Source organism: Oryctolagus cuniculus, chromosome 13 (assembly GCF_051225735.1).
Source record: "Oryctolagus cuniculus isolate XC-2025 breed Fujian yellow rabbit chromosome 13, ASM5122573v1, whole genome shotgun sequence".
In the NCBI taxonomy this organism is placed as follows: Eukaryota; Metazoa; Chordata; class Mammalia; order Lagomorpha; family Leporidae; genus Oryctolagus; species Oryctolagus cuniculus.
In genome coordinates this window covers 23534899-23606987 of record NC_142879.1, presented here as the reverse complement: position 1 = coordinate 23606987, position 72089 = coordinate 23534899, and positions in this window count along the sequence as shown.

The window sequence follows — 72089 nt, the reverse complement described above, 5'->3', positions numbered from 1 at the left end:
AACCATGACCTTATTCATGTTGCACCTTATTTTAAAAGTGTTTTCAATAGATATTCCTCCCATTACCACAAGAGCCAACAATTCTTCACAAACGGTGAGTAGAAGTTGTGCTTTTATTCACATTCATTATCTACTGTTTTCTCCCCTATTCAAACTCTTTCCATCTTTATAACAGCAGTAGCAAAAAGGGATGAGAGTTCAATAAGAGAGAAGGAATTGTGACTCCCAGGGCAGATGGCCATAATGCAATTTAAATAAAGGGTTTGTATTATCACATGTGTTTATGGTCTTTATTGTAAATTTTTATTTATTTACTTTTTTATTTGAGAGAGAGAAAAAAAATAGCAAGAGACATTTTACATCCTTTGGTTCACTTCCCAAGTACCCACACAGCCAGAGCCAGGCCAGGCTGAAGCCAGGAGTCAGGAGCTCCATCCAGGGCCTCCTCTGTGGGTGACAGGAACCCAAGTAATTGAGCTCTCACCTGCTGCCTCCCTCCCTCCCTCCATCCCCCTTAGCAGCAAGCTGGGAGCGGAAGTAGAGCCGGGACTCGGGTACTCTGATAGGAGATGCAGGCGTCCCGAGCAGCATCTTAACCAGCGAGCCAAACGCCCAGCCCGGTGTTAGAATTCTCGTGCGGGTGTCTGGTCAGCCTGTGCTTCCCAGATTTGTCTGCAGCTCAGACTCCCCTCAGAAGCTTCCAAAAACTACTCCTGCTGTTTTCTACCTCCTAGATACTGTGATGCGATCAATTTGCCGCATCTGGACCTCGGGATTGTTAAAAATGCCTGGGTGATTGTAACATGCAGACGATTTATAAATCACTTCCATGAGCTCGTGATAGGGAGCAGCCATCCATCAGGGAGGAGTCCACATCAACTAAGGGTTTCAGATTTTTCATGGAGCCAGAGATGATGCTCAGACTGTAAGCACCCTCCTCAGTGTCTGCCATCAATAGAGAAAGCCCAAATAATTAATTGTGAAAGGTAAAGGATTATAGCCCCGCCCATCTAGCAATTACTCCAATAATAAGAGCATCTAAGTTACAGAAGACACTGCAGGCTATCTGGGGGCAGCCACTTGACAGCATTGCAAGGATACTGCCAGGCAAGGAAAGGCAGCAGAAGGCGGCTGCGGTTGACAGCAGAGCCCGGCTCACCCCATCCGCACCTGGGCACGGCTTGACCTTGATCTCCCTGAATGCTCATTTCCATCCTTCCTGATGGATAACAAGGACTGCTCTTTCCACTCTGAAGGAGAGGGTGTCCTTCACAGGGAGGTTTAAGATCAACCCAAGACACAAGGAAGAATCAGTTCAACAGCCCCCAGGGAAGCAGCGGGAGTGTAAACCACTGTCTGATGTTGGGAAACTGTCCGGACAGCCCAGGAGTAGCTCCACCCTCGAAGCCGAGTGCTCGGGTGATGTCTGCCTAAATGCATCCTTCCTAAAGCTTACGTCGATCATCAGGAGTGGGGAACCGGGGAAAATAGACTTGATGGTAACCTCTAATAATCCTACGGGCTAAACTTTCCCTGGTTTGAATATCCTCCCTGGAAACTTGAAGTAGGACAGATGGTGATACATTTCAAATCATCCCAGCCGCTCCGAGCCTTCACAGGAACATGGTCATTCCTGGGGAGATGGATGGCAAGACCGTCCCTGTTCCTTGTGTTGCTAAGGCACTTGGGATCAGAGAGCTGATAGGAAAAGGGAATCCTGACCAGAGTTAAGTTGGATCTTTACAGGAGGGTTTACGGTCTGGGCACTCGCATTGCTTTCTTTGTGGGCTCACACTGAACATGTGAGGATGCAAAGAAGAGAGTTATCCAGCAGACGTATAAGGTGAGCCTCGTATGCACTTCAAACTCTTTCCAGCAGCCATGTTCAAAAAGAAACAGGTGAAATTAATGTGGACATATTTTATTTTGCCCTATAATAATTTCAACATGTAGTCAGTATGATGGGGGATCTGGATTCGGAAGCAGAAGCGGCTCAACCCCCACCCCACTTGCCCTGGGACTAGCCAAGATACGTCTCTTGGCATAGGCACCAGACCCCGGAGAAGGCCAAGAAATGGTCAGCAACACCTGACTCTGAAAGGAGCAGAGCTGGAAGCTCCCACCCCTTACCAGTCCATCAAAACGCCCACCTACCCATAATGCGCCATATGTCCGGGATCTGCACGCAGAAGCTATAAAAGGAGTGGAAGATTTTTTTTCCTCTGTGGGTCCTGCGTCAAGCCAATGCACCGTGCTTTGCTCTTTTCTTTCTCTTCTCTTCTCTTCTCTTCTCTTCTCTTCTCTTCTCTTCTCTTCTCTTCTCTTCTCTTCTCTTCTCTTCTCTTCTCTTCCCTTCCCTTCCCTTCCCTCCCCTCCCCTCCCCTCCCCTCCCCTCCCCTCCCCTCCCCTCCCCTCCCCTCCCCTCCCCTCCCCTCCCCTCCCCTCCCCTCCCCTCCCCTCCCCTCCCCTCCTCTCCTCTCCTCTCCTCTCCTCTCCTCTCTTCTCTTCTCTTCTCTTCTCTTCTCTTCTCTTCTCTTCTCTTCTCTTCCTTGCATGCAAACTTTGGCCTGCAATTGGCCCATCTATGCGCTCCCACCCTCCGCTCATGGACAGACCTTTCCAATGCAGCTCCTGTTCTGGTTTCCCGTTCTTTGGTCCCCTCAGTTGGATTTTGTCACACTCACATGTATAGTATGTTTGTCCCCTCACTGCCAAATAAACTTGTGGTTTGCGCACAGTCCCCAGCTCTGCTTAGATGTTTCTGTATTTGAGGAAGACAAGAGCCTGCATGAAAAAGGAATCAATTCATTGCCCACATCAAGTATAAAATTAGGGGTCGGAGCTGTGGCATAGTAGGTTGAGCCTCCGCCTGCCGTGCCGGCATCCCATATGGGCACAGGTTGGAGCCCCAGCTGCTCTACTTCCTATCCAGCTTTTTGCTAGTGGCCTGGTAAAGCAGCTGATGATGCTGCCACGTGCTTGGGCCCTTGAACCCACGTGGGAGACCAAGAGGAAGTTCCCGGCTCCTGGCTTTGGATAGCCCTGGCCCTGGCTATTGTGGCCAATTGAGGAGTGAACCAACAGGTTGAAGACCTCGTTTTCTGTCTCTCCATCTCTGTAACTCTGTGTCTAGAATAAATAAATAAATAAATAAATCTTTTTAAGAAGTATAAAATGACTGCTGAATTATTTTTGTTCTTCCTGTTTTCTAGTTCCTTGAAACGGGGTGTATCTTCTACAGCACATCCTTGGACTGGTCACACTCAAGTGCTCAACAAGCCACATGAGGCCCCTGGCTGCTGTTGCTGCCAGAACAAATGTAGAGGAAAGATTACAGGCCTGCCTCTAGAAGACCTGAGTTCTGATCCATCTTTAGACAGTGGGTTGTACCAGAGGGTCTCGAGAGCCGTCTTCAGCCCTCATCTCCCTGGACTCAGTGGCGATTCAGGAATGTGGCTGCACTGCACTTGGGGTGGGCATGGCTATGCCTCTGCAGCTGGGTATGCTCCTATTTCTTAGGAGATTTAAAAAGCGTCTTCTGACCAGGTTCTGACCAGAGGGTAGGGTCTTTGTCCCACAAAGCAATGGGATTCCCCCAGATGCAGCTGAACTTCACCCTGCACGGTGCTGGCTCAGAGATGAAACCTTACTATTGAGCTGAGTGATCAGCAGGTGAATAACGCAGCGTAAATCAAACCCGTGACCCACACACAGAGAGCAAAGCGCCCGGGATTCGCTTCGGCCAGATTTATCAAAAAGAGCCCTGCACGCTTGCTCGGTCCATTTCGTGCTGGTAGAAGTCCGGAGGAACCACTCCGCACCCCAGCAGCCCTTGGCTGTCCGAACTAGAATATGCTCAGGAACACTACAGCTTTGTCTTCCTGCCTCGCCTGGGGTGGCCCCGGAGCTATCAACAGCCTCTGTTCATTGGCCCGCTTTCAGAGGAATTAGCTCACACGGTTGTCTATTTAGACCACAGTCACGGAACTGGGGTTTTGACTGGTGCGAAGCGGCAGCGGCGGCCGTGAACTCCTTGAACTCAAATGAGCCACCTTAAGGCTCATCGCAGCGGTACTGCTGAAGCCCCGCCGGACCCGCGTCTCCCCCGACCCCACATGTCTAGACTTCACCTCCTCCCCGCGTGAAACCGGGCGTGCTCTTTCCACGCGGGAGGTGAGGCTGCTGCTGATGGCAGCGTGGAACAACATTTCACAAGGAGGCTTGAGAGAGATGCGAGATCCCACGGTGAATCCTTCCAGCAGACCCCAGGGAAGAAGCAAGAGTGTCAGAGCTTGGTAAACAATTCAGACAGCTGAGGAGCAGCGATGCCCTAATGGGCAGGTGAAGAGGGAAAGGAGGAGGGGTGAGAAGCGTGGGGAATCCTTGCCGCCAGCCCACGGAATGCTAAGGGCGGCAGAGCCTGGACGCCTTGCCTTTGGTTCAGCACTCTTGACGAGCACGACTGATTAGCCCAGAATATCATTTAAATCTCCTCTTAGAGCAAATCCAAGTCTTTAATCATTATCTCCCCAAACACCAAACAGCTCCAGACACACACATACACACACACACACACACACACACACACCAGCCTCACTGAGAGACTTGTCAAGACTGAAACAGTAATTCACAAATTCACTAAAATTCCCTGCTCCAGCGAGCAGTATGACAGCTCCAGCGACCGCGGTAACATTTCTATTCAAACTGGCTTTGGAGCCGAAGCTATAAATATCCTTGCAATATTTCCTGCTTCAGAACATAAAGACAGCTTTACAGCACTGATAAAATAGAAATTACTTTCTCTCTGAGGTCTTGCTGGAATTTTAATGTCTGTTTTGCAATAAAGCAGCTCCTACACAATTTGATTTGAGGGAAAGAAAACAAACGGTCTAATTTAGTTACAATAATGACTCTTCTTGTATTGTTTGCCCCACTTGCTTCTCTAGCTGCTGGGATGTTAAAGTTTGTAGCTCCGAGCAGAGGGGATGATGTTTATGAGAATATTAAAATGCTTTCTTTATTATTTAAAGATACATTGTCTTCATCCCTCCTCACCATGGAAGGATCAAAAAACAATTTTTTAAGGAGAATTAGAGAGAAGAAAATAAAGTTTACGGTCCTTAATAGAGCTTTGCGAAAATTGCTTGTTAGAATTGTAAAGCTGTTGACCAAAGACGACCCGATTTTAAAAGGCATTTGAAACACAGAAGATCATAGCAGCTTTAATCATTCCATACATGTTACCCAGTTATTGTTAGTGCCTTCAAAGGATGAGCAAAGCATCCTTTTTTTTTTTTAACATCATACACATCCTTCCCTTTTGTAGATTACATGATGTAGAAGGAAAAGGAAAACAGAGATTTGTAATTGCCTGTGCACTGCCAGCTGAGGGCTTAGGAGAGTGGAGTCGAGAACCGAAGCTGACAGTGGAGCAGGCGTCTGGAGCCAGCAGTGGAGTGATTGAAGGGAGAGGGACTGCTCAGCTATGATTAGGAACGTGGTTAATCCAATGGCCTCAGACTCCTTGACAAGCTGTTAGGATTAGAACCAGAGTTCGAAATAGTGTGTCAGGGTTTGGGCTCCCAGCCGTTTGTGTTTGTGCTGAAGAAGGAGTTCTCCTGCTAGAGCACATGACTCCCTAACACCCTCCAAGCAGCTGCTCCATGCTGTCTCTAGGTCCGAGGGCCCTGAGCAAAACCATGAAGCTGAAGTCCTCCTCCATGATCTGCACCCCCTCTTCTGTCTTCTCCCCTTTTTGATGCTTCCTGATCCCTTTGCTTTGCCTTTTCCCCTTTGATTTCTCAAGAAATACCTCATCTCCCTCCATCTGACCATTCTTCTAACTGTGCCCGCATCCCGGGATCCTGGTACACCAAATTCCTCCCCTTCAGTCCCTCAGTGCTGCTGTGTAGTGTTATACCAATTATAGACCCATAAAATGTTTGGTCTGGAAGGGAAAATTTGGCTATATTCTATGTCCTTTTTCTAAAAAAAATTGTATTCCTAGGACCCTGCAGTATCCACCGAACTGTCTCAGCAGTTGCCTGGTAAGGAGGAATCTGGTGTTACACTCCCACGTCAACCACAGTGATGCACTTTTATCAGTTTAACGTCAGGAGGATGCAAATACTTTGAAAGGGTTCCTTTGCTTTAAAAACATTTGAAGCTTGCTGCTCCTGTTCAAGCTCTCACTGTGCACAAGAGAAAAAGAAGATGCAAATAGGGTAGATGACCACACATTCTGTTTCCCATAGGTAAGTTATGGCTAAATGGGAACAAGAACCCAAGTTTCCTCACTGTTTCAAGTGATGGGGTGCTAATCTCTAATGAACTAATTCATACCACAGTGAAAACAGCTTTACCCATATTAGAAATATGTAGCTAAAATACTAGTAATCGCACTCAATAAATGCACAAGAATCATTAGACAAAATTCAACATCTTTCCATGAGAAACTCTCAAAAAATTGGGTATGAAAGGGATGCACTTCCATACAATCAAGGCCAGATATGACAAACCAAGAGCTACCATCATACTCTGTGGTGAAACTTTGTAAGGATTTTCTTCTAAGATCAGAAAGAAGACAAGGAAGCCCACTCTTCCTACTTCTATTCAACATAAAGCTGAAAGTCTTAGCCAGAGCAATGAGCCAGGAGAAAATAATAAAAGACATCCAAGTTGGAAAGGAACATGTGACATGTTTGTAGGTGACATGATCTTTATGTAAAAAATTCTGAAGACTCCATTATAAAACCTATTAGAACCAATAAAGTCAGAAAAATTGCAGAATTCAATACCGTCACAGGATGCAAAAGCATAACGCAAAAAATGGTAGCATTTTTATATGCTAATAATAAAAAATTTGGAAAACACCCTCATTTAAAATAGCTACATAGAAGTAGAGTAAAATATTTAGGAATAAATTTAACCAAGAAGGTGAAAAATTTCTACTCTGAGACCTGTAACACATGGATAACAGAAATTGAAGCAGATGCAAATAAAAGAAAAGATAATTCATGTTTGTGGGTTGTGATATTAATAGTGTTAATTAATTAATAATATTAAATTAATTAATAATACTAATTAATTAATATTTAAAATGTCAAAAGTGATCTACAAATACAATTCAATTCCCATCAAAATTTCAATGACATTTTTCACAGAAATGGAAAAAACATCCTAAAACTTGTATGCAACCATGAAAGATTCAAATAGCAAAAATAACCTTGAGCAAAGAGAACAAAGCAGGAGGGATCCTACCAGCTGATTTCAAGATACATTATAAAGCTGCGATAATCAAGACAGATATGGTACTGGTATAAAAATAGAACAGTGGAACATAACAGAGCCCAGAAATAAATCCATGGATTTATGGTCAATTGATTTTTGACAAAGATGCTGTAACATTGGGAAAACTGATTAACCACATGCAGAAGAAAGATATCAGAACTGCATGTCATTCCATATTTATAAAACAAAATGGATTGAAAGACTTAAATGTTAAGATCTAAAACTGTAAAACTACTAGAAGAAAATACAGGGGGGAAATTATTTGGGCAACAATTGGCTATGTCTATGCCCAAAAGCACAGGCAACAAAGGCAAAAATAGACAGATGAGATTACATCAAACTCAAAACTCCTGCACATCAAAAGAAACTATCAACAGAGTGAGGAGAAAACCAACAGAAAGGAAAAAAAATTTAGAACAATACACCTGTTAAGTGGTCCATATCCAGAATATGTACAGAACTCAAACAACACAATGGCAAGAAAATAACACTGTTAAAAAATAGGCAAGTGACCTGAATAGACATTTCTCAACAGGAAGCATACAAATTGCCAATGTACATGTGAAATGATTATTAGTAAGTGTCAGAGGGCTGTAAATCCCAATACCAAAGAGGTATCACTTACATGTGGAACCTTCCAAAGTCAGACTCATAGAAGCAGGGAGTGGAATGGTGGCTACCAGAGGCTGGGGGAAGGCTGACTGCCATTTGTGTGGTGATAATGCGTTCATTGTAATAAGAAACCACCAAGCTGTCTTCCAAAACTCTTACAACATTTTGCAATCCCATCAGCACATGAGAGTTCCTTTTGGTCCACATCCTCATCAGCATTTGGTGTGGATGGTGTCCTGAATATTGGCTGTTCTAATAGGTATGTAGTTGTATCTCATTGTAATTTTATTAGATTTCTGTGGTGCCACACACTGTGGGACATGTACCATGTGCTCACTCACCATCCGTGTGTCTTCCTTGATGTATCTATTAGGATCTTTCTTTGACCTAGTTTTTAATCAACTTGTTTGTTTTCTTATTGCTGAGTTTCAAGAGTTCTTTTTATATTTAAGGTAGTAATCGTGTATCATATATATTTTTTGAAAATATTTTTCCCAGTCTGTGATTTGTTCTATCTGTATGCTTAAGAGTATCTTTCACAGAGCAGAAAATTTTGACTTAAATATAGTCAGCTTATCAATTCTATCTTTCATGGATGATGCCATAGTGTCATATCTTAAAAAGTCATCTAGACGTTCTCTTATGGTATCTTCTGGTACTTTTATGGGGTTTTTTTTACATATAGAGCTGTAATCCATACTGGATTAACTTTTGTGAAGGGTATAATGTCTAACTGCAGACTCATCTGTTTTGCATACAGATCTTTAATTCTTCCACCACAATTTACTATTTATAATTTCTATTATGAAACCACTTTCATACTGCTAAAATATAATTTTTCTCTGTCTTGACATGACCCAGGGTAGTGTTCAGAAATTGTGGGTCAACTGTGCACCTTAGTACAAATGAAGGCAAAGCCACCAAAATGTACTCAAAATTCTTGTTTTCTTCCCCACCTTACAGACACAGAAGCGAGCAAGAGAGAAAAAAGGATGGAAAAAAGCAGAATGGAGGTGGCATAGAAGACAGAAACAAGTAAGAGCATGTTTTTGTAAAGCAGTAAAATCACTCATTTTACCAAGTCTCCATCCTAGGCTGCATTTATTTTAATAATCAGTTATGCAAAATGGAAACTACATGTAAAGTACATAAACACAAAGTATGATGGTTGTCTCAAACAAAACAACTGTGCTATTATAATTTGTCTCTTTTCAAGTGCCGTTTATACTACAATGAAGTACTGACCAACAAGCAATGGTTATTTAGACGTGGATATTTGGCAGACAGTTCTTCGAACGTGAATTCAATAAGCCTGTCACTTCAAAGAAAACAACTGACATTATTTTTTTTGCAAATGATAATATTTGTGCTTTCAAGCAAAAATTAGAATTCTGAAAACGGTATGTCCCACTGGAAACTTGACAGCTTCTTAATACTTAAAACCCTTTGATGAGGTTAGTAGTGATATTAACGAATGAGCTGTTTTTGATATTAGATAGTGAAATATGTGAGCATTTGCAAGATCTGAATTATTTAAGGTACAATAATTTCCAAGTGACCAATACAGGATGTTGCAAGATCATACATGTGTGAAAGATCCATTCAATATACAAAATAGATCAAGAGAAATTTCTGCAGCAGCATATGAAAAATTAATATGGTTTCAGACTCCACATTCCAACAAGCATTTAAAGAACCATTTGTTCAGTTTTGGTGTAATGTCAAAGATGAATCTCCGCAATTATTTGAAAAAACTATTAAAATACACCCTTTCCCAATTACATATCTGTGTTAGGTTAGTTTTTTTTTTTTTTCATATAACTACAACAAATTAATAGCAGGAGCTTATTTGATATAATAGGTACTATTTAATAAGTCAGAAATTGAAGAGATTTTCAAGTATGTAAAAATGCGCATTTTCTCCCTCATTCCTCTGTTTCGGCTGAGAAAAGAGGTCTTGAGATCCAGAGATTTGAGAATTGCTGCTGTGATGATTCGAGAGATTTTCAGAATATGCCTCAAATTTCACTGACTGCTGGGGACAACTTATTCCATGTCTTCCACCAATTATCACCAGGACTAGCTTTAATTATCCTGTTATTTGATCCTTTATAAAATCCCTTCACTTAGCAAGGCTTAAGCTCTGGAGGAAACCCACAAACTACACAGAGGGCTCTGACTGTGGTGGCTTCTGAATCTGGACACGCTCATTCATCCTTTTCTGTCTCCTGTCGCTGGACTCCACCCTGACAACCCCACATGGAGTTGTCACACGCTCTGGATGCTTTTTCCAAGCCCATGCAGGCCCACGAAAGCTCTTTGGGTTAATGGATCCACACAGATGTGGCCCAAAGTAGGAAAGTTTAGCAAACAAGAGAATAGCCCTTCTCAGAAACTTGGCTTCTAGAAGAAACATTACAAAATTCGGAGACCTCTGCAGGGGAATAAATACATTGAATTAAAAAAACAATGAGGCCAGCGCTGTGGCATGGCTGGTCAAGCCGCTGCCTGCAGTGCCGCCACCCCATGTAGGTGCTGGCTCGAGTCCTCGCTGCTCCATTTTCCAATCCAGTTCTATGCTATGGTCTGGGAAAGCAGTAGAGGATGGCCCATGCCCTTGGGCTCCCGCACCCACGTGGGAGACCCAGAAGAGGCTCCTGGCTCTTGGCTTTTGTTAGGCCCAGTTCTGGCCATTGCAGCCATCTGGGGAGTGAACCAATGGATGGAAGACCTCCCTCTCTCTCTGCCTCTACCTCTTTGTAACTCTGCCTTTCAAATAAATAAAATAAATCTTAAAAAAAAAAGAAACAATTTTTAAAAAATTCTTCCTTTGTAGGGGTTGTAGGAGGGCAGAGGTAATGGCCAGATTCTGTGCTGTGTGTTCTGTGTCACAAACACAAACTTACCCCTGCTTAAAACATTTCAGGGAATATGATCTATTTTATTATAAATAAAACACTAGGCCGACGCCGCGGCTCACTAGGCTAATCCTCCGCCTTGCGGCGCTGGCACCCCAGGTTCTAGTCCCGGTTGCCCGTCTTCCAGGCCAGCTCTCTGCTATGGCCAGGGAGTGCAGTGGAGGATGGCCCAAGTGCTTGGGCCCTGCACCCCATGGGAGACCAGGAGAAGCACCTGGCTCCTGCCATCGGATCAGCGCGGTGCGCCAGCCGCAGCGTGTCAGCCGTGGTGGCAATTGGAGGGTGAACCAACGGCAAAGGAAGACCTTTCTCTTTGTCTCTCTCTCTCTCACTGTCCACTCTGCCTGTCAAAAAAATTAAAAAAAAATAAAAATAAATAAACACTAGGATAGACATTAGAGGATACTGGTTCCAGTCTTGGTTTTGGCACTCAAAAAAATTTGGGAATATTCCATGTGCCATGCAAAGGTGGTATGCTTCTTGCCTGTGCCCTGGGTGCTAAATAGGATGAATATTGGGTGAGGAATATTACAGAAGACACCTCACCGGTTTGGCAATGCTCCTGATATATGGGAAAGGCTCCACTGGCAGGGTGTCCGTCCTTCTGCATTAATATTAAAACGAGATATGTGACACTGGGAAAGTTGTTAATTGCTGTAAGGCCTTGCTTTTTTTCCATGTTTCTAAAATGGAACCCTCTGTGCCTTCCTGGTGCATCCTCCAAAGCTATGAAAAGACCATGGGCAAGGTTTGGATGTCGGGAAGCCTGGGTTTAAATTCCAGCCCAGAGCCACCCCCACTTTAGGGAAGTCACTTCCCTTTGTTTCCTCAGCTCTAAAACAAAAGGATAGGGCCAAATAATCTACCCAGCACTGACACTCTTTGACCTCTAATCTCCTATTTTCCTAGCAGTGGTAAAACTCTCTTCTAGATACTTACATTCAGGGCAGAGCATGGCCCAGAATCTGGGTCTTCAAGTTTCTGAGTGAAAAATGAATTTTCCCATCTGAAAGTGTTTCATGGGATGCGAAACACCTGAAAGATCCCATCTCAATGACTCACTAATAAAGACCACACACTAAACACAAGAGGTCTCAGTATGATTTAAAAAATACCTTTATCGACACTGTCTTCTGAGGACTGGCTTTCTGGCATGATTGCAAATATTCCCTAGTCCCCGTGGACTGTAAATGCCACAGCAACATCCTTCCCACTGCCGTCTTCTTGGTTCAGTCCTGGCAGCAGTCACCAGGTGCAGGGCAGTGGGGCAGGGATGAAAACAAGGTATTAATCAATCTCTCTCCCCAACTCCATTGAATTTTGGGGACAGAAAAATCAAGGCTACAGCAGGAACAACAGATATGATATCTGCTCCATGCTTTATGCCCATTTTATTTATTTTTTTTATTTTTTATTTTTGAAAGGCAGAGTGAACAGTGAGAGAGAGAGACAGAGAGAAAGGTCTTCCTTTGGCGTTGGTTCATCCTCCAATGGCTGCCGCGGCCAGCGCACTGCGGCTGGCGCACCGTGCTGATCCAAAGGCAGGAGCCAGGTGCTTCTCCTGGTCTCCCATGGGGTACAGGGCCCAAGCACTTGGGCCATCCTCCACTGCACTCCCTGGCCATAGCAGAGAGCTGGCCTGGAAGAAGGGTAACCGGGACAGAATCCGGCGCCCCAACCGGGACTAGAACCCGGTGTGCCAGCGCTGCTAGGCAGAGGATTAGCCTATTGAGCTGCAGCGCCGGCCATGCCCATTTTATTAAAGCAATCATAGAAATTCAGTTATTTAAAGAAAGAAAAACATGCATTTCCTTCAAGCTTGGATAGCTTTTATTTTTCATCCAAATTATTTGAAACAAAATCCATGTCTCTGTTCGTCTTGTATATGAACAATGAATCAATCATTTTTATTGGATGTTCCTCCCCCTTTGCCAGGGTAATGGCCAGTTTCTGCACAGTTGATCATATCATCCAGGCTATTGATTTGATTTGGTCATTGAATGGTCCCTCAATGAGATAATTTCGTGTTTTTCATCTTCTGAATGAAAATCACACTTACCTAGTGTTTCTTCACAGTGGGGTCAGTGTAGTGTCCGTACCGAAATCACTGGAGATGCTCATTATAGACATGGATGCTGAAGCCCCTCCCTTGTCCTTCTAGGTTACAACCCCTAAAGGTGGGGATCCACAGGTCCTGTGAACGAGATCTCCAGGTGATTTTCTGAAGGTCACCAATGCTCTTACTGCCAGACACCACCGTCTTTGCAGTCTTCATCCTATTGAAACTGACCACAATACAGTAGCTGCCCAGGTAGGTGCTTCATTTTTTTTTTTTTTTTGACAGGCAGAGTTAGACAGTGAGAGAGGGAGAGAGAGAGAAAGGTCTTCCTTTGCCGTTGGTTCACCCCCCAAGTGGCTGCTATGGCTGGTGCGCTGCACTGATTCGAAGGCAGGAGCCAGGAGCTTCTTCCTGGTCTCCCATGCGGGTGCAGGGCCCAAGCACTTGGGCCATCCTCCAATGCACTCCCAGGCCACAGCAGAGAGCTGGCCTGGAAGAGGGGCAACCGGGACAGAATCCGGCGCCCCGACCGGGACTAGAACCCGGTGTGCCGGCGCTGCAGGTGGAGGATTAGCCTAGTGAGCCGCGGCGCCAACTGGTGCTTCATACTTGACATTCTTTCTTTCTGATCCTGGGGACACTGATGTCTCTTCTCTGAGTCACTTCTCCTTATCTGCTTTTTTTTTTTTTTTTATCACTCCTTCTCTTCCTTTGGTTGTCAAAGTGTAGATTATGTTGATTGACAGTACCATTGAGATTACATCCCAAAGGAAAAGAAAGGAGAATAGGTTCTGGACAGGGAAAAATGAAGGTTGTCCATTTTATATCTATGCTTTTTGAGATCCTTGAGGTCAGGATCGCTTATCAATCACACTGATTCGTCACCCCTTAGTGTAATGCTTAACACTTGAGAGGCTGTCATTCAATCCTGATGAGTTAATGAATTGCATAAATAAATGCCACTGTTGTAATTTAGGGGATCCTAAGTACTAAATAAATTATTGAAATAGCCTCTTAGTCTCAATTCTCTCTAACCCATCTTCAGAACAGTCTTTTAAAGAAGGTAGGTATTAATCAGCTTTGATCTTCTGATTAGAAACATTAAATGGATTCAGATACAAATTCATGTCCATGGAATTCAGCACTTACTGAATGTACTCTGAAGTGCATCTTTTCAGCATCCGCTCCTAACTCTCTCACACTGCCAATTACACTACAGTCAAACCACGACTTCTTCCCCTATAAATGCTTTACACTTTCTTGATTCTAACCATTTGCCTATATAAATCCCACAAATATAAGTGATTTCCCCAAATTCATCATTGACAGAGAAACAGTCTTATGCATCATTCAAATTTTATGTGGCTTGTTACTTTCTATAGTCAACAGTTATTAATTAGTTCATTCTAAGTAGAAGATACTGAGTTCGGTATTACACACAAAAGCAAAGACCGCTTCGTTGCCATCATGACTTTGAGTTTAGGAATCACTTTATTAGGTAAGCCTCCTACTCCAGGGGTTCATGTGAGTGTATTGTTTGAAATATTCTAATCTGTATTTTATTTTATTTTTTAAAATATTTATTTATTTGAAAGGCAGAGCTAAAAAGAGGCAGAGGCAGAGAGAGAAAGAGAACTTTTCCATCTGCTGGTTCACTCCCCAAATGGTCACAATGGCTGGAGCTGCACTGATCCGAAGCCAGGAGCCAGGAGCTGCTTCTGGGTCTCCCATGCGGTTGCAGGGCCCAAGCACCTAGGCCATCTTCCACTGCTTTCCCCGGCCATAGCAGAGAGCTGGATTGGAAGCAGAGCAGCCAGGACTCAAACTGGCACCCATATGGTATGCCTGCACTGCAGGTGGTGGCCTTACTGCTATGCCACAGCACCGGCCCCTGCATTTTATTTTTAAGGTAATTGGACTGTCCTATTCCCAAGACTAGATTAGAAGTTTTTAAAAATGAGTATTTAGTTTTACAATTTTTATTTTTTGAGAGGCAGAAAGTTCCTATCTGTTGGTTCACACTTCGAGTGATCACAAGGGCTAGAGGTCAAAGCTGAGAGCTGGGAACTCAGTCTAGGTCTCCCATGTGCGGGCAGGACTCCATTGCTATAGGCCAGTATACCTGGCTTCCAAAGTCTGACACGGTAAGAAGTTGTAGTCAAGAACTGAAGACAGGTACCAAATTGAAACCACTCTGGGGGCTGACACCGTGGGCGCTGTGGCGTAGTGGGTAAAGCCACCACCCGCAGTGTCAACATCCCATACGGGTGGCAGTTCAAGTCCAGGCTGCTCCACTTTACATCCAGCTCTCTGCTATGTCCTGGGAAAGCAGTAGAAGATGGCCCAGGTCCTTGGGCCTTTGCAACCGCGTGGGAGACCCAGAAGAAGCTCCTGGCTCCTGGCTTGAGATTGGTGCAGCTCTGGCCATTGAGGCCATCTGGGGAGTGAACCATCAGATGGAAGACCCTTCTCTCTCTCTCTCTCTCTCTCTCTCTGCATCGCCTTCTCTCTCTGTGTAACTCTGACTTTCAAATAAAATAAATAAACCTTAAAAAAAAAAGAAACCACTTGATATGGGTCATGTGCACCTTAGCTAGTAGACCAAGCATCTGCCCTATTTAATGGTAAGGACCAAGTGTCATGTAACTTTCTAGCTCTGAGTATTCACAATAATATCTCCATATTTTTTAAAGATTTATTTTATTTATTTGAAAGATAGTTACAGAGAGAGGTAGAAACAGAGAGAGAGGCCTGCCATCCGCTGGTTCACTTCCCAGGTGGCTGCAACGGCTGGAGCTGTGCCGATCTGAAGCCAGGAGCCAGGATTTCCTTCAGCTCTGCCACATATATTTGTACACGCAGTATTCCAACTGCAGCCACATCTCAATTTTATACACAGAATGTAATATTGTCTGCATCCCTAGCCTCCTTTCTGATCGTGTCCAGGTAATTGCTGGTCTTTAGGCAGCAGCATCAGCTTGTACAATGAATGTTTTGGGGAATGGATACAGGAGTTCCAACATCACTACTCTGGACTAACTGGTAGTGAACCCGTCATCATACGGGGATCATTTGTATCCTTTTTTTTTCTTTAAATGCATTCCCTGTATAAGCTCACATTGAAATTCGTGGGCCAGCTATTGGCCCAGTCTCATAGCCTGTAATTTACTCTCACTGGCTTGGTGTATTGCTATATGGAAAGGCTGAGCTCCACCTGCAAACTTCATTTTGTGCTATTTTCAAAATAATTTCTTTCAAAAATAATATTATATATATTCAAGTATTAATATCCTAGTGATTTCTCTGTTATTGCTGTAGCATACAGAAAAAGCATCTCTGATAATACATGTTTAATACATCTTTTCCTTCTTGTCTTTAGATCAGTACCGTAACAGTATTAATGAAGACTTTTCTATTCATTCTATACTCAATAAGCTCTAAAAATTATTTAGGAAATTAACAAAAGATGTCAAGAATTTTTGCAAAATCATAGCCACTGATTTTCCATGTTTTTTTTTTTTTTTTAACCAAGTTTTTCAAGTAGCTACAGCAGGTAACTGAGGCATGAGTCTTTTTCTCAGAACCACAATGGGTAATGCTTTCTTCTGTACCGGCGACTTTACGCATGCTGTGGAATCTTCCAGACACTTACAGTAGGCATTACACAGGCTGCCTTGAAGTCCGCTAGAAGCTATCTAGCACAGGGTCTGGGACAGAGTGGTCTTTTCCTTCTGTAGCACTCCAGCATGCTTGTGATAGTTGTCTTTAGAGCCAGGCTGGACAGAAAACCGAAGAACAAAGGATCTAGTTTTGGATTTTTCACTTGCACTGATGAGTCACTTCTCTCCATTTTCTCATTTGCAAAATTAGACATTTGCAATCAATTGCCTCTAGCCATATTTTCCCAAGTATTCTAAAGCCGATTTTGTCCCATAGTTTTGTATTCACTATTCATCTTTCACAACATTTACCAGTCTTTTCCTTGGGAGGTCTTTTCCTTGTGTGGTTCATCAGTCAATGCTGTGACATCTGGTACATTTATTAAGATTCCATTCCTCTTTCAGCAATAGACAGATCAACCAGACAGAAAATCAGCAAGAAAACAACAGAGTTATTTGACACTATAGACCAAATGGACCTAACAGATAGCTACAGAGCTTTTCATTCTACAGATGCAGAATACACATTTTTTTCACTAGTACATGGAACTTTCTCTAGGACAGACCATATGCTAGGACATAAAGCAAGTCTCAGCAAATTCAAAAAAAATCAAAATCATACCATGCATCTTCTCAGAACACAATGGGATGAAGCAGGAAATCAACAACTCAAAAATCTCTAGAATTTATGTAAAAACATGCAGACTGAACAACATGCTCCTGAGTGAATAGTGAGTCATCGAAGAAATCAAAAGAGAAACCAAAAAATTTCTGGAAATGAATGAAGATGACAATACAACATATTGAAACTTATGGAATACAGAAAAGGCAGTGTTAAGAAGAAAGTTTAGGGCCGGCGCCGTGGCTCACTTGGTTAATCCTCCACCTGCGGCGCCGGCATTCCATATGGGCGCCGTTCTACTTCCAGTTGCTCCTCTTCCAGTCCAGCTCTCTGCTGTGGCCTGGGAGGTCAGTGAAGGATGGCCCAGGTGCTTGGGCTCCTGCACCCGCATGGGAGACCAGGAGGAAGCACCTGGCTCCTGGCTTCGGATTGGTGCAGCGCCAGCCGTGGCAGCCATTTGGGGAGTGAACCAATGGAAGGAAGACCTCTCTCTCTGTCTCTCTCTCTCTCACTGTCTAACTCTACCTGTCAAATAAAAAATAAAAAAATAAACAAATTTATAACAATTGGTGCCTACATCAAGAAACTGGAAAGGCACCAAATAAATGAGCTATCAGTGCATCTCAAGGACCTAGAAGAACAATAGCAAACCAAACCCAAAACTAGTAGGATAAAAGAAATAATTACAATCTGAGAGGAAATAAACAAAATTGAAACAAAAATTACAAAAGATCAGTGAAATGAAAAGCTGTTTTTTTTTATTTGACTGGTAGAGATATAGATAGTGAGAGAGACAAAGGTCTTCCTTCCATTAGTTTTTTTTTTTTAATAAACAAAATTGACATACCGTAGGCCCAACTAATAAAAAAGAGGGAGAAGGCCCAAGCCAATAAAATTAGAAATGAAAAAGAAAATGTAACAGACACCACAAAGGTAAAAGGAGTCATCAGGAATTACTACAAAGAGCTTTATGCAACAAATTGGGAAACCTAGAAGAAATGGATAGATTCCTGGACACATACAATGTAACTAAATTGAGCCATGAAGACACAGAAAGCTTAAAGTGACCAATAACCAAGATGGTAATTGAAACTGTAATAAAGAACACCCAGAAATGAAAATCACAGGACCAGATGGCTTCACTTGCTGAATTGTACCAGACATTTAAAGAACTAACTCCAATCTTTCTCAAGCTTTTCAAAACAATTGAAAGGGAGGGAATCCTCCCAAACTCCTTTTATGAAGCCAGCATCACCTTAATTCCTAAACCTGAAAAAGATACAACAGAGAAAGAGAACTACAGACCAATTTCCCTGATGAACATAGACGCAAAAATCCTCAATCAAATCCAACAACACATCAGAAAAATCATTCACCCAGAACAAGTGGGGTTTATCCCAGGTATGCAAAGTTCAATATTTGCAAATCAATCAATGTGATATATCACATTAACAAACTGAAAAGCAAAATCCATATGAATACCTCAATAGATGCAGAGAAAGCATTTGATAAAATACAACACCAGAAACCATTAAGCAAATTGGGAATAGAAGGAACATTCTTCAACACAGTCAAGGCAATTTATGACAAATCCATGGCCAGCATCCTATTGCATGAGGAAAAATTGGAAGGATTCCCACTGAGATCTGGAACAAGACAAGGATGCCCATTCTCATCATTGCTATTCAGTATTGTTCTGGAAATTTTAGCCAGAGCCATTAGACAAGGAAAGGAAATCAAAGGGATACAAATTGGGAAGGAAGAAGTCAAACTATCTCTGTTTGCAGATGACATGCTTCTATATATACGGGATCCAAAAGATTCCACTAAGAGACTGTTGGAACTCATAAAAGAGTTTGGAAAAGTGGTAGGATATAAAGTCAACACACAAAAATCAATAGCCTTTGCATACACAGACAATGCCACAGCTGAGAAAGAACTTCTAAGATCAGTCCTATTCACAATAACTACAAAAAGTAATCAAATTCCTTGGAATAAATTTAACCAAGGATGTCAGAGATCTCTACAATAAGAATTAGAAAGCATTAAAGAAAGAAATAGAATAAACACATAAAAATGGAAAGAGCTTCCATGTTCATGGATCTGAAGAATCAGTATCACCAAAATGTCCATACTATTGAAAGCAGTTTACAGAGTCAATGCGATATCAATCAAAATACCAAAGACATTCTTCTCAGATATAGAAAAAAATGATGCAGAAATTCATATGGAAACTCAGGAGACCCTGGATAGCTAAAGCAATCTTACTCAACGAAAACGAAGCTGGAAGTATCACAATACCAGATTTCAAGACATACTACAGGGCAGTTATAATCAAAACAGCCTCGTACTGGTACAAAAACAGATGGCTAGACCAATGGAACAGAATGGAAATGCCAGAAATCAACCCATGCATCTACAACCAACTTATCTTTGGCAAAGGAGCTGAAATCAATCCCTGGAGCAAACAGTCTCTTCAGCAAATGGTGCTGGGAAAACTGAATCTCCATATGCAGAAGCATGAAGCAAGACCCCTACCTTACACCTTACACAAAAATCTACTCAACGTGGATTAAAGATCTAAACCTATGACCTGACACCATCAAATTATTAGAGAACATTGGGGGAAACTTTACAAGACATTGGCATAGAAAAAGAGTTCTTGGAAAAGACCTCAGAGGCACAAGCAATCAAAGCCAAAATTGATGAATGAGATTACTTCAAATTGAGAAGCTTTTGTACTGCAAAAGAAACACGCAACAAAGTGAAGAGGTAACCAACGGAATGGGAGAAATCATTTGCAAACTATTCAATTGAGAAAAGATTAATAAACAGAGTATAAAAAGAGCTCAAGAAACTCAACAACAACAAAACAAACAATCCAGTTAAGAAACGAGCAAAGGACTTACAGTGGCATTTATCAAAAGAGGAAATCCAAATGGGCAACAGATACATGAAAAAAAGCTCAGGATCACTAGCCATCAGGGAAATGTAAATCAAACTCACAATGAGGTTTCACCTCACCCCCTATTAGAATGGTTTTCATACAGAAGTCAACAAAAAAAATGCTGATGAAGATGTGGGAAAAAAGATACTCTAATTCATTGTTGGTGGGAATGTAAACTGTTACAGCCACTGTAGAAAACAGTATGGAGATACCTCAGAAATCTGAATACAGACCTGCAATATGACCCAGCCATCCCACTCCTGGGAATTTACCCACGGGAAATGAAATTAGCACATGAAAGAGTTATCTGTACCCCCATGTTTATTGCAACTCAATTCACAATCGCTAAGATAGAGAGTCAACCCAAATGTCTTTCATTTGAAGACTGAATAAAGAATTTATGGGATATGTACACCATGGAATAATATACAGCAGTAAAAAATGAAATCCTGTCATTTGCAACTGAGTGAAATAAGCCAGTTCCCAAAGGACAAATATTGTATGTTCTCCCTGATCTGTGATAACCAATAGAGCACCTAAAGGTAATCTATAGGAGGGAAATTAACACTTCGAGATGCAATGACTTTTAATAACCCTTTCTTGACTGCTGAGGAACAGTTTTTTGTTTTCATAAAATTTGTTTCATAAAATTTGTTTTGAATTTGTTGTGAATCTTACATGTATAAAGTTAATTGAAAATAGAGCTCAGTAAAAAAAAAAAAAAAAAGAATGGGAATAGGAGAGGGAGGAGAAAGAGGAGTGGGAGGGTGGGTACCATGGGAAGAATCACCATATTCCTAAAGTTGTATCTATGAAAAGCATGAAGTTTGTATTCCTTAAATAAAAGCTTTCCAGGGAAAAATTCTCCATTGTGTGCCTTCTACTTATCTATGCAAAAAATAATTGAATTGTAGCTACCTTTTTGGGCAAAATTCATGATGAACAAATCCCCTTTCTCTTAATACCTGAATATCTATTTCTCTTTATGCTTTTTTTCCCTCTTTAATTTTTCATTTCTATTATTTGATTTATTTGTATTTTGCTCCCTCCATCCTTTTCTTTCTCTCTTTTTTGATAAGAGCCATAAATGTTCTGAAAAAGCCTTTCTATAGTTTCCTGTTGGGCACATCTATACTCAGAGTTTTAGAATGAAAAAGAAGTTTTAGAGAGATAATATAGTAGAAGCATTCTCAGATTTTTTTATTAATAAGCCTTCGTTGTATGACGGTAGGAAAATGACTTAAGTTCTCTGATTCCCCATCTGTAACATGAAAGTTAAAATAAAAACACTAAACATTTTTGAAGACCAGTTTGAATTCTAGTTTGCACCAGACATGTTGCGTTTTTCAAAGAAGAGCCACATGCTCTTCCCACATGGGCTGACTTTCCCTTTCTAAAACACTGTGCTGATGCTCCAACAAAGGCCTCTTTCCCATGATAGCCACTTGGCAGGGGTTTTGTCTGAGTGCCTGTTCAAGCAGAACGTGTGATTTAGTGTTGCTTGTGAAGGTGAAAGAGATTTTGACAAGTGGAGAAATGGAGAAAGTCGGAGTTTTGTTCATTAACATGCAATCTTCTTTGTATGTGCGTAAGGAGTGGGAGACAAAGTAGGGAGAGTTAGACATATGAGTTATAAACTTGAAGCCTAATTTGGTTATGGAAACAGATCTGTGTCTGGCGGAAACACATGGCACCCCAGTCCTCAGGCCATCAGTGTTTGGGAAGCCTGATTCATTTAATTGGTAAATCATCTGTCTTGCGTTGTCCTCCACCAGCATTTGCTGGGAGGCAGCTGCCCACCTTGGCTAATTTAAATATGATTTAGCAAGATAGCCTCCTGTCCCTCCTGCCAGGACATTCATAATCCCAGATTAATGTTGATTGGCATTTCCCACCCAGCCATCACTGACTCATAGGTAAGACGTTGCTACTGATCTGTGCCAGGGGGAGTTATGTGAGGATATCTTGATTCCCTCCCTTTGCACAGAAGAAGGTTTGGTCCATTACCCATTTGCTAATTTTTTTTATTTGTCTGCAAGCTCCATTGTGCAAGCAGCTGTCATGCATGCATTTGGGGACTCCCCAAAGCATTCTGGGTAAATTCCCACGATTCCAGGGTACTCTCCTGATTATCTTTCCCTTTTTCACAAAGGGCAACTAATCCTCTAAGTGACCAAGAAAATTATCTTTTCACCTTTTGGGACGTCTAATGGAAAGGTCGTTTGTTTGATTCCGTCAACGTATTTCTAGGAATCACCCTTGATGTGTAAAGCATTGTGCTGGCTACTGTGGGTTCCAGACAGATACGTGGGTCACAGACCATGCCCCAGGAATCAGCAGTCTAGATGTGTCCTCAGATAACCAACTACACTTGGAAATAATCAAGAGGGTGAGCAAGATTTCAGTGACATCCTTGCTTGAACCTTCAGCTAGTTTTGCGACTTAGATTTCAACCCTCCATCCACTCCTCTTGCTTTTTCCCCTTCTCTATAGTCCTTCTATTTCTGGTTTTCTTTCCTAGCTTTTTAAGTTAGCATTTTTAAAAGGCAAATGTAGAAAGTCACAGATGAAACTGTAACGAACACTCATGTGCTTACCATTTAAATAAAATATTTTTTCATGTTTGATTAAGAAATGCATTTTAAAAGAAAATGTGACTGCTATAATAAAACTCAGTCCTACTTCCTGTTTCAATGTTCTTCCTTTCTTTCAAGAAGTGAACACTATCATGAATGGGAGAGGTAAGTATCAAATCCATATTTTTAAACTTAACTGTGTGGGTATCTACTGTAAAAAGGCATAATATCATACTATAGTTTTTATTTGCAAAAAAAGCACCCTGTACATATCATTCTGTATTTTCCTTTTCTTTCAGTCCTATCATGATTGGCACACCTATGTTGTTACATGTAATTCTAGCTTATTTCTTTTAATTACCATGTAACACAGATTACCACTCTATCCTTTCTTTTTTTTTTTTAAGATTTATTTATTTATTTGAAAGTCAGAGTTACACAGAGATGGTTCACTCCCCAATTGGCCGCAACAGCCGGGATCTGCGCTGATCTGAAGCCTGGAGCCAGGAGCTTCTTCTGGGTTTCCCACAAGGGTGCAGGGGCCCAAGGACTTGAGCCATCTTCCACTGTTTCCCAGGCCATAGCAGAGAGCTGGATAGGAAGTGGAGCAGCCAGGACTAGAACCGGTGTCCATATGAGATGCCAGCGCTTCAGGCCAGGGCATTAACCTGCTGTGCCACAGCGCTGGCCCCCCTACTCTATCCTTTCTTAATGGATGCCTGGACTTGACTAACTTTTTGTTTTGCTTTTGCAATAACGAACAGTACTTCAGTGGCTCTCTTTGAAAACGTTTCCCTTTGGGCATAAAGGAGTGTTTACCGAGTCTCCAGAGTGGTTACTGAGAAAAGAATGTTGGGTCATAGGTTATAGACACGTGCAGTTTTACTAGATACTGTCATATTTTTCTTCAAAATAGTTACACCAATTTATAGTCTCACCAGCAGTGATTGAGAGTTCTCATTTCTCCTGTTCCCAGAAAAAGCTTTGGATCTTCCGACTTACAGATCCTGACGGTCTGACGGGGTTAAAGAGCACCTCAGTGTTGTCATTTGAATTCTCCTGATTAAAGGCAGGTAGAACATTTTTCCAGACTTATTTTTTCTTTGGTTTTATCTTTATGAATTACTTTTTTGTATTTTTCATTCATGTATCTATTTTCCTTTTTCTAAATTAATTGATAAAAAGTCCTCTATATTTTGAATATTAATGATTTGCCTATACTCTACTGTAAATCTCTTTTCTGCTTTGTGGAATTGTTCAATTTTGTTTATGGGGTCTTTGCTTGCACAGAAATTTTACATGTTAATGATGTCTGCTTTTGTTGTTTTGATTGAGACATGCATTCCTTTTTCAAGGTTCTACATTTCATTCAACATTATATTCCAGTAGCTTTAAGGGATTTTTTCACATTTAGATCTTTAAGATGTTTGAAGTTTATTTTTAGATGGACATTTAATTTTACTTTATTATGCATATTAAAATACAATTGTTTCAACATCATTTTGATCCCAACTGATTTTGCATGCCTTTTCCAATCATATATCAAGGTCTTAGATTTGTTTTGATCTCTCTCTGAACTCTGAATTCTATTCTATTGAACCAATGCTGCACCTATACCACATAATCTTAATTTACATAATTTTATCAAACAATTTGATATCTTGTAAGATAAATTTGCAATCGCAATTTTGGCTCTATGGGTATTTATGGGGAAAATCCAACATTAAGGTCTTGCTAATGAAATGTGACTTTAATGCCATATATTAATAATGGTAAAGATATTCTTGGCATCTGCTATGTGAAGTGACTTCCAGAAAGAAATAATCTAATAACTATATTTATAAAGTTACAAACTTAAAAATAGTTCAGCAACGTATTTTCACTGTCATGCCCTTGCTTCAGCAAATGCTAAGGCATAGAGTTACCTCAACTTCAAGATCTTCTGCAAAAGTCACACACTTTGGACGCTTCTTTATCTTGATAGGAATCCCTGTTTACATCCTTTTCATTAAGAAAATACTCTATGTCTCCAGTCTTTTTTTCCAGAACCTGACTCATTGTAGATTCTGATGACCAATCCAAAAGATCCTTGTGCTGTGTCTCCCAAAGACCAGACATCAACAGTCTATTGATGATTCCTTGGATTCTCAGGGAAAATACATTCTCTAATCTCCCAACATGCTGCAATGATACTGCCTAATACAAAGTCAGATGCCAGACTCATATAAGCAAGCAGTACGTGTCCTAAAAGAAGCTGATGCAGAGATCATAATAAGAATTAATGATTTAGGAGAATTCACAGGAAGGTGGAATTACATCTAGCTTAAGCAATCAAAGAAAATTTCACAAATATAGTATTTTATCTGAAACTTTGAAAAAAGTCCTGATTTTCATATAAAGAAATTGAAAACAGCATTCCCGATATAGGGAAACCACGAGTAAAACTGTGGTAGCAGGATATCCACGTAAGCCTATGCCAAGTTTGACTTAAGGTTGGAGAGAGGTTCTAGACCTTTTATGTGGAATTTGCATGCTGAGAGTTTTATAAAAGAAAGACATGTTTTACTACATGTACATCCAGTCTATACACAAGATTGGAGAAACCAAGAGTAATTGAAAACATCTTTTATAGAGAGAGTCAGTTGAAGAGCTGTACAATTCTCCCCCGACCCCTGTATCTCTAGTGAGGTTTCTGTAGGGGAGTGTCTAGCCCTCACCTCAAGACAAGCGAAGATGTATTAATCATGTTCTTTTACCTTTTCTATTTTGATTCTTTGACATCTTCAGGGGCTTGCTTCCCCGAGGGGGATGGCTTTCTCATGCTTACCTTGTTCCTAGCGATAGTGAGCAACTCAGCTGGGAACACACTTTGTATACACAAACCAGACATCTGGAGCACAGCACCGCGAGTGCCTTCTCTATCCCGCTCTCACCTTCTGGGTAATGATTCACTTGCTTTTAATTTTTTTCCTTTTTAAACATTTTCCTAAGAAGAAAAGTTTTTGAATCATGTTTAAATATTTTAACTTAGGCATGAACAATATTGTTTTCAAAATTAAACTAGGTGAGCCTACATTTTTGTGACTAGCTATATCATTGCACTTTTGAAGATAAGGAATTGAATAAGCCAAATAGAGTTTTCAAACTTTAATGATTCCTTCAACACAAGATAAGATAATGATATAAGTAAAAGCTATAGCCAACTTTAATTCCTAGAACATTATCTCAAATGGTATAATATTGTGTCAGAAGTGGGTCTACCTCCTGCTTCCTCTAGGAAATATCACATGACCTTGGGCAAGTCATCTTCAATTCCCTTCTGTGTGAAAATAAAACTTCAGTAAGTATAATTTCAAACCCTATTACAGTCTTAACAATCTGCCCACCATCAGAAGTTTAAATTTATTGCAAGAGCCTGTATTTAAGGATTTGTTTCATCTTGAAACAACATAAGGTGGCGTTATAAAAAATAACTTGTTTTCTAGGGACCATATTGTAAATTGACTCTTTTGTAGATGAAATCAGTTAATGTTAGTTTCATATTATGAAGAAAAAGTCCCAACATTAATGTCTTGTTACTGAACGGTGACTTTAAATGCCATATATTAATTATAGTAAAGATATTCTTGGCATCATTTATGTGCAGTGATTTGCAGAAAGAAATCATCCAATAACTATGTTTATAAAATTACAAAAAGGGCAAGCTTTTCCTCCTTCCTTTTACTCCACTGGATTCTGCGGAACTTCTCAAAATGTAATCTGTCAGAGAATTAGAAGGACCTATTTGCTTCTTAATTCTCCTAATATCTTTGTGCTCCTGTTGTGTTCGTAGCTTTTCTTCTGCCTCATACTGTTCACCTGTTTTAATCACTCCTGGGCTAGGTACTGGATAGCTACAGACAGCCCCATGCACACCAGAGCTCACTGAAATTATTCACACCAGCCATTTCCAAGCCTTCTTACCCTGACAAGTTCATTCCCATGGAAACCACAGTAAAGGCCCTGCCCACTTCTCTACCTTGCTCCCCCTGGCTCCTGACTGGCCATGGAGTTTGCACTTGTGGCTCTGCGTGGCATGCCCTGCCTCCTGATTCTAGGGATTAGTGAGTGTGATGAGCTCCTTCCTTCACAACAGTTAGTTCATGTTTGTCTATCTTACCATACCTGATATAAGAAAATCCTGGGTACCCTTAAGACAGAACATCATTTGGAGAGTTTGATAGGGGTCCATGATGGATTGAACCCATGCCTATGAATTCTAAAGGATAAGAGACTGGATGAAGCAGGCTGTGGCAGCTGCTGTTGGCATCAGCCATGACATTCGTGTCCAAGAAGCAGATGCCAAGATGGGCTCGGATATGAAGATGCTTACTAGGAGAACCACTTGTGAAAGACAAAGGGGTAGGGAGGAAGAACAAGCAAGGCCAGCTTGCCAACACAGCGCAGGTCTAGTCTGAACAGAGGGAGAGGAGGAAGAATCGGATAGCGAGTCTCAGACTTTGCTTACTTCTGAGAAACCTGGACCAAGTCTGATGGACAGTCCTGGAACTGGAGGTGCCTACTGGAGGAGCCAGGCCTCAGGCAGTACTGGCTGTTTATTCATAGTCCTGCCGTGGACCGATACAGTGTAGGAGTAGCCTAGCAGAGTGACTACAGAGGTGTGAATGTGCTGTCCCTGTCCCTGGCATTTCGCATCAGGAAGGTCTAAGTGGGACACCTGCATGGCCCTGTCAACCCAAGTTGTGCACTTGCTCCAGAGCCACATGTCATCACGACTCATGTGGGATTGATCCCTGCAGACCTCTGGGTGTGGAGAGGGATCTCTGGTTACATGTTGGCGTCTCAAGGGTGGGTGGAAGAATCACAACTAAGAGAAGGCGGTGTATTTGGCTGTGCCATGGGGACTGAGGATGAGAGATTCTCAGCTTTGTGGTGGATAAGAGATATAATCAAGAATAAACAGAGGCCAGCGCTGTGGCACACTGGGCTACTCCTCCATCTGCGGTGCTGGCTTCCCATATGGGTGCCAGATTCAGTCCCGGCTGCTCCTCTTCTGATCCAGCTCTCTGCTATGGCCTGGCTTCTGGCTTTAGATAGGCTCAGCTCTAGCTGTTGCAGCCCTCTGGGGAGTGAACCAGCGGATGGGAGACCTCTCTCTGTGTTTCTTCCTCTCACTGTCTATAACTCTATCTCTCATATAAATAAACCAAATACTAAAAAAAAAGAATCTCACAAAGCATTCCATGGGAAAAAAGAATCCACACTGACAGATGGTGGCAGGGAGATTGTGTCAACCACGTTCCCTCACTGTCATGGTATCCGGCAGGCCCAGAACTAGAAGCCGAAAGATCCCCTGTGAGTCCCAGGGCCCAAAGGCTGATACGTTCCTGCGAAGCCAGCAGGCCCAGAAATGGATAGCCTTCTGCTGTGGCACTCCTTGCCTACCTGCTGCTGCTGTCTGGAAATCCCATAGAGGCCACTGAGGACAGAGCTGAGTGTGGACCTCTTTGCTGTGGCTCACCTGCCACTAAGAGCCAGCAGGTGCTTCCTGTGTGTGCTCATCCACCGCTGTGGCAATAAACAGGTCTGAATCTACAGAGGGTCCTGAAGTTTTTCTCTAGCCTGTCTAAGCCTGGAACTAATTTTCCTGGAGCTGAGCCCCTGCATTTCAGATGGATGGATGGATGAATAGATGATAGATAGATAGATAGATAGATAGATAGATAGATAGATAGACAGACAATCTGTCAAGTCCAGAGCACCGAGTTGCCTCTTTCTGTAGTACCAGTCCAGTAAGACTTTTCCTGTTCCCATACCTTTCTTTACTTTCCCGGTCCTTACCCTAGAGAGATCACAAACCTTAATCATTGTCTAAGCAAGAAGAGACAAAAAGGGCAGAGCCTCAAGAAATGTGCAGGAGTAGATCCTTTTGACTTTTCAGATCTCTCATGTGCAGTGGTTAATTCACATACAGCATTCGCCCGGGGAAGAATCTGAAATTGTGAGTTCATGTCCAGGGACAGTCCAGCCACCAGCGAGGGCTCAATTCTGGTGGTAGATCTGTGCCTCAAGCCTCCATCTGGCTGTTCCCCCTCTCAAGCCTCACCTGTTGTCAGATCTCAAGTCTTGAATCCTCAAACTCGCTCTTCCCCTGTCTGAACTTTCTTGCCCAGATTAGATTCCTTTGTTCCTCTTTCATTCTCTCTTCTGATAGAGCAGTTCAGCTGCCACTAGCAGCATATACTGGCTTTGGAGTATTCCAGAGAAAACCAGGCAACAACAAATATGCCACTCTAAATGTATGTCCTCCGTTTCCCAGGGGCCCCTCGGTGCTGCCCAGCAGGCCTTCCGCTCCCTCGCTGTATTTTTGTCTCTACTGGTTTCAAATCTTTGAACACCACTTCTCCTTTCATCTCATGCTCAGATATTCTCTTTCCCAATCCATGCAGAAAATAAAAGTCATCAGCTTTTATGCCACGAAATTCACCACCTGTATCTGGATTATTGCAACAAGCTCCTAAATACTTCTAGCTTTGTCACATTCCAGTCGGTCTCCCACACTGCTGCTAACCTGATCATTTCACCGCCATGCCTAACATCCTTCAGATTGTAGCATGAAGCACCAACCGCCTCACAGGACGTGTGCGTCCTAAGAGACCAGCTCCTCCCACCGCCCAGCCGTCAGACTCTACACTCCAACTGCAATGAACCTCGGTTCCAAGGCTGTTTGGTCCTTTCAGATTTGGAATCTTCTTCATGTCTCCCTACAAATTTTCTTCTCTCCCCTTTCTTGGCCACTTGTTGTTTATCCTTTGTACTCAGCCTTTTCTTATGCCCCAAACCTGTGTCTGTTGCCTTTTCTATAAGCCTTTTTGTGTTGTGCAAATTCGCACAATAAGATGTATGACAGCGTGTTGCAGTTGCGTTGTCTGCCTCTCTTGCTCTGGTGAGGCCACAATTACATTTCTGTTATTTAGAAATTTATTCCCAGATATAAACAGAGTACCTGGCAAGTGAAAAAAAATCACTCAATAAATGCCCATTGATTGAGTAAATGGGTACAATCACTCTGAAATGCTTTTGTCACGTAGGAGGAAAACACACAAACATGACAAGGAACTTCATGGGACAGCTTATAATGAGGAAAACTTGGGTATGGATCTCTCAGATGAACAAGTTACTCAGAAACACAGCAGCAAAATTGCAACACCATATGGGTGTTTGTACATGTGAAAATCATGCACTCAGATCAAAGCTACTGTGCTTATAAGCACCCAAAAATCATCAGATAATTTTGTACTTTATACCATAAAGAGACCTGCTACTACAGTCGGCTAACTTTCATAATTAATATCTTGTAATAACCCAAATGCCTTTATTTCTATCTGAATCTCTATGATAAAATTGCTAATAGGCCTCTTTTTCAACATGAATAACAATTACATCTCCTCTGGTGAAAGATATGCAAGTATATTTCCCTTCATAAATGAGAGTTAGAGTCAGTGAAAGCAACAACTCTTTTTATCTCTACAACTCTGTTGCAGTAAAATGGTCATAGAGAATTCTAGCAAAATGCCATACATTATTCCCTCCTTAAAATTAGCATCTTTAGTGCTACAATGAATACTGATTTACAGACTTCTTAAATATCCTCTTATAACATTGTTTTTAGCATAAGACAGCTAACATCTCTGAGTTAGAATGTATTCACATAACATTACCTAAAGCAGCTCCTAGGCTCAGTGGCTTTATAGCTGCAAGATACCTTTTCCTGCTGAGCTGAAAGTGGGGACAGCATGGGGAAGGGCCTTGCTTTCAAGTTTCGTTAGGTGGTAGCTATACCCAAGCAGGGCTAATTGAGCGGGAGAACTGTAATATATAGCAAGTGTCTTCATAGACTGCTAGTTGGTTGGTTTGGGGATTTTAACCTTTGGATTAATTCTGGGGTCTGGTGTTTAGCCTGGTGGCTAAGATGCCCATATCAAGTGGGCTTCAATCTCAGTTCTGGCTCCCAACTCCACCTGCCTGCTAATGTAGACCCTGGGAGGCAATAGTTAAGGCAAAAGTAATTATGCTTCTGCCACTCACGTGGGAGACCTGGATAGTGTTCCCTGGTCCCCGCCTTGCCCCAGGCCAGCCCCTGCTGTTACAGGCATTTGGGGAGGGAACCAGCAGATAACAATTCTCTCTCTCAATCAATAAAAAAATTTAAAAATTTTAAGTGGAAATGAATTCAAAATTTGTTTTGTTTGCAGTGTCAGATTTAATACTCAGGAAAATAGCACACGCAAGAGTGATTTGTGCTTCACAAAGCTGGAGGGGGCAGCTCTGTGGTCTCTGTTCTCTGTGCCCCTGGGAGGAGAAAACTCTGCAGCGTTGGTGTCTGGGCGAGATGCTGTGGCCTGGGGACAGGAAAATAAGTGGAAGAAGGGTCTCTCTGAGACACTGTGGCTCGTCTTGAATCCTGATGTCAGCAGAGACAAATGGAAGCCTGCGTCCAGGCTGTGACTCTGAGCAGGGGCGCACATCGTGAGACCTCAGCTTTTGCTCTAAAAGTCACTGTGGAAGCAACAACAAACTCAGAACTCGCATTTGAACAGCACTCAACCATTTTATAGGCACTCTCTGGGACATTGATTTGGTCTCTGCAGCGTGAATTGGATCCTCTCCTCTTACCCCACCTTTTATAGGAAAGCAAACAGAGCTAGTACTTTCCTGTTTTATAGATAGGAACTGAGGCTTACAACAGTGTCATCGTTGCCTAAAATCCCATGATCAAATAATGATGAAGTTAACTTGAATAGTTGACTCCTGGTTTAATTCTTTTATTAAGCTTTTATTGATTAATTGATTTTTTTGATTTATTTAAAGGGCAAAGAGTGAACAAGAGAGAGATATCAATCTTCCATCTCTTGGTTTTACTCCTTATATATATCTTCAAGAACTGGGTTAGGCTAGGCTGAACCAGGAGCCAGGGACTCCGTTCAGGTTTCCACATCCGTGGCAGAGGCCCAAGTATTTGAGCCAACACTGCTGCCTTCCAGGGTGTGCATTAGCAGCAAACTGGATCAGAATCAGATCAGGGATTCTGAAATGGGATGTGGGCTTTGCGAATAGTGGTTTGACTGCTACACTAAATGCCTGCCACTTCTGTTTTAATTCTGATTTTAAATATACCTTTAGCAACGATGTCCTCCAATATGAGTACTTCTACAAATTTGTTAGTTCATGCTTCATATTGCTCAACCACAAATTTTTTAAAGAGTCAACGCCTTTCTCATTCTTGTCTCGGTGGAGGAAAAAAAGAGTGTTTGTACACATATCATAGAAGCCATTTTGGCTTTTTCCTCTTTAGAATAAATTTTCCATATTTAGCAAATGTTCCTGGCAGAGGACAGGCTAAAATAATAGCAAATAGAAAGATATGATTAATACTGAGGTAACTGAAAGAGAATGAAAAATTCTGAATCAAAATCTGAAAATGCAGAAAATTATAGAGATGAGCTTTGGAGAACAGCAGATCTATTTATGGTAGAGAAAGGAATAATTAGAAGCCAGACAAACACATTTCCTTTGGCATAGTGCTTAGAGCCACAAAGATCCGCTGAAGTAGGAGCTGTTTTCCTTAGAAGAGCTGAATTCCTCTCTGTCCAGTAGGCAGCAGTGCAGGCCTGCTTACCCTGAATTGTCTTTGAACATGGCCCTAGGGTGGACTGGGTCTTAGCTTTGGTAGTGCACTGAAATTGAAAATCTGTTTCAAGTAGGAAACATTGATGGAGGTGGTTGGTTCTCTGTTTTTGCACTAAAATTTTATTTCCTAAGTCTACTGGGTGGTAGGATCTGGCTTTTTGCATGAAAATGGAACTGAATGCTTAAGAGTGGAGTAGAAGTGAGACTGAAAAGGACAGATGGGCCAGTGGGCAGATAAGGACATCACCAATAATGGTAACAGGAAACAAGATGAAGAGAGAAAACACTTAAACAATTACTGAACGCTTAGAGGAACATGGAATGACATTGCCAACACATGGCAGCTGGTGGTGAGCCAGTAGGCTAAAATTCAAAGGGAAGAAGTAAAAATTTTTTGAAGTGGTATTGGAGAGAAAATAATATGCCCATCACCTTTTCAGGTTCACATGGAGTGTAAGAGAACAAATAGTCCTTGAAAGAAAACAGTTGGTTGTTAATGGGCAAGATGAAGAAGCCAACGAGGCTCAGAATGCAGAAGACATCATTAATAAAGTCCCAGGTTCAGTGGAGGACGGCCCAAGTACTCGGGCCCCTGCTGCCCATGTGGGAGATCCGCATGGAGTTACTGCTTCCTGGCTTCCGGCTGCTTCAGCTCTGACAGCTGTGGTCTTTTGAGAAGGAAACCAGTGCATGCAAAATTTCTCCCTCCCTCCCTTTCTCCGTCTCTCCCCCTCTCTCTGTCACTCTACCTTTCAAATTAGTAAGGTTTTTGAAAAAGATTCTCTAAGTTTCAGAAGCACACTGAAAATTTTGAGAGGATAGGGAGAGGTAGGGTACTAGTCACATTGGGCCAGTAGAGGTAGTGTAGTATGGCTTCCGGTTCTGGGTGATGATTGATGGATAGCCTGGGAGGCTTAGGTAATAAGCAGTTTTAATTGCGCCCTACTGTAGTGCGCAACATTGACAACACATGAGAATCTTCCATGTGCTGGTACTTGGAAAAATATCAACATAGGAACTATCCTGATCAATTACTTTTGGATTTGGAGGTTGGTAATTAAGCTTCAATATCTCCTATAAGCTTGTAGTTAATTCTTGGTAGAACTGAGGATCATGGTTTTCTAAGAAAATGGATGAGCCTCTGGATCTAACCAACTTTGTGTGTGTGTATCTGTCTGTGTGTGCACATGCACTCCTGTCAAGATGTCATTTGTAATTGGGCCTTTTTTTTTTTTTTAAAGAATTTATTTATTTATTTGAAAGGCAGAGTTACAGAGAGGCAGAGGCAGAGGCAGAGGCAGAGAGAGGTCCTCCGTCTGATGGTTCACCCCCCAAATGGCCACAATAGCCAGAGATGAGCTGATCTGAATTCAGGGGCCAGGAGCTTCTTCCGGTTTCCCATGCAGGTGCAGGGGCCCAAGCAATTGGACCATCCTCTGCTGCTTTCCCAGGCCATAGCAGAGAGCTGGATTGGCAGAGGGACAGCCAGAACTCGAACCGGTGTCCATCTGGGATGCCAGAACTGCACGTAGTGGCTTTTACTTGCTACACCACAGCTCTGGCCCCTGTCATTGGGTTCTTCACCAGAAGCCAAACCCATGGAGCTATGGGATTTTGGATTTTCAACCTCTACAGGTATGAATGAAATAAACCTCTTTTCCTTATAACTATTGAGCTTCAGGTGTTTTGTTAAAGCAACAGAAAACAGCCTAATAAAAATGGTGATGTTAACTTTGGCAAAGTTGTGTTCCTCTCAGAATTCATATGTCAAGGTTCTAATGCCCAGTAGCTTAGAATGTGACTGGATTTGAAGAGTTTTTAGAAAGCTTATTAAATTAAAGTGAGGTCATTAGCGGTGAGATGATTTGAACAGGATTTTGTGTTAATGGATAGTGAATGAATGAATGAGTGGATGAATGTTGTTGATGGACTACAGGTTGAGGTTTGATAAAATTATGATGTGTGAAGGTAGGGCCTTTGGGAAAGTGATTGGTTAGGATAATGTCACTAGGACAGAATCCCATGGCTGAACCTGGAACAGGGCCCCTTGGTTGAATTGTGCTGAGTTTATAAGGAGATACGTGGACATGGAGGAAAAGATGTTCCCCGTCTCCCTTTCCTCCAAGCTCAGCATGTGATCAGCCCTGTGTCCCCAGCAGCCCATTAGGTACTCCAAATCAATGGGGCCATCTGAACTAGGACATTGGCCATTCAAAACTATAAACTAAAACAAATCTTCCTCCTTAGCGATCTTTAATATGCAAATTAGACCTTACAGAAATTCACCCTGTAAACTAGGAGCATTAGAAAGCATGAGAGAGTATTTTCAACCAGGACAGTCTGAGTGGTTTCCTGTTGCATACATTAGGGCTTGCAGGGAAATGCAGACTACAAATAGATCTTTGAGCTTCTGGGGACTTCCGTGGAAACCTACAGATCTGGGACTTGCTCTGTTAGACCAACCCACTTTAATCCTTCCAGAAGGGAGTGCCCAAATGGTCAAACTGCCTCCCAGCAGACACTACCTCTTAAAGATTCCACCGCCTCTCAATAGTGCCACACTGGGAACCAAACTTCTAACCCAGGGACCCTTGGGAGGCAAAGCACATGCAACCCCTAGCCCCAGCAATAAAGCTTTTTTTAAATTGAAGTACAATTTGCAAATAGTGAATTTCACATCTTTTGGTTTATAATCCATTTTTACAATTTCTGCAATTCTCCATTTCTTTGTGTAGATTTAATTTTCTGTCTGGTATCGTATTCCTTCCGCCTGAAGAAATTCATTTCACATTTCTTATTGTACAGTTCAACTGGTGATTTATTTTCTCAGTTTTTATTTGCCTGAAAAGCACTTATTTTTCCTTCAACTGCTATAAAATCCTGTGTTGGAAGTTTTGGAAATTTTTTTGGTTTTGCTTTTGTAGCATTTTAAAGATGCTACTTGACTTGCATACATTTCTGATAAAAATCTGTTGGAATTTTTATCTTTGTCCCTCTATAGGCTTTGGGTCTTCTCTTTCCTTTGGCTGCCTTGAAGATTTTCACTTTGTTTTTCAACATTTTGACTTATAATGCATCTAGACTTTTAAATATATTTTTAAATTTATGAGAGAGAGGGGGAGGGAGTGAAAGAGAGAGAGAGAAAGAGAGAGAGAGAGAGAATGACAGAGAGAGCTGCTATCCACTGGTTCACTGCCCAGATGTTCACAAAAGTCAGGGCTGGGCCAAGGGTCAAAGCCACAGCAGGGAACTCAGTCCTGGTAGTCCTGTCCTCACCAGTGGCAGGAATCCAGCCCCTTGAGCCATCATCTGCTGCCTCCCAGGGTGTGCATTGGCAGGAAGCTGGAATTGAGACCCAGGGCTGGGAATTGAATCCCGGTAACCTGATTTGGGATGTGGGCATCCCAAGCAGTGGTTTAAGCACTGTGCCAAATGTCTGCCCCTAAACTTTATTTAAATTCCTTTTCGCATGGACTTTCACAGTCCTCTCATGTCACACTATTTAATGTTTTCCACAGTGCTTCTCTTCCATTCTCAGATTCTCTCTCATTCTTTTCTCTTTTTTACAAATGATTTATCTTATTTATTTGAAAGGCAGAGTTACAGGGGGAGGGAGAGAGAGAGAGAGGTTTTCTATCCACTGGTTCATTCCATGTCTGCAAACACCCAGATCTGGGCCAGGCCACAACCAGGAGCTAGGAGCTTCTTCCAGGTCTTATACATGGGTGCAGGGGCCCAAGCACTTGGGTCATCTTCCACTGCTTTCCCAGGCCATAGCAGAGAGCTGGATCAGAAGTGGAGCAGCTGGGACTCGAACTGGTGCCCATATGGGATGCCGGCATCACAGATGGCAATTTTACCTGCGCTATGACAACACAGGCTCCTCATTCTTTTCTTTGTGTTTCAGTTGAGGTCATTCCCTTTATGCTATCTGATTCCTTCCCTAGCTGTTCCTAGAGTGTTGATAAGTCCATAGAAGGCGTTCTTTATCTTTACCATTTTAAATTAACACTAGTTTTAGCATTTTATTTGCTCCCTTGTTGTCGCTTTATCTCTCTGCTGAAATTCTCCCATCTGTTTATGTGTGTCATTCCCCTTTTCCACTGCATCCTTTAACATTATATTAAATAGAATTATTTAAAATTCCTTGTCTGATAGTTCCATTGTGAGTCATTTATGTGTATACGGTTTAGTGATTGCTATGGGTCTTGACAGGGCTGTGTGTTTCTTTAAGTCCTTTGTGTTATAAATTTGAGTTAAAAGCTACATATTGAGTGTAAAACACTTGAGACTGAGCCAAAGAGTACTTATGCCTGGAAATGGACACGTGTCTTTCGCTAGACTCTTAGCATGGGGCCCTGAATCAATACCGTCAAGTGCCTGTTGTGAAAGTGACCCTCGATGAAACACCGGCTTCAAAGCCATCTCCCATCACCATGCACTTAGCGTGAGGTCCAGGCTCGTGGTGGATTTTTTCAGCATTTATTTAGGACCTTAATATTTAGATTTGCTTTGTGAACCTAGACCCCAGAGAGGGTCTGGCTCCACGACCCTGCTCTGCGGGGCAGTTGATGGTTGCTGGTTCCTACTCAGCGCTTGCTAACCTGGTGGCAGGGCATTCCCTGTGGTTTCTCTTCTGCTCTCACGTTGGCCAAGCCCAGTGTTCATGACTTCCAAGAGTGGACTTTCTCAGGGACCCTAGCCATCCCTTGGTTGTAGGGGACTTCTCGAGATCTGAGCCCAGGACAGTTTTCCTGTCTTCTTCTAGGGGTAGAGAGCTTTTCTGCTTTCTCCTCGTAGCCTCAATAAGTCTTCTCCACTGCCTTGAAGATCACATTGGGGCTGGCGCTGTGGGGCAGCAGGTTAAAGTCCTGGCCTGAAGCATTGGCATCCCAAATGGATGCTGGTTCTAGTCCCAGCTGCTCCTCTTCCGATCTAGCTCTCTGCTGTGGCCTGGGAAAGCAGTGGAAGACGGCCAAAGTCCTTGGCTCCCTATACCCATGTGGGAGACCTGGAAGAAGCTCCTGGCTCCTGGCTCCGGCCGTTGTGGCCATTTGGGGAGTGAACCAGCGGATGGAAGACCTATCTCACCCCCTCTCTCTCTGCCTCTGCCTCTCTGTAGCTCTGCCTTTCATATAAATAAAAATAAATCTTTAAAAAAATTTAAAAAGAAAATTAAAAAAAAGATCATATTTTCTAGCTTTCCTCTAGTGACTCAAGCTTCATTTTTCTTCTAGGAGAAAGATCTGGGCAAAGCTCTGTGCCTCTCCTCCTTCCCACAGCACTAGCTGGTCCCCTCCCTCAAGCCTGCAACACAGGGCATCTCTGAGGACTGATGCCTTGGGCTAAGTCTTGATAATGAACACCCAGAGAGGTCAGAGAAAGAGGCTTCAAATGGACAGAAGCTCTCCTTGTCTCTATGATTCTATGTTCACACTCCGCTTTTTGCAGTTTGTTAAAAAAAAAACTTTAGCTGGCATCTTACTTGCTTTCATGATGGCACCAAATTCCTTCAATTCTCTACCCAAAGTACCCTAGGGCTTGATACCCTGTGTCTGCTAAGAGGTGTCTGTTTGTCCATAGATTGCAGACTAGCTGGTTACCCTACAGGTTTAAGAAAAGCTGTGATTTTACAAATTATCAGTCTTTCATTCTTGTTAGGCTGGAAGCCATACTGCAGCTTTCTACATCTTAAATGGATATTCTGATGTATTCATTCAAACAAAGCTATGTCTGTACTCAAAGCCTCTCAAACCACAATATTCAGAATCACAATGGGTGGGGAAATGAGGCAACATATGCCCACTGAGTTTTTAGAAGATTGTCAATAGGTGTGATTTTACCTGAGTAGTTGGTCACAGAGGCTGATAGGAGAAAATAAGTACTGTTAGAAATGTTGATCATATTTCTTTTGGATTTATCGGCATTCATCTCGAAGCATACGATTACCTTTTGCAAATGTTGCAGGAGCAGTTGGGAAAGTATATTGGTTTTACAGTGATTGAATTAAAGTAATTAGTTTTATGGTTGAGGTCTGGTTTATAGCAATTGAAATCCCTATTAATAAGTGAATTATATTATTAAAGTAAATTATTGAAAAATTGTGTGTCTAGTTTTATATTCTTGACTTGGCAAAAGTATTTTTATCACTTTGTTCTCATAGTTCTAATAATTTTATTAAGAACTAACTCATAGGGGCCGACGCTGTGGTGTAGCTGGTAAAACTGCCACTTGCGATGCCAGCATCCCTTGTGGGCGCCGGTTGGAGTCCCGGATGCTCCACTTCTGATCCAGCTCCCTGCTAATATGCTTGGGAAAGCAGCAGAAGGTGGTCCAAGTGCCTGGGCCCCTGCACCCACGTGGGAAACCCAGAAGAAGCTCCTTCCTGGCTCTTGACTTCAGATGGGCCCGGCTCTGGCCATTGTGGATATTTGGGGAGTGAACCAGCAAATTGAAGATCTCTCTTTCTCTCCACTTCTCTTGAACTCAGCCTTTCAAATAAATAAACAAATCTAAAAAAAAAAAAAAAAAACCTTGGGGCCAGCATTGTGGCATAGCAGGTAAAGCCACCGCCTGCAGTGCCGGCATCCCATATGGGTGCCAGTTCAAGACCGGCTGCTGCACTTCCCATCCAGCTTTCTGTGGTGGCCTAGGAAAGTAGTGGAGGATGGCTCAAGTCTTTGGGCCCCTGCACCCATGTGGGAGACCCCAAAGAAGCTCCTGGCTCTGGCTTCGGATTGGCTCAGCTCCAGCCGTTGTGGCCAACTGGGGAGTGAACCAGCAGATGGAAGAACTCTCTCTCTGCTTAACTCTGACTTTCAAATAAACAATATATAAATCTTAAAAAAACCTACCTCATAAAATAAGGAATTTAATATAATTGTTCCTTTAACATTACACATTTTTGTAATGTAAATAAAGGTGTAAAATTGGGTACTATTTTTATTGGGTACTATTTTTGTAGTATATCTTTTTTCAGATTGTTTTTACTTTAGTGCTCTTTTTAAAATAATTAAATATTCCAACATGGCTCTATGTGTGTGAGCTATCACTGAATTTGAAGTCCTTTTATTCTCTAACTTCTTCTTTCTTGAGTTACCAGGTTTGATTAATATATTTGTCAGATGGATTATGCCTTAGAATAACTTTTTCAAGGATGATACATAGGTGGAATATTCTTTTGAGCTCTTACATATATGAAAATATACTTCTGCTGCCACAACTCATAAACTCCTCTTTCATCTACAGCCGTTTTATAGTGCTGGAAGCTGGAGACTTCCAGATAGTTCCAGAAACAAAATATTTATTGATGGGAGAAGGGGCTTTGATGGAGATATTAACTCTGTGTCTCCGAAGTAAGTTCTCCCAAAGCAGAAGGAAGACCGTCAGGCTATTTCGCTGTGGCTTGGGCTCCATACCTAGAGAGCAGGAGGGATGCAGTTGTCTTGTGTCAGGTGTCTGATGACTTTCTACTTTGCTCAGACAAACCACATTCTAGAATATTTTGCTTCAGAAATTCACATTAGGTTGAATGATACGTAACATTGGGTTATTTTGTTGGTTTCTGGTATTGTTTTAATGGAGTTTCCTGCTTTTTCACAGATATTTCAATAGAAGGTTGAGAGGGAATGAATTAGGTTTAGACAGCTGACCTTCAATAACCTTTAGAGCTTATGCCTTCATGAAACAAACATTTATGGAGCACCTACTTGAGGGCTCCATTATAACTTCAAAAAGTTTACTTAACTAAGTTCAAAAACTTAGTTAATCATTTTAGAAATGTGTGTTATTTTAGAGTTTTCATTAGTAAGATAGTTATGTGTTTAGAAATAATATGTTAGGGTATATTCGTCCATGTGGAATTCTTAGGCACAAGGTTTTGACAATTTTAGTCTCTCTGGATATATAATGAATGATAAATCACTTTCCCAAGTTGCTAGTCACCTCCCAGTAGCAAATGGCTAGGAGTGAAGGTTTAGCTCCTTAGCATTTCAGAGATTACTCGAACCGTAGACCTGGCTACCAGGAGGGCACTGATACCAAAGAAATGGCTGAGCAGAAAACTGTGCCGTGGGCAGAGCACTGGGGCTTGGGAGAACACAGGCGACAGTTCCGGGCTTGAAGGTGTAAGGGAGAAGTTCAAGCAGAGAAAGGCAGAGATGAAACTGGAGTGCACTGGAGAAGCAAAGAAGAGGAAGAGAACGGTGAGAGGAGATGGCTAGGAAGGAAAGGGAGATGCAGAGTACGAACCCGATGCTGAGATCACGTGGACAGAGAATGGATAATGCCAGGGCATTTTCCTAATGGGAGTCAGGACAGGGCAGCATGTTGAGAGAAGCAGAGGTCGCGAGGTCTTGGAACTTTTTTTTTTTTTTTAAGTAAAAAATGATCCATTTTTTTTGGACAGGCAGAGTGGACAGTGAGAGAGAGAGACAGAGAGAAAGGTCTTCCTTGTCCGTTAGTTCACCCACCAATGGCCGCTGTGGCCGGCGCACTGCGCTGATCCGAAGCCAGGAGCCAGGTGCTTCTCCTGGTCTCCCATGCGGTTGCAGGGCCCAGACACCTGGGCCATCCTCCACTGCCTTCCCGGGCCACAGCAGAGATTTGGACTGGAAGAGGAGCAACCGGGACAGAACTGGCACCCCGAGCAGGACTAGAACCCGGTGTGCCGGCGCTGCAGGCAGAGGATTAGCCTATTGAGCCACAGTGCTGGCCCAATTTTTTTTTTTTTTTTTTTTTTTGACAGGCAGAGTGGACAGCGAGAGAGAGAGACAGAGAGAAAGGTCTTCCTTTGCCGTTGGTTCACCCTCCAATGGCCGCCGCGGCTGGCGCGCTGCGGCCGGCGCACCGCGCTGATCCGATGGCAGGAGCCAGGAGCCAGGTGCTTCTCCTGGTCTCCCATGGGGTGCAGGGCCCAAGCACCTGGGCCATCCTCCACTGCACTCCCGGGCCACAGCAGAGGGCTGGCCTGGAAGAGGGGCAACCGGGACAGAATCCGGCGCCCCAACCGGGACTAGAACCCGGAGTGCCGGCGCCGCTAGGCGGAGGATTAGCCTAGTGAGCCACAGTGCTGGCCCAATTTTTTTTTTTTTTAAGAGGGGACTTTGAAAGAGTTGATCCAGACCTTCGGTGAGGCTCCCCTACTCTTAAAACTTTTACCCTCAGTGCTTCTTATAGCCAAAGCCATGGCATTTTCCTGGGTTTCCCCATCAGCCACTGGCCTCGGTGCTTGGATGATAGTGGGTATTCAATGAATGCCCGTTGCATGCTCGGTGAACCCAGTTCCTGTATTTTATCATGAAGCTGTTCCCATGTTCAGTGCAGAAAGTAAGTCGCTACTGAAATCCAAACCGCTAAGCCTCACATCCTTCACCCACTAGGCTGTCAGTGCCTCAGAACCAGCCACGGGCAACAGCCCAACGGCTCCACGCTGGGTGCCCAAGTCCTAGAAGAAAACAAGACTAAGCATATAAAGAAAGCACTGGGCAGGACTGAAGGCACATTTTATTTTTAAAATGTGATTAGGAGGGGCTGATGCTGTGGTGCAGTGGATAAAGCTGGCACTGCAGGCCGTGGCATCCCATATGGATGCCAGTTCGAGTCCCAGCTGTTCCACTTCTGATCCAGCTCTCTGCTATGGCCTGGGAAAGCAGTGGAAGATGACCCCTGCGCCTGTGTGAAGACTTGGAAGAGGATCCTGTGGCTTTGGGTTGGTCCAGGGTAGGAAGTGGCAGTGGTTTAGCTAACATTCCTAACTAACCTCTCCTTCCCCACGACAAAATGAAGCCCACAGAATAACTGAGTAGCTCATTTTTCCCTTTGAACAGCCTGGCTCTGCAGGTTGTCCCCAGCCTTGCCGTTCCCTCTGTGATGTGGGCTTCAAGGAACTCAGCCCTAAGTGCTCAGTTTGCTTTGGAAGTCAAAAGTGTCTGACTTCGAATCTCTCCATTTATACCTGAAAAACACCCAAAGCTGGCTCAAACTGCAGGAGTTTCCAGAGAAGTCTAATAACTCAGTAATAACAGTGGCTCAAAACTGTAATCTACTGTCCAATTGTCAAAGAATTCTGTAAGGTTTCATTAAAAAATATAAGATGAATATCTCACCATGGCTAATGAAATGTGTGAATTTGCCTGGGCCGCAGGATGTCCTGGTGGCTGGTTAAAAACCATTTCTGGGTATGTCTGTAAGGGTGGCAGTGTGAACTTAGCAGCCGAACTGGTGGATTGCATAAGGCACCACCCTCTCCACTGAGGGTCGGAACAGAACAAAAGGCAGGAGAAGGCTGGATCTGCACTCTGCCTGACTACTTGAGCTGGGGCATCAGTCTGCCCTCAACCTTGCTGCTGCTTAGGCCTTCAGACTCAGATTTTAATTCATACAGTGAGCTCCCTCAATCTCAGAACTACAAAAATACTCAGAACGGTGTGAACTACTCCCTCAATACTCAGAACGGTGTGGACTACTCCCTCAATGCTCAGAACGGTGTGAACTACTCCCTCAATACTCAGAACGCTGTGAACTACTCCCTCAATACTCAGAATGGTGTGGACTACTCCCTCAATACTCAGAACGGTGTGGACTACTACCTCAATACTCAGAATGGTGTGGACTACTCCCTCAATGCTCAGAATGGTGTGAACTACTCCCTCAATGCTCAGAACAGTGTGAACTACTCCCTTTTTACTCAGAACGGTGTGAACTACTCCCTCAATACTCAGAACGGTGTGAACTACTCCCTCAATGCTCAGAACAGTGTGAACTACTCCCTTTTTACTCAGAACGGTGTGAACTACTCCCTCAATACTCAGAATGGTGTGGACTACTCCCTCAATGCTCAGAATGGTATGAACTACTCCCTCAATGCTCAGAACAGTGTGAACTACTCCCTTTTTACTCAGAACGGTGTGAACTACTCCCTCAATACTCAGAACGGTGTGAACTACTCCCTCAATGCTCAGAACAGTGTGAACTACTCCCTTTTTACTCAGAACGGTGTGAACTACTCCCTCAATACTCAGAACGGTGTGAACTACTCCCTCAATACTCAGAACGGTGAGAACTACTCCCTCAATGCTCAGAACGACATGAACTACTCCCTCAATGCTCAGAACAGTGTGAACTACTCCCTCAATACTCAGAACGGTGTGAACTACTCTCTCAATACTCAGAACGGTGTGAACTACTCCCTCAATGCTCAGAACGGTGTGAACTACTCCCTCAATACTCAGAACGGTGTGAACTACTCTCTCAATGCTCAGAATGGTGTGAACTACTCCCTCAATGCCCAGAACGGTGTGAACTACTCCCTCAATACTCAGAATGGTGTGGACTACACCGCTGGCTCTCCCCGTCTCCAGTTTGCAGATGGCAGATGGTGAGGCTTCTCAGCTTCCATAATCATGTGAGCCAACACCTTACAATAAATCTGCTTATATATATGCATACAATTTCATATTCTGTTTCTCTGGAAAAGTCTAATAGACATGATGAGAAAAATGTCCATTTTACAGATGAAGCCACTCGATGGCAGTCACCCACCCCAAGATGATAAGCTAGCTGAAAGCAAAAGTGGGTGTAAGAAAGTAGAACTAACCAATGGTTTCCTCTAACCTCACACACTCTATTCAGTGAGGGTCAGAAGGGATTTAATGAGAGAATAGGCAAGCACAGGAGGCAAGTGGGATCTCCAAGGCTTGGTACACACTTTGCTGCTTTCCTAAAACATTCCCATCTCTTCCAGGGCAGGCGCGTCCCAAGCCCCCCAAACCTTTCATTCTTTACTGAGCCGTCTCCCAGGCATTCTGCAGTGGAAAACCAAACCTTGCTCTGTCCCTGCAAGTAGTGTGTCTATGAAGCAGCCTCAGATGATTTTGACATTGTGTTTTTTTTTTTTTGCAAGAAGTCTATCACAAAGGGTAAAAGAGATGCCTTAAAGATAGAAAGTAGAGATAGCATACGATGCCAATTAAAGCTGCACTTGCGGCATTGGGCAGTCTCACTTTAGCCTGGCACCCATTCGACATGAGCAGGGTTGAGTCTGTGTGGGAGAGGACTTAGGGGGACATCAAAGCTGGAGAACAGTTCAGAGAACAGGAAAGACGACCTGCTCATTTGATGGATGTGCTGACTGAGGCCTTGAGACAGTAGTGGAGTCAGGAGTAGAAAGCACATTTCATAACTGCAGGTGTATTGTCCCATTTACCCATCCAAACACCCACAATTGTGCCAGTCCCAGTAGCAAGACACACTTGTGGGTTCTGGCACTTGGACATCACCTACAAAAGCGGACGTGCTCTTAGCCTTTTTGGGAATGATTGTCTCTGTGCCTGTTGCCTCTCCATTCTCACCGGGGCCAACTTCTGTGCTGAAAGCCATGGTGCCATCATGATAGTATCCAGGAAAAGCTGCTGCTCTCTGGTGCCCATGATAGCCCCAGCCTTGATGGTATCACTATGAAAAGAAAAAATTCCATAGTCTGATCAACCTGGAGCCACATAAGGAGATGGCTCTTTTAAGAGTGTTGGAAGAAGAGAGTTCCCTCTGTATTTCATTCTGTCTGTTACCCTGATACACAACTTCTACAATATTTCAACACAGAATAAGTCCATCTCCTCATTCCTTGACGGAGTGCAGAATAACATTAACCAGATTGATTTCTATTCTCTCACCTCTGTGTAGTCATTAGACATGTGTTTCACTATAGCTAGCTTAGTGTAGCCTTAATTAATACCCACCAGTCATTATTAACTACTTTCCTCTCCACTGATACTTAGTTCTTAAAAATCTGATCCTGGGCAGGGAGCAGAATGCAGAGGATGCTTGCTGGTCTATTGAGGCATAGAACCGGCCATCCTCTGTCCAGTCTTTATCTGTACAGACACAGCTCATTTGTCCCTTCCTATGCAAGGATAGGTTTGTGTTGCAAAGCCAACATCTATAGTAAGAGAGTGGTGATGCATTGCCCAATCCCATGGGACACCCCAAGCCTCAACTACCTGTGATTAATTCGGAGTGTGCCTCTGTCCAAACTGGTGCTTCCGGAAGGGAGAGCCAAGGAAATGGTATATAGAGAAATCAGATACACAACATACACAAATACAAATACATTTAGGATAAAGGAGCCCGGATCAGCCCAGATTACAAATGGCATATTTTTTTGACAGGCAGAGTTAGACAGTGAGAGAGAGACAGAGAGAAAGGTCTTCCTTCTGTTGGTTCACCCCCCAAATGGCCGCTACAGCTGGTGTGCTGCACCGATCTGAAGCCAGGTGTTTCTTCCCGGTCTCCCAAGCACTTGGGCTATCCTCCACTGCACTCCCGGGCCACCGCAGAGAACTGGACTGGAAGAGGAGCAACCGGGACAGAACATGGGGTGCCAGCGCCGCAGGAGGAGGATTAGTCTAGTGAGCTGCAGCGCTGGCCCAAATGGCCTATTAAAAAGTGAAAAAGTTTGGGGCAGGTGTCAAGATAACGGCTCAGATGCCCACACTCCATACCAGAATACCTGTGTTTGCTGCCTGGCTCTGGCTCCGGCTCCTGACTCCAGCTTTCTGCTCTTGTAGACCCTGGGAGGAGATGACAATAACTCAAGTAATTGAATTCTGGTCACCCGTGTGGGAGACCTGTGTGGAGTTCTGGGCCCCTGGCTTCAGTGTGGTCTAGCCCTAGCTGTTGCTGCCATCTGGGGAGTTAACCTGGTTGATGGGCATTCTCTCTGTATGTCTCTCCCATTCTCTCTCTCCGCTTCTGAAATAAACTTAAAAAGTGAAAGAATTATGTTAAATGTAATAACAAAGATGTTTTACCTTGCTCATTAATTCATATACAACTCTACCTATTTTGGAAGGATAATATTAATGCATCATTTTCATAAGAAAAACTAGTTGATTCCTGTGGCAGATTGTAATAATAAAAAATGGCACAGCAATATTTCCACAAAACAGTCTTTGAGAACCTTGCATTCTCCATCCAGAGGTAAGAAGAATTTCCTTTCTTTCTACCTTGGTCAAACTTAGGTCTGTGTCAACAGAAAACGTGGTGAAGTAACAATACATAACTTGTAGGGCTATCTTAGTGTGGTGGAATGAAAAGGCCATGCCAAGATGGCCGCTGGCAGCAGAAACTGCCTGGCAACAGGGTGTGATTGGATGGCTTCAGAAACTGCCTGGCAACAGGGTGTGATTGGTTAGGGCATAGACTGCCCCTTGACCAAATTGGCTGTCTTGGCTATATAAGCTGCTGTAGCAACTGAAATAAATGAGTCTGCAGGCTGTTCGCCTCTGGCCTGATTTCACCCGACTCCCGGGGTCTGTGTGGTGACTGTGCTTCTCTTGCCCCCACCACGCTCCTCCTCCCAGAAACAAATCCACAGCAACATCTTAGGACAGGAATTTGAGCATTACCCTAAAGCTCTCACTCTGTTTCTTAAGGGCCTACCCTGGAAATCAAGTCACCTTGTATGAGGAAGCCCAGACACACGCACACTGGTGCATGTACGTGTTCTTGTTGGGAGCTCCAGCTAAGATTTCAGCTGAGAGTCCACAGCACCCCCAAATACGTGAGCAAACAGGCTTTCGGGTAACTTCAGTTCCCTGAGTTATTTAGCTGCTGTGGGTTAGATACAAGTTATCCCTGTTAAGCCTTGCTCAATGATCAGATCCATGGGCACAGTGAAAGCTGTCTTTATTTTGAGCTACTAAGAGTAAAGTGGCTTGTTACACAACCAGAATCCCTGGGAAGGATTTGGGCATCCAAAGTGAAGAGCTGTTGAGACAAGGAGAGGGTGGAAGTGGGAGGCACTTGGAGAGCCTCAGGGCCGAGGCCTGATGGGCCAGAGGAGGTTGTCTTACAAAAGGAAGGACAGTGTTGCTGGGAGCTGGAGGAAAGGCGAGTCTGGATAGGAAATGACCTAAAAGTGAGCAGCAGCATCGACTGCAGTAACACCGGAAGTGAACAGTTCACCTGATGACCAGAATGGTCAGGCCGAGGGGATCCACTGTCAGGAATTACGCTAAAGATATTGTCAAGCTTCTGGTTATTTAAGGTGAAATGCAAGAGGAAAGTGATAAGCTGAAGAGGAAATTGTTAAATATAAAGGAGTCAGGATTTATTGGTTCAAAACTTAAAAGTTCTTGTCATGTTCAGCCTTTTCATATGGCACATATGCTAAAATTAAAAGGTTTTCAGGGGCCGGCGCTGTGGTGTAATAGGCTAAGCCTCTGCCTGTGGTGCCAGCATCCCATATGGGCACCGGTTCACATCCCGGCTGCTCCTCTTCCCATCCAGCTCCCTGCTGATGGCCTGGGAAAGCAGTAGAAGATGGCCCAAGTCTTTGTGCCCCTGCACCCACTTGGGAGACCCAGAAGAAGCTCCTGGCTCCTGGCTTTGGATCGGCTCAGCTCTGGCCATTTGAGGAGTGAACCAGTGCATGGAAGACCTCTCTCTCTGTCTCTCTCACTCTCTCTGTGTGTAAATCTACCTCTCAAATAAATAAAAAATCTTAAAAAAAGAAAAGAAAGAAAACAGTTTTCAGCCAAAGGCCAGATCTGGAGATGTTACCAGGAAGTCAGATGGATGCAGGCACTTCCAAAAGTTCATGGAGAAATGTAATTATAAGATAAATCTATTTTTGTGCAAAAAATTTTTTAACTCCATGCATCGTTTTTCACAACACACATTTGCCCCTAACTTTAGAAACCAATTTGTTGAGTCAGGGCTAAAGAAGCAGCCCATGTTGTAACTGAAAAGCCTTATATTGAGACTCAGAGATATTTCAGAGGGTACCTCAAACTTGCAAACCGCAATACTGCAGTGACCTGAAGGTTATTCCTTACTGAGAATTTCTGCCTAAAAATCAGGCTTCTAAGGCTCTTAGGGGTGTTGTCTCACAAGAGCCTTGCAGGGAGCCCACACTGGAGAGGGCTTTCCTTAAAGAGAGTTTATAGCTTTAATTCAAGGGAAGAAATGTCAATAAAAATGTTTGGGGAGGAACAGAGATTGCACAAACAAAAAGAGCTTAATAAGCAGAATGAAAGGGAGACTCCTCCGCCTCAGTGTCCACAGCTACAACGTCCTACTTAAGGGTTAAAGCTGGACTGCTTTCTTCCCTGAAATCAGGAACAAGTCCCATGTTCCTTCTCCCGCTGCTGATCAACATTGTAACAGTGTCTTCAGCCCTAACAACCAAGCTGGAAAAATATTTGAAGGCTTCAGGTGTAAAAGGAAAAAAAATCAGGTAGGATGATTTTGTATATAGGAAATCCCAACTAATCCAATACTTACTCCTCATGTAGGATCTTTGTCCTTAGTGTGCTGTACATTGAGATTTAATGCTATAACTAGTACTCAAACAGTATTGTTCACTTTATGTTACTGTGTGGGAGCAAACTGTTGAAATCTTTACTTAATGTATGCTAAACTGATCTTCTGTATATAAAGAGAATTGAAAATGAATCTTGATGTGAATGGAAGGGGAGAGGGAGTGGATAAGGGGAGGGTTGCGGGTTGGAGGGATGTTATGGGGGGGAAGCCATTGTAATCCATATTCTGTACTTTGGAAATTTATATTCATTAAATAAAAGTTAAAAAAAGTTCTTAGAATTAATAAACAAGCTTAGAGTACAACATCAATATATAAAAATCACTTGTGTTTCTATACATTAGAACAAATAATCTTGTAATGACATTAAGATCGCATTTTAATAGCATGTAGAATAAACAAGAACTTTAAAGTTCAACACTCACAGCCCACAAGCCACAAAAATTCACTGAATTAAAGAAGACTTAAAAAGATAGAAACACATCCCGTATTCATGTATTTGCAGCTGTAATATTGTTAAAATGTTAATGTGCCCTAATTAATCTGTAGGTTCAATATTATCTCTATAAAATCCCAGCTGTCTTATTTTGAAGAAATTTACAATATGATCCTGCAATTCATATGGAAATTCAAGAGACAAAGATAGTCAGAGTTATCTGAAAAATAAAACAAAGGTGGAAGATACATTTTCCAGTTTCAAACATATCACAAATATACTGTAATCAAGACAATGTTGAATTTAATCAAGGTTAGAGCCCTGTGGAATAGAATTAAGAGTCTAGATATGTCATTTAAATTGGTGGCCAATTTATTTGTGAGAAGGTTATAGGACAATTTAATGAGGAAAGAATAGTCTTTTTCATAGTGGTGTTGGAACAATTAGATAACTACATGCAAAAATACATCATACTTCTAAAAAGATCTAAAAATGGACCACAGACCTAAATATAAGAGTTAAAAAGTCAAAACTCTTGTAAGAAAACACAAGAATAAATCTTCATGACCTTGGTTTAGGCATTGGTTTCTTATGTATGACATCAAAAGCAAAAGCAACAAATACTTCAAAAGTTATAAATGGGATTGTACAAAAATTTTTGTTTTGTGATGCAAAAAAAAAAGAAAGAAAGAAACACCAAAGAAAATGTAAAGAAAACCCACAGAATCAGAGAAAATATTTGTAAGCCACATATGCAACAAGGGATTTGTATCTAGAATATATAAAGGACTTTTTGATTAAACAATATAAAGGTAAATAATCCAATTTAAAAACAGACAAAGAATTTGAATGAACATTTCTCTAAAGAAGACACACAAATGGTCAACAAGCACATAAAAATATGCTCTACATCATTAGCTATCAGGAAATGCAAATAAGATCTCATGCCACACTCATCAGGATAGCTATAATCAAAAAGGCAGATAATAATAATGTTCACGAGGATGTACAGAGATTGCAACCTTCATCCACTGCTGATGGCATGTAAAATGGTACAGCTGCTTTGGAAAACACTTTGGCAGTTCTTCCAAATGTCAAGCATAGAGTTGTCATATGACCCAGCTATTCTATTCCTTGGTATATATCCCAGAACATGCAAGAGAAGTTTACCAAAAATGTTCATGGAAACATTATTCACAGTGTCCAAAGAGCGGAAATATCCCACATGTGCACTGACTAATGAATGGATAAGTAAAGTGTGGCATATGGATCCACAGGAATTTTATTTGGTAATAGAAAATAAAATACTGATACATGTGACAACATGCATGAACTGTGAAAACAATAGACTAAGTGAAAGCAACCAGTTACACACTATACTTTTATTTATATAAAATATCCAGAAAAGGCAAGTTTCTAGCAAAAGAAAGATTAGTGGTTGCCTGGCACTGGCAGGTTTTGGAGGGCAGGGATGGGTAGTGAATATTAATGAATACTGAGCTATCTTTGGGGGATGATAAAAAATTTTAAAGATTTTTATTGGGGTCAGGGCTGTGGCATAGTAGGCTAAGCCTCTATCTGTGGTGCTGGGATCCCAAATGGGTGCCAGTTCGTGTCCCTGCTGCTCCTCTTCCGATCCAGCTCTCTGCATATGGCCTGGGAAAGCAGTGGAAGATGGTCCAAGTGCGTGGGCCCCTGCACCTACATGAGAGACCAGGAAGAAGCTCCTGGCTCCTGGCTTCAGGTCCACATAGCTTCTGCTCTTGTGGCCATTTGGGGAGTGAACCAACAGATGAAAGGCCTTTCTCTGTATATCTCCCTCTGTCTGTAACTCTACTTCTCAAATAAATACAATCTTAAAAAATAATTTAAAAATTTTATTTTTTAAAATTTATTTGAAAGGCAGAGATACAGAGAGAAGGAGAGAGAGAGACAGAGAGAAAGGTCTTCTATTAGCTGGTTCACTTCCCAAATGGCCTCAACGGTGAGGACTGGGCCAGGCCAAAGCAAAAAGCCGGGAGCTTTCTCTGGGTCTCCCAGATGGGTGGCAGGGGCCCAAGCACTTGAGCCTTCTTCCACTGCTTTTCCCAGGCATATTAGCAGGGAGCTGGATCTGAAATGGTGCAGTGCCCATATGGGATGCCGGCACGACAGGAAGAAGCTTAAACTTCTACATCACAGTGCCAGCCCCAATAAAAAAAATTAAATCAGTTTGTGCAAAGATTGCACAGCCTTTGAGTATATTAGAAACTATTTAATTGTATACTTTATATGGCATGTGAATTATAGCTCAATAAAGCAATATTTTAAAATGAAAAACAAGTCAAAGTTATGCAAAGCCAGAACAGGCTGAGAAATTGTTATAGGTAAAATAACTCTAAAGAGACAAGATGATAATACAGTGAGGTATCCTGGAGTGAATCCTCAAATTTCAGGACAGTAGTGAAAAAACTAGAGAAACGTGAATAGTCTGTAGTTCACATTTTAAAAAAAGAAGAGAGAGCTCTTGGCCTTTTAACAACCGCAGGCCAGAACCGATTGTTTCTTAGGGAAAAGAGAAGGATCCGTGAATCATTCCTCACAAGGAGCACCGTGAATCAGCGGACACAGGGTCCAGCTTGCCCATCTTTTGAATGGGACATCCACTGTGGACACTGTGTTCTTGCCAGACAACCCGGATCAGGTGTGCACGGGTCAGGTAACTTGTGCCTTCGGTTCCCAGGTCTTCTTTTGGAGAACTCGCCACAAGCCCCGGTACTTGAAGAACACCCCGAAGACGCTTCTAAACCCCTGCGTTTGACTCAGATTACAAAACCCCGACCCTGAGTGAATGCGATGCTTTAGAGGATCTGGGAGAAGGGTTGGGTGTTTTGCACATGGGAGGGCAATGAATTAGGCCACATGATGTCCGTGGCTGACAGTATTTTTGAAAATAGTCACAGCACATTATTTTGTATCCTATGTATTCTCTGAGAACTTACCAGGCCCCAGGAAAAGCTGACGCTTAGCGCCTCCTGTCTTGAACGCGGGGAGGCTTGCGACTGTGCTGATAAATAGGATGAGATAGAAGAGATGCAGTGTGGCTTCCCAGAACAGGTTAGAAAAAGAGACACAGCTTCTCCCAGGATTTCCTTCCGGGTACTCACTCTTGGAAGCCATCATTGTGTTGTGAAAATGCCCAGACTGGCCGACACCATGGCTCACTTGGCTAATCCTCCACCTGCAGCGCCGGCACACGGGGTTCTAGTCCCAGTTGGGGTGCCGGATTCTGTCCCGGTGGCTCCTCTTCCAGGCCAGCTCTCTGCTGCGGCCTGGGAGGGCAGTGGAGGATGGCCCAGGTCCTTGGGCCCTGCACCCGCATGGGAGACCAAGAGGAGGCACCTGGCTCCCGGCTTTGGATCGGCGCAGCGCGCCGGCCGTGGCAGCCATTTGGAGGGTGAACCAAAGGAAAAGGAAGACCTTTCTCTCTGTCTCTCTCTCTCTCTTTCTAACTCTGCCCGTCAAAAAAAAAAAAAAAAAAAAAAAAAAAGCCCAGACCACATGCAGAGTTCAGATGTAACCAGCCCCAGCATCCTCGCCCAGCTTTAGAGTGAATGAGAGATGGTGTTCGCATAGCTGCCTGAGCTAAATCAGACTGGAGCCAGAATAAGCTGTCCCTCCCAAGTCCTGCTCAAAATAAATGATACTTTAATTCAAATTGCTAATAAATAGTTTGCCCTTGAGCGAAATGAATGTTGTTATTTTATGGCGTTCGGTTTTGGGGGTTGTTTGCTGTGCTGGGGAGTTATACTCTGATGCTGAGAATAATCCCAGTGGCAGGTATTTCTGTGTGCCACTTAGCACTTTTTGTAAATTGAAATACAATTTACATAAAAAAGAACAGATTTCCAATCTTCCCTGAATTTAATGAGTTTTGACCATTTTATATACCCCTGTAGCCGCATCTCAGAAGAATTAGAATGCTTCTCCTACTGCCAGAGAGTCCTCTTATCCTCTCCGCGTTAGGCGGGAGCCAGCTCTCCATAGCCCAAGGTTAATTGTGCGTATCCATTTCCAACTCTTTGTTCAGTCACCTCATGTTGGCATCTAGAAACCTTGAAACTGAGAGTATTTGCAGCATGGAAATCAGCAAAGGTTACCAATCAGGACGTTGGTCTGCAGCACCACCCAAGCAAGTCGCTCAACATTTAACAGACGTATTGCTCTTCACCTACTCCAGTCAAGTCTCCCACCTTTCAGAGCCAAATGCTTGTTGATTTCTCTCACTGTAGCTGGTTGTTCTTGGTTTTTGTGCTTCTCAGCATGGGAACCTACAGTGATGCTGTGATGTCTTCTTCTATGTTTGCCTTCTTTCACTTGAAAGTGTTTGGGGCCGGTGCCATGGCGCAGTAGGTTAATCCTCCGCCTGCAGTGCCGGCATCCCATATGAGCACTGGTTCTAGTCCAGGCTACCCCTCTTCCGATCCAGCTTTCTGCTGTGGCCTGGGAAAGCAGTGGAGGATGGCCCAAGTCTTGGGCCCCTGCACCTACATGGGAAGAAGCTGCTGGCTTCTAGCTTCGAATTGGCTGTTGCGGCTATCTGGAGAGTGAACCAGCGGATGACAGACCTCTCTCTCTGTCTCTATCTCTCACTGTCTGTAGTTCTACCTCTCAAATAAATAAATAAAATCTTAAAAATAAAAATAAAAAAAGGGGCTGGTGCTATGGCTCAGTGGGTTAATGCCCTGGCCTTAAGCGCCAGCATCCCATATGACCGCCGGTTCTAGTCCTGGCTGCTCCTCTTCCAATCCAGCTCTCTGCTATGGCCTGGGAAAGCAGCGGAAGATGGCCCAAGTCCTTGGGCCCCTATACCTATGTGGGAGACCCGGAAGAAGCTATTGGCTTCTGGCTTTGGATCCGCGCAGCTCCGGCTGTTGAGGCCATCTGGGGAGTGAACCAGCAGATGGCATACCTCTCTCTCTGTCTCTACCTCTCACTGTCTATAGCTCTACCTCTCAAGTAAATAAATAAAATCTTTTAAAAAAGAAAAAAAGAAAAGAAATAATGTTTGGAAATTGATCTATGCTGTGCATGTGTTGTTATCCATTTCTTTTTAACTGATGGTTAGTATGCATTGTATTTTCAAACAGCAATTTCATTGTCTTTTCTCTTATTTGATGGGCATTTGAGTTACTTTCAGTACTGAATTATTAGAAACAAGGCCTCTATGATTCTACTATACCTATCATCCTTTGAGCATATGTTTTCAGCTCTCTTGCATAAATATCTAGGAGTAAATTACTGGTTAGCATAATTAGATAAAAAAACATTGCTGGCCGGCGCCGCGGCTCACTAGGCTAATCCTCCGCCTTGCGGTGCCGGCACACCGGGTTCTAGTCCTAGTCGGGGTGCCGGATTCTGTCCCAGTTGCCCCTCTTCCAGGCCAGCTCTCTGCTGTGGCCCGGGAGTGCAGTGGAGGATGGCCCAAATGCTTGGGCCCTGCACCCCATGGGAAACCAGGAGAAGCACCTGGCTCCTGCCATCGGATCAGCGCGGTGCGCCGGCCGCAGCGTGCCAGCCGTGGCGGCCATTGGAGGGTGAACCAACGGCAAAGGAAGACCTTTCTCTCTGTCTCTCTCTCTCACTGTCCACTCTGCCTGTAAAAAAAAAACAAAAACAAAAACAAAAACAAAAACAAAAAAACAAAAAACATCGTAGCCAGTGTGGTTGTAACATTTAACATTTTACTCTGCCTGGATGAATGCAGGAGAGTTCCAGTTGTTCCATATACTTGCCAAAGTTTGTTATTATCAATGTTTAAAAACTTCTTTGTTTTCTTAATATTCATTTGCAGCAGGTTGAGAATATTCATATGTTCTTTATGCAAGTCCTTTTTCCTATCAATCTACTATCTATATTGCCTATCAGCAGTCTGTCAGCCTGTGGCTTACCTATTGTTTTCTAGTTAATGCTTTTCACATACTGTAAGAAACCAAATTCTTTACCTGTAAGTCACAGAGATCTTCCTTTATGCTTTTTTCCTTACAAATTTAGAGTTTTAGCTAGTGTTAGAATTTATAATCCATTTTAAATTAATGTTAGTCCTTAGAGTTAGTAAAATAGGGATTAAGGATTATTTTTGACTCATACTTTTTATTCCGATATTCCCGTGCTGCTTAAAATTAATTTTGTCTTCTTAGTATAAACCTCTTCCCTTCCCTCACTGAACCGGCATGATGATTTGGTTGGAAATCAATAGACCGTATATAGTGGTGTATTTTGGACTATTTAGATTTGTTCTATTGATCTATTTGTCCATCTTTGTGGCACTAGTCTGCAATACCTATTGGGACATTATAGAAAATCTCAAAATTAGATAGCCCTACAGCTTTATTCTTATTATACACGGTTGTCAAGGCTTTTTCAGATAACGTTAAATTTTGATGTAAATTATACAGGCTGTCAACTTCGCCAAAATAGCCTGCTGTTTTTTAATCAGATTGTCTTGAATCCATAAATAAATATGGGGATAATTAACAATAATAAGGTCTCTCAAATACGATGTATTTCTCAATTTATGACTTTAAATTTTTCTTAGCAACAAGTTCAGTTTTTAGTGTAGATTCATTTATATATTTCAGTGTAAATGGATTTATTATTGACTTCCTGACTTTTGTAGGCTATCGTAAGTGGTATATTCTTGTATTCTCTCTCATGGTAGGGAGGGAGAACTTAGCATTTTACCATTATTAAGAATGATGATATTTCACAGATATGCTTTAAAAGATTGAGAAGCTTCTTTTCTACTCTAATTTACATTGAGTCATCATCACAAGTGGATGTTAAATTGTGTCAACAGCTTTTCCTGCATGTGTTGAGACATGATTTTTTTTTAAATTTATAATTAGTTTTAAACAGATTCAATGTGGTTTGTAGACACAATTCTTTTTTTTAAAGATTTATTTTATTTTTATTTGAAAGATTTACAGAGAGGCGGAGGCAGAGAGAGAGATAGTCTTCCATCTGCTGGCTCACTCCTCAAATGGCTACAAAGGCAGGAGATGAGCTGATCTGAACCCAGGAACCAGGAGCTTCTTCAGGGTCTCCCATGTGGGTGCAGGGACCCAAGGACTTGGGCCATCTTCTACTGCTTTCCCAGGCCATAGCAGAGAGGAGCAGCCGGGACTTGAACCGGCATCCATACGGAATGCTGGCACTGCAGGTGGCGGCTTTACCCGCTACGCCACAGCGCCAGTCCCAACACAATTCTAAGACCTAATGATATTCCCTTCCTCCTTCCCTGTTCCCTCCCCCCATATGTTTTTTTTCTGTCTATTCTGTTAAAACTTGAAATCAGTGATTAATTTTTCTCATTGCATTAACTTATAAATCTTGATCAGGGTTTATTATCTTTTTATTTACTCCTAGATATTATTTGCTAATACTTTAAGAATTTTTATTTCTAGACCCATTAGGAATATTGATCTGTCAATTGCCTTCTTATTTGTACCTCAGGTTTTCATATTGGGAGTTAAGAAATATTCATTCTTTCATTTTTCTCTTAATTTTGCGCAATATTGATATTACTTGTTCTTTAAATGCTTAATAGAATTTACCAATGGATGCAGATAAATCTGAAATTTTCTCTGTGGAAATTCAGTTATTTTAATAGATACTGGGCTATTTTAATATATATGAGGCTATTTAAACTCTATTATTCACTTTAGTATTTCACAGATAATTTGTAAATTTGTTTATTTATCTTTTTTTTAATCAGAGTTACACAAAGAGAGGGAGGGAGAGAGAGAGAGAGAAAGAGAGGGGAAGAGAGAGAGAGAGAAAGATCTTCCATCTGCTGGTTTACTCCCCAAATGGCCGCCACAGCCAGGGCTGGGGCAGGACGAAGGCAGTAGTCAGGAATTTCTTCCAGGTCTCCCAGGTGGGTGCAAGGGCCTAAGTACTTTGGCCATCTTCCGCTGCTTTCCCAGGCCCATTAGTAGGGAACTGGATCAGAAGAGGAGCAGCTGGGACTCAAAGTCGCACCCATATGGGATGTCATCACAGGTGGCAGCTTTACCAGCGGCCCCACAGTGCCAGCCCAAATAATTTGCCAATTTCATTTGAGTGGTTGAATTTATTGGCATAAAATTATCTTGTTCTATTCGTTTTTGTACCTTTATAGTTATGTTGTCTTAATATTGGTACTGAATTTCTTCTGTTTGTTCTTGACAAATTTTACAAGAGATCTATCAATTCTTTAATCTTAAAAAGCACTTGAATATCTTGACTTTCTTTTTGTTTACACTGCTTCATATAAAACAGAATTATATGATACTTCAAGCAGTTTGTTGAAAACGAAATTGAAAGATAAATTTACTTTGATGTAAAAATATTTGAAATATAGGCACACTTTTTTCATAATAAGCATTTTCTACAAACTGAAAATCCCTTGTATAATATATATTCTATGTATTTCAGAATGTATATTGACTTATGAATTCTAGTTTATCAAAAATTCAAAATTCATGCTTTCTGATTCTTATTTAAGAAACATTTGTCAAATCTAACATCACTGAGACATTTTCTTGATTTCTTCTCAAAGATTTAAATTTTTATATCTCAAACTTTATTGAACAATTTTGAATGCCATATTGAATGATGTGGTAGATAAGAATTGAAGTTCATCAGTGTGTGATCATCTCATTGTTCCAGGGTTATAGTTTAAAAACATGCTATTTTCTCCAATGAATTGTCATGACAGCTTTGTTGAAAATCAATTAACCACATTTGTGTGAGTCCATTACTTTTACTTAATTCTTTATTCCATTCCACTGATGAATTTACCAAGTTTTGCCATTCACAGAATTAATTATTCAGCTTTAAATAAGTATTTAGATTGGGTTTTCCTAGTAATTTTTATACTTGTTTTTGTTCTTTTAAAAAGATACTTTGCTAAATCAGGACTATTACAGTTTCATATAGATTTTATTTTTTTAATTTCTAGGAGGAAAAATGCTTATTTTCAATGGGATTTCACTGAATCTATACTTTAACTTCAGAGAATTGGCATCTTAAATGTATCAAATCTTATGATTCATGAACATATCAATTTAATTTTTAATTTTTTTCAACAATGTTTTACAGTTTTCAGTATAATAAGTCTCATGCATCTCTTGTCATATTTACCCCGAATATTTCGCATTCTGTGACTTTGATTTTTCATTAATTCCAGTAGCATTTTTATAGATTTCGTGGGGACTTCTACACAGATATATGCTGCCTGAAGAGGATGATACTTTGGTCACTTATGATCTGGATGCTTTTTATTTCTTTTTCTTGTCTTATTTCATGGACTGAAACTTTAGTACCCTGTTGTAAAATATTGATGAATATGGACCTTTTTGTCTTGTTTCTGATATTAAAAAGAAGCCTTCACTCTTTCATGATTATGTATAGTGGTAACTGCATTTGTTCAGAGATGTCTTTTGCCAGGTTGAGGAAGTTCTTTTCTTTTCCTAATTTCCTCATAGATTTTAACCTGCTAAAAACTGATGGCTGGCTGATGGATTATGTCCAATGATATTTCTTCAACTATGGAGAAAGTTGCTCCTTTTACTTTAGTAATATGATTAATTACATGGATTGATTTTTAAAAATAATCAGCATTGAAATCATAAGCTAAACCATACTTGGCATTGGTTTGTTATTTTTGAAGATCTTCCAAAGATTGTGCTGTCAGGGTGATATTAGGCCTATATACTGCTTTAGGAAGTTGAATTATTTTTTTAGTTTTCTGGTAGAATTTGTATAGATTTGGTATTATGTTTTCCTAAACTGTGTAATAGAATTTACCAATGAATCTACACAAATGAAGTATTCTTGGTAAAAATGTTGTTGACTACAAATTCAATATCCATAATGAAGAGTCATTTTGGACACATGTTTTTATCTTCATGGTGGGTCCCTCTTATCCCAAAAGGATCTATTCCAAGACCTCCAGTGGATGCCTGACAACACCAGACTCTCAATGTTATGACATTTCCTATGTAGTCCTGTGTCGCTTAGTGCCAGGGAAGCATTCTGAGAAATACATCAGTAGACTCTCTTGTTATGAAAACGTCATACAGTGTACTGACACAGATGGCTGCAACATCACGAGATGGTGTGATGCTACAGAACTGCTGTCACATATGACATCCGTCACAGACTGCAATGCCATTTTGCAGCACCTAAGTGCACATGTATGATAACGTTTGATTTATAAAGTAGGCATGGCAAGAGATTAACGATAGTTAATGCAAAATATAAGAATTATAAAATATACTGTAACAGAAGTTATATGAATGTGGTTTCTCTCTCTCTCAACTGCCACGGTGTAGGTAGCATAAACAACGTGGATTTGCTCAACAGGGGAATGATCTCCGGCCTGGGTGGGATGGAGCAGGACAGCATGAGGCCATGCGACTCGCAACAGAAGTGTACCACGCATGAATTGGTCATGTCTGGATTTCCTGTGATTAGTTTCTGAGTGCAGGTGGCCATGAGTAACTGAAGCCGGAGATGAGCAGGGAATACCGTCGTGGGCTCTCAGAGCTCTGCACTTCAGGGCTACTTCACTCGGCTGCTCCAACACCAGCCTTCGAAGGGCAGCTGTTGTACATTCTGAATAGGGTCAGAATATCCTGGTGGGATTTTTATCATCCACAAGCGTCTGATGATGACCACGTACACCTGTGGGGAGGACCTCTCTGCTTCCCTGCACTGCCCTTATCCTTGGCAGTGTTTCCCCTCGGACCCAGTGAAGGCCCAACAACAGCAGAGTTGAAAGTTTGGCTGGATTCTCCCGAGCCCCATTTCTTGTGGATTCTTTCTCATTTCAACACCCTCCCAGAAAGGAATGCAGTACAGCTTTCTGCTCTCACGGGAAAGCACACCTTTTTCTGAAATCTACATTTATTTCCATGACTTTCTCTCTGATGGTCTGGGGGAAAGAGAAACTTGGTGGTATGGCTGGGTGGTCCTTATTGTCATGACGAGATTAGCAGCCTCACGACTCCCATCCCAGCAGGTATGAGAACTACTGTGTGACTTCTCTTTAGGAAAATGCCATCACCTCCCAGGGTTTCTTCTTATTCTCAGGTCTGGAGGGTGTTTGCCACACACACTCCACTCCCAGCTATGCTTTCTTAACATATTTGCCTTGTTTTCCTTGTTTAGGTGGGAGTGACCATCTCTTGTGACTTCATACGTGCTAACCAGAAATAGTATCATTTGTACTTTAAATATCCAAATGTATATTTTTTTCCTCTAAATAAAATATAGGCCTCTTGAGAATAAGCAACGTGATGTTATTTTTTTTTATTTCACAAAATGCTTGGCCGTTACTTGATACATGGTTTAAATGAATGCTTAACATATTATCCAATTTTACCAATTCATTGGTGCGTCAGGAAACCTAGAACTGAAAAAGGTATAAATATTTAAACTTATTAGTAGAGCTACTATGAAGATGTGGATGGCCGGAATCCAAATAATGTATTTTTCTATTATGTTGTATTTGACTTATAATCATGATGATATCTTATACAGTACTTCTCTTCAGGATACTCTATCATCATCATCATCATCAGGGTACTCCTCATCTCCTTGGTACTTATACTTTTAAAATAATTATTCATGTGGGCAAGAATTTCACTAAAATGTCAAAAATGCTACTATAAATTAATGGGGGAGGGGCTGGCATTCTGGCGTAATAGCTTAAGCTGCCACCTGCAACACTGGCATTTCATGTGGGCACTGGTTTGAGTCCCAGCTGCTCCACTTTCAGTCCAACTCTCTGCTAATGTGCCTGGGAAAAGCAGAGGAAGATGGGCCAAGTGCTTGGCATCCTGCACCCATGTGGGGGACCCAGAAGAACTTCCTGGTTCCTGGCTTCAGGTTGGCCCAGCCCTGGCTGTTGAGGCCATTTGGGATGTGAACCAGTGGATGGAAGATTTCTCTCTGTTTCTCTCTCTCTCTCTCTCTCTCTCTCTCTGCCTCTCAAATAAATGAGATAAACCTTTTTTAAAAAAACTAATTGGGGGGCCAGCGCTGTGGTGCACTAGGTTAATCCTCCACCTGTGGTGCCAGCATCCCATATGGGCACCGGGTTCTGTCTCAGTCGCTCCTCTTCCAGTCCAGCTCTCTGCTGTGGCCCGGGAGGGCAGTGGAGGATGGCCCAAGTGCTTGGGGCCCTGCACCCGCATGGGAGACCAGGAAGAGGCACCTGGCTCCTGGCTTCGGATCGGTGTAGGCAGACCGTGGCGGCCATTTGGGGAGTGAACCAACATATGGTAGACCTTTCTCTCTCTCTCTCTCTTACTGACTGTAACTCTACCTGTCAAATAAATAAATAAATAAAATCTTTAAAAAAAACTAACTGGGAGAAAAATGTATGTAGATATAAACCTAAACATCAGCTTAGTTATAGACTTGCTATGTGTACATACGTACATAAAACAAAATGGCATCAAATAGTTAAGCAATTTAAATGACTCTACTATGTGTAATTTAAACCCCTACTTTCTTTTTTTATAGCAATTCCATCTTTAATGTTGTATATTCCAATTTTCTTCCATTTAATCTTGCTTTTCTTTCCTGATATGCAATCCCATCTCAAACAGGAGCGCTACAACTGTGCAGGTAATAGTTCTTTAATTGGAACACTTATGGGGCACACTAGAAAACTGTAAGGACTTTTAAGAAACAGCAAAGCTTTAATAGGTTCTTGTGTATTCATGTTGTAACCTAATTCAGCGCTCTTTCAGCAATGCTGGAGGATGTTGCTAATTTATGGCTGTGATGAGCAATAAAGCAATAATCGTAATCGAAAGGTGCAATATTCCTTGTTTAGGGGGCATTTATGGTTATGTATTAAAACTATAAATACTTCAAGAGGCTGCGAAACTGATCTATAGAAAATGAAAGATAAGGTCTCACTGCCTTCGAAAGTGCTTTTCCAGCAGAAATCTGAGCTTGACTTTCTGGCTTATAAATACAAACAAGGCAGAAGTGAAATGCTCAGCGTGTCTGCCCATCCAGAGGGACCACTTAAATACCCACCAGCACTCAGACCTAATAAGAGCCAGAAAGTCCCGCTCCTTCTCTAATCCCCGATTTCCCCTTTCTTTCCCCGTGTTCCTGTGTAGACATTTATCTTCCTTCCTCTTTATATCCCTTACCTCGTGTCCTCCTTCCTGATTTCCCTCTTGCCATCTCGCTCACCAATCCTCTCGTGACCATCTGTGTCCATGTTAGAGGAAAAGTGCCGGCTGTGCCGAGGAACAAGGAGGACCAGAATGCATCCCTCGTGGCGGAGGGACCCAGAACTCCAGGTAAGTGTCGCTGCAGGTGAGTCGAGCCTTCTCTGGCTCCAGTCATCTGCACAGCCTTGACCTCCAGACTGCCCGTGAGAGCAAGCCCTGCCACCGACAGCAGCTTTACGCACCTACTCGATAACCTAGTTGTTTTTTTTTTTTTAACTCTTCCCCATGTTACATTGGTTCTCGTACCCATCAGTCTTTAGTCCTGTGTTTCAAACTGCTTCTGTCACCTCTGTTTGGTGGCCCAACAAATATCTTTAAGTTTTTTTGGCTTTCTATTTTATAAAACACTTGTTTTTGGTTTCCTCATATCCCTGGGTGTTATCTGTGCCCTGAACTCAAGGAAGTGAGGCAATGCAGGTGGGGCGGTTGATTTATAATCTACACAAGACCTTGCGCATTGTTGAGGTCTGGATCAGATAGTTCCTCTGGCTAGGAGGCCCTTCTCTGCACTCCCGTCATTTCCTGCACACACCTCTGTCATTGCACCTTTCAGGTTACATCTGCACAGGCATCTATGGGGTAGTTCCTGCGATCCCTCATCTGTAGTCCTCGGGAACCCCAGTTTAATCCCAATCCCGGACAGAGTATCTTTATGGAGAGACTTGTGTCCAGAGGAGGTCAGCTGGGGACAGACCTTTACCAGAGTTCCTAAAGCATCATTCTCATTGCAAGAGATGCGGGTGTAGACAAGGAGACAAAATCCACAAGTTAAGGCTCTCTAGTTGTCTGTTTTCTGAGAAGTACTCCTGCAGGCGTGGACGGCAAGCATGGGCTCTGGGTTAAAAGGCGAGAGCCACAGGCCCCGGGAGCTGGCACAACTTCTCAGGCTCATAGTGCTGGGCCCACAATAGGACAGAGGTCCCCCGGGCGTCCCACTGATCAGGCTATGGTTGAAGACCCTGAGGTGACAGACAAGGGGAAGGCCATTCAAGGTTCACAAGAGGGGGTGTACATACGCCCCTTGAGGCCAAGTGCAGGGAGCGTTTTGAATGGCCTGTCGTGAATGAACAGAAACCCTCCTGCCTTTCCCCTTTGGTCTCCCTTTCGTTCTTCTAGCAAGGCTGAGGCAAAAGTGACCGCAAGCAAAGTGCTCACTGGGGCCCCAGGCCATTTCAGAGCACACACGGTGGACTGGGTGTTGGTGACAAAGACTGGGGGCCCAATCCTGCTATCTCCCTCCACTGGTGGCAGAATGAGGGTCTTACTCTAGGAAGGCGGACTCTCAACTGTGTCTGTCTCCAGTGACACGTTGAGAAAGTCGCCTAAGTCCTCTCATCTCCAAAGGCTTCATTCTCCAGCTCTGTTCAGACTGTCAAAGCCATGACAGTGGTACAGCGTCCAGCATGACCTCCTGGGCTCCTCGACACACTCTCTGGGCTTCCACATGGGTCCCCTCACTGTCCCACACACTGCATGCTCGTTGAGACCTAGAGACCAGCTATCTCAAGTAATCAGGCAATGTGACATTTCATTGCTTCGTTCACTCAACACAACATTCCATGTCTTAGCTGTAGCAAGAGAATCTACTGTATGATAAGGACAAGCAACCATGCCAAGATTACTCAACAACAACAACAACAGAGATTATTCAACCAATAGAGGTGAAGAGATGCCCTATTGGGTAAAGAGAGTCTAATCCAAGAACTTGGATTCTGGACCAGAGACCCCTGCCTATCTCTATTTTCTTAGTGTCTTGTTGATGGATGTTGTCACTGCTTCCCCCTCATACTCAAATCACCATATTCCAATCATCTAACTTGTTTGAATTCAGAATAAGGGACCTGGGTGTGGCCCATTGCTTCGGAGTCTATAGGTTCATTCTTGGCTTTCCCATATGAAACAAGTATCAAAAATAGCAAAATAACCCTTGTCTTTGTGTACTATAGGCCATTTACATGCTGTTTCTGGACCCCACGTTCTTGATAATTCCTCTGATAGTTGTTTCTCTCTCTCTTCTTTCTAGCAAGAGAAGAGAAGCTGGCAGAATGACAATATTTTGCTATTTCAAAAGCTCAGAGCCACTGGTTTTCTATTTGCCTTCTCAATCTATCAGATACTTCCCTAGACACTGATGGCAGAAGGGCTGTCAGTGATTTAAAGAGAGAGACAGATGTGCAATATTGTGGCTTGAAGCAGAATGCTAGCCTAGGCCCATTTCAAAAGAGACAGCCATAATGTGCTAGCCCATGTAGAGGAATAGGGCTGAGACAGCAAGATTTACCCCCTTTTTTCTGCATTTGTTTTATAAGGTATAGTGTTCTTGAAATGTTTCCCAGATGGGGAATAAATTGGAAGTGTATCCGTTAGATATTGTTCAAACCACATACACTCAGTTTTAAAAAATTAAGCATGTATTATTTTTCTCCCATCTACATGTCAGCTGGACAGCCCTGCTTATCTGCTCTTGGCTTGCCCATCTCTGCTGGCCTTGCTCATTTGTCTGTGGCCACCTGGTTGGCAACCCAGGGACTGCCTAGACCAGGAAGCTTCTCACACAGCTGGCTCTCAGCTGGGGTGAAGGGAATGGCTGGACCTCATGCCTCTCATCACCCAGCGCTCCATCCAGGCTTGTTCTCATGGCATAGGAAGGAGTCCCAGCACAGAGTAGAAGTGCGAATGGCCCCTGGAGGTCAGGGCTCCAGAATCACTCACCATGACATCCGTGCATTCTGGTGGCCAAAGCCACAGAGCAGCTCAGGTCCAAACTGTAGGGTAATAGACTCCCCTACTGAAATAGCTGCAAAGCATTGTTGCAGAGAACATGAACCCAGAGAGAGGTGAGGAACTGCCGCCAGTTCTACAATCCATCTACCGCGATCTGTCCTCTCGTCACCATTGTTTGCACACTTTCTCTGAAATCTCAGCTGCTGTTAAGACCTCCATCAGGATCTTGTGATCAACATCAGGTTTGGACACCCCTCCTTATAATCCAGAGTCTGAAATTAGAAGACAGGATGTGTCCTTCAAACATCAAAGATTCAAAGGTGAGTAGGGCTGAGATGAGTACAGCCAATACTTTCCCTAGAAAGGGAAATAACAGGAAGTGGCTACCCAGGAACTGGTCCATAGCAATTCTGAAATCCTCCTAAGCCAAAGTTTCTAAGCCCCTCATTCTGGATGTGGAGGAAGTTCCTGGATGGGGCCCCTGTTTGGCTCCCTTGTTCATTTTTTCTCCATGGTTCTTTGTGCTACTCTGGATGGGTTGTTTGTGGGGGGGCTTCCATTTCTGTAGCATTCCATATGGATTTGAACAATTTTCTCATTCTGTTTATAGACTGTCAGAGGAAAAGTGGTGGCAGGTTAATTACAAAAATCCACATCATTAAGAAGTGAAATTAACTTTCCTATCTCTTGAAATTGAACTTACTCTTATGATTTACTTTGGACAATACCAGACAGCATAAATGATGTGAGTGCCAATTATGGGCTGAGCTTCAAGAGGGCTTTCTTTGGATGCCTATGAACAAGCCCAGACTAGCCTGGTGGAAGAAGACAGCGTAGAGGAGAGTAGTCCACATAAGGCCATCCCACTGAGCCAGCCCCCAGCTGATCTACATGCCTACCACAGATACAAGAAGCAATCAAGCCAAGCCAAAATTAGCTTAATCTGTCCTAGAAGAACCTCATCAGGCCTATAGCTCCATGAGCTAAAATACATGTTTGTTGTTGCTCACCCAGGGATTTTGTGGTTAATGGTGTTGTTGCTAGGCAATATTACTGTGGCAACAAATGCAGGAGGGATTCCCTTGAATCACAACTACTAGCTTTTAAGCTCAGCTTGTGTCTTGAGCTGGGCAGCTGATGCTCAGGACTGATACCATCTGAACCTCATGTGGCCACTTTCTCTGCTCTATTTCTTCTGCCTCTCTGTATTTAAGATTTGTATTTTACTTACAGTGCTTCCCTTTGTCTTTTCTCATAACAAGTGATGAGACACACAGAACAAGCATCCATTTCACTGATGAAAAATTTTGCTCAGAGAGGATAAGTGACTTACTAGGTCACACAATGAGAAGTAAAATACAGCATACATATTTCTATGTCACTGTTCTTCCATTAAAAATTATTAATTGGGGCTGGCGCTGTGGCATAGCGGGTAAAGCTGCCACCTGCAGTGTCGGCATCCCATATGGGCGCCAGTTTGAGTTCCAGCTGCTCCTCCTCCAATCCAGCTCTCTGCTATGGACTGGAGAAGCAGTAGAAGATGGCTCAAGTCCTTGGGCCCCTGCACCTGCGTGGGAGACCCAGAAGAAGGTCCTGTCTCCTGGCTTTGAATCGGCACAGCTCTGGCCATTGTGGCCAACTGGAGAGTGAACTAGTGGATGGAAGTACTCTCTTCTCTCTCTGCATCTCCTTCTCTGTCTGTGTAACTCTGTCTTTCAAGTAAATGAATAAATCTTTAAAAAATTATTAATTGTGTTTGAAAGAGAGAGAGTGAGAGAGAGAGAAGGAGACAGAGAGAGAGACAGGGAGAGAGAGGTCAATCTCTTATTCACTGGTTCACTCCCTAAATACTCCATAACAGCCATCCAGGCTGAAGCTGGGAGCCAGAATCTCCATCTAGGTCTCCCACATGCACGGCAGGGACCCAACCAATTGAGCCATCACCATGCAGGGTGAACATTAGCAGAAGGCTGGAATTTGGATTGGAGCCAGAACTCAAACCAGGCACTCTGCTTCCCAAGCTATGTTTTAACCAAACCATTGCACCAGAAATTCACCCTTATTTTAAAAAAATCATATTGTATCATCTCATTTTGTCTCTCTAGCCTCGCCTTCTGTCTTTTCTATTAAAATGGAAAATGTAATTTGGTAACTGTTGCTCCATCTGGGAACAAGAACATCAACATTCTGACCAGTCTTGGTCCTTCTGCAGTTGCTTCTTATGTAAATTACGTATGCCTTAGAAATCAGCCATCAACCTTGGCTGATATTTATTGATATTATAAGATTGAATGGGAAGCAAAAATGAAAGCTGCCCTTTACCTGTAATTCCAGAAAGTAGAAGTAGGGCCACACATACAAGTTACAGTGGGAAAGATTTCAGGTCAATAAGAGCCAGAGCTTTGTAACCAACGTGTCATTATTAGAGCTCCAGTATTCAAGGGACAAGTAATCTGGATGATCCCCAAATGCCCAGTCAGCTCTAAGGATTAATGACTCTGATACACTAAATTTTTCAAAAGTCACCATATCAGGCCAGCCTAGTCTAAAAGGGAAATTTGATGTCACTATTGAAATACTTCTTGGGTTTTCCCTGACATTTTCTCCTGTTTGTCTCCCAAGGTGCCAGCTTCATCCTCCTGGTTCTTTCTTGACCATTTCATCTCACCCGCTCTTTGTGGGGGCTGAGACATAAGAAGAGGAGAGCTAGATTTTCTCCATGCAAAAAAACCCTACCTAGAGGTACTTTCCCAAGGCTCTGTATCCAGCCTCCTTCTTTTGAAGCCCTGTGGACTTTTCCCAGCATTGTCCATTGCCATAGCATCACTGTGGTCTATATGCTGATCATTCCCAAGCTGTCATTATTGGCAGTAGATGGCAGCCATTGTTGTCCACTCTTTCCAGGGTTCCCTCCTGACCGGGAGGAGTGCATTCCTGATTCCTTGACATTAGGACGGACATAGATGAGGTCTTTGCAGGAGCGTCACCTGCCACCTTCCTTGTCAAACATTTAATAACCAGGGCAAGACCCTCCAGACCTCAATTTTCAAAAACCAGCAATTTGGCTCTGAGAGTGAGCACATTGAGGACTAAGTCCCTGTTCACCCACAGTACATGATAGAGTGAGGAAGAACTAGCTTCTGTTATTTCAAGCCCCTGGGAATTTTATTTTTCCATCTTGTAACCTAGGACATCCTAACTGCTAAAAACCCTGACCTCTGTCTCTTGAGTTCCAAACCCTTCTATGATGTCATCTCTTAACGTTTCCATCAAATATGCACCTGACATTGAATCTCAAGCCAGCATCACCAACCCAACATGAGTCAATAATATTTCATTCAGCTCTGCTTCTTTGATATTTATTGGTGATAAAATGATGATAAAATGCTGTTATTACCATTTACCCACCCAACCAGAAGACAAAAATTCTCTCCCATCCATTCAGGCACTGCGTTTGTCTTCATCTCCTTACATTTTCCATATTCAGACTCATGGCTTCCTGATGACCTTTGCTGTTCAAACTCAGGCCCTCAACCTCTCTGCGGTAGCAATTGGATCCATATCCTAATGGGCTCCTGGGCTCACATCCCAGCTCATTTGCCATCAACAAAGAGAATGTTCTAGAAAGCAAATTTGGCTATGTATCTATTCCAGTTATTCATTCTTATTTCTTCAGGGTGTTCAAAAAAAATCCTATGTGGTCTAAAAAAGTCTTCCAGAGGTTCAGGAGCGTGCAAAGGAGAAAGAAGGGAAATCCAGGTAGAAAGAGCACCATGAGCAGAGAGCAGAACCAAAAAATGGTGACGCCTCCTGTAGGAACAGTACGTAGATGGGTGTGACTTTAGCAAGGGAGGGTGAAGAAAGAGAGGGGCGCCCAGACAGGTGCTTTCGGTTCGTGCTGCATCCTCTGGCTGAATCGTACTTTTCTTTTCTCCCCCTAGTCCTTACATCCTTATGGTAAGTATCCTCCAACTCTCCAGACATTGGCCTCGAGTCCCTTCTTCTAGGAGTTCTTTTCTGCTCATGGTTCCACTTGGGTAAGCTGATGTGTCCAGTGTTCATCTCGTTCCCTGAGCTGGGAGTTTCCTGAGGGCAGAATTACCCATTTCTTCAGTGAGTTCACACATCGGTAGCCAGCACAACGGCTGCCATCTACCCGATACTCAAAGTGGTTGTTGAATGAGAAAGCAAACGAATGAATGAACGCTTGAGTTAGGGTGTCTTGGATGCACCATTCACTGTTTCGATAGAGTAGCTTCAAGTTCCTGTTTCAATAAATAGTCGTGCGGGGTGGGGGGGGGACATCATTGCTTTCCAGTCCTGTAGCCCCATATTAATGACCCCCCTAACCCACATACCAATCTCTGGCTGCAATCCTGTGGGCAGCGAGCTGCCTAGCACCACAGCGCTGCCGACTCAGCAGCCTTCCCCTCTCATCTCTGGGGGAAAGCTATTCACCTTATCACCAAAGAGAGAGAAACTCCCATCTGTTCGAGCTCAGAGCGAGCGGCCTCATAGCTGCATCCGCACTCGGGCTGCGGATCCGATCTCCTCGCTTGCAGGGAGCACTTAGGGAGATCTTGCCCTCCTTTTATTGTTGTTTGCTCCCCCAGCACGTGACCGTTTTTCATCTCCATGGAGACACAATGAAAGAAATTTCCAAGCAAATTTGTTGCCTAATGACTCCAAGAAGGTACTTAGAACCATAAATGTCTTCTTGAAAATCTGCAGAGGAGCCAAGTTCGGTAAACTTTTTTCAAAATAGCACGTAGTAAATGAGGGGTCACTACTCCAAAGGGAAGTGATAATGACAACATGGAAGCGCCCAGATGAAGCAGCTCCCCAGCAGAAGAGGTAGTAGTTTTGGAAAATTGCTTGGCAGGTTGCCAAAGATATCATCAGCAAAGGCACGAGTGAAATTACATGACAGTTCCTCAAATGTGGCCCCGTGGGACTTCTAAGTGTCTCGGAGAATTTCTAAGCTGGGGAAGCATGCCTGGCCTTATTACCAAGCTCCTCCTGATTACCGGATCTATTTCTCCAGAAACAATACTGGCCCCGGACAGTGTAATTCTACCAAGGAAGATGAAAGATAATTGAATTTCATGACATTACTTGAACACCACAAACTATGTTTGTTCAGGTTACACGTGACTGTGAAACTCTCGCTGGATGCTGGGTTTGGGTGATAAAAGCAAACGTGGCTGATTCCTACCTGGATGGCACTGAGTCTGGGAACATAGTCAGCTGTTTAATAAATTCTCACACAAACAAATATTTAATTCTAAGCTAAGTAAGTGCCCCCAAAGAAGAGTAGAGAGTACCATGAGAGGTATGGAAAATGATCTCATTTGAATGGAGGCTTGAGAAGCAGAGGGTGGGAAGGGGAATGTTGCAGGAAAGGAAACAGCAAGTGCAAAGGCCCTGAGGTGGCACAGTGAAAAGCAACAGAAAGAAAGCCAGTGAGCTGGAGTGAGCAAGATATGAGATAACACTAAATTGAGAGCTGGCTCCCATCATGTGGGCTGTGGATGTCATACCAAGAAGTCTAGCTTCTAACTTCAGTGCCGTGAGAATGCATTGAAGCATTTGAAGCACGAAAGTGCCTTTTCCACTTGGAATGGATCAAAAAATGTTTACAATGGAAAAGACCAGTAACCGAAAATGGAGAGAGGTGACGGTGGTGTGGACCAGGGTTGGCAAACGATGACCCATAAACCAGAACCAGCCTGTCACCTATTTCTACATAAAACTTTATGAAGAGATAGTTACAAGCATTTGTTTATACACCATTCAAAGCTGTTTCTGCTGTATGTGGCAGAGTCGAGTCATTACTATGGAGAGTCGGTGTCTTGAAGTCTGAAATATTTACTGTCGCTCCCTGTGCAGAGAACACTTGCTGACTCCTGGTTTAGACTGAAGGGTATTGATGTCTCAGCGAAGACATGGACTGATCCAGCCGTTGGGCCTTCAGGCTACACGCCCGCCTTATTCTGAAAGCTTGTAAGGCAACGTCTAAACATGGACATGAGTTTCAGAGACTCTCATCTAGACTGGCGGAGATTTGTCTGAGTTTGTTCCTTGCATGCTTGTTTGCTTTGGTCTTCCTGATTTCACATTATTTTCAAATTAGAGAATAGCATTTATTAAGTCTCATTGCATTTTCATTTAGTGATGAGCACTCCCAGACGGATTAGACACAGTTTAGACACAGACCGTGACTGCAAGTTTGCCTCTGCTGTTTCTGTAAGATGCTAAATAGAATGTGACGCATGTCTGCCAGCTTGGGAACAGACCCTCTGGACAGGTGTGGGGGATTCCTGCTGGCTGCCTTGCGCCCCCGGCGTTCCTGTGAGCAAGGCAGCAGAAGCTCAGACACTTTATTTTTCTCAGGTTTTCTTTCTTCAATGGGAAAATGAAGGCACAGAATGTTCCGGCTCCTTGTGCTGCCTGGGTTTGCACCTTGACTTGCCACTGAGTAGATGGTAAAAGGATCACTATGATAGCCAGTGTAAGGCACTCAGCATAGCCAACAGCACAGGAAAATACACCCAAAGCATGAACTGCCTTGTCTTCCATGTTTTGTAAGAAAACCTTCATATAATTGAACATCTGTTGTGTGTCCCGAATGTTATAGGCCTCATTTTTTAGATTTATTTATCTTATTTGGAAGGTGGAGTTACAGAGAGTTTGAGGCAGAGAGAGAGAGAGAGAGGTCTTCCATCCACTGGTTCACTTCCCAGATGGCCGCAACAGCCGGAGCTGCGCCGATCCAAAGCCAGGAGCTTCTTCTGGGTTTCCCACATGGGTGCAGGGACCCAAGGACTTGGGCCATCTTCTACTGCTTTCCCAGGCCATAACAGAGAGCTGGATCAGAAGTGGAGCCATTGGGACTCGAACCAGTGCCCATATGGGATGTCAGCACTGCAGGCAGTGGCTTTACCCGCTATGC